The 72089-nt window shown below is 41.8% G+C and overlaps 1 long non-coding RNA gene across 1 annotated transcript; it reads left to right on the top strand.

Moving 5' to 3' along the window:
• The first annotated feature begins 47100 nt into the window (after positions 1–47100).
• On the top strand, positions 47101–61042 carry LOC112546661 (uncharacterized). The gene is made up of 3 exons (XR_003090372.2): positions 47101–47402; positions 53754–53868; positions 60757–61042. It is a non-coding gene; the product is annotated as an uncharacterized LOC112546661 (long non-coding RNA).
• Positions 61043–72089: the final 11047 nt, after the last annotated feature.

Below are 72089 nucleotides of genomic sequence, written 5' to 3'. Positions count from 1 at the left end.
CCTGATGTGGCGGTCGGGGAAGAAGGTCCCGTCCTGCAGCCGCTGGCACACGGAGGAGTTGCGGTACACCTGGGCGTCGTGTGCTTTGCTGGACCATCCCACATTAATGTCCGTGAACTGGCCCCGGTGGTCACACACGGCCTGCAGGAGGATGGAGAAGTACCCCTTGTGGTTGACATACCGGGACGCCTGGTGTTCCGGGGCACGGATGGGGATGTGCGTCCCATCGATGGCCCCCCCACAGTTGGGGAAGCCGAGGGCACCGAACCCCCGGATGACAGCATCCGGGTCGGCGAGGCGGACCACCCTGTGGAGCAGCACCAGGTTGATGGCCTTGACCACCTGCGGAGAGAGACACAGCAAAGCGCCAATCAGTGGGGCGCCCGGGAGGCTGGGAGCGTTCGTGCCCTGGCAGTGCCCCGCGCCCCACTCCCGGAAGCAACCCCTCTGGCAGCGTGTAGTATGGCCGGGACAGACCGACCCCTCCTGTGCGGGGCGCTTTCGCCTCCTCCCACCCCCCTTTGTCCCTGAGGCGGCCCATCCCCTCCTCGCAGCACCCCTCCCCCCCGGCTCAGTGGCCGACGAGTGCCATACCTGCACGAGCACCGCTCTGATGGTGGATCTCCCCACGCCAAACTGTTTCCCGACGGATCAGTAGCTGTCCGGCGTGGAGAGCCTCCAGAGGGCGATGGCCACCCGCTTATTATGGGTAATAAGCAGGAAGAACTGGAATTGCTAACCAATAAATACAACTATGATATCATTGGTATTACAGAAACCTGGTGGGATGGGACGCACGATTGAAATGTTGGTATGGAAGGGTACGGCTTGCTCAGGAAGGACAGACAGGGAAAAAAGGGAGGAGGGGTTGCCTTGTATATTAAAAATGTACACACTTGGACTGAAGTGGAGATGAACGTAGGAGATAGCTGTGTAGAGAGTCTCTGGGTTAAGCTAAAAGGGGTAAAAAACGAGGGTGATATCATGCTAGGAGTCTACTACAGGCCACCTAGCCAGGTGGAAGAGGTGGATGAGGCCTTTTTTAAACAATTAACAAAACTATCCAAAGCCCAAGATTTGGTGGTGATGGGGGACTTCAACTATCCAGACATATGTTGGGAAACTAACACAGCGGGGCACAGGCTATCCAATAAGTTTCTGGACTGCATTGGAGACAACTTTCTGTTTCAGAAGGTTGAAAAAGCTACCAGAAGAGAAGCTGTTCTGGATTTGGTTTTAACAAATAGGGAGGAACTAGTTGAGAACTTGAAAGTGGAAGACAGTATAGGGGACAGTGATCACGAAATAATAGAGTTCATGATCTTAAGGAAAGGTAGAAGGGAGACCAGCACAATTGAGGTTATGGATTTCAGGAAGGCAGATTTTGATAAGCTCAGAGAACTTGTAGGTAAGGTCCCATGGGAAGCAAGACTGAAGGGAAAAACAACTGAGGAGAGTTGGAAGTATTTCAAAGGGACGTTGTTAAGGGCCCAAAAGCAAACAATTCCGCTGTGTAGGAAAGATAGAAAATATGGCAAAAGACCAGCTTGGCTTAACAAGGAGATCTTGCATGATCTCAAAATAAAAAAGGAGTCCTATAAAAAATGGAAACTAGGACAAATAACAAAGGATGAATATAGGCAAGCAACACGGCAATGCAGGGGCAAGATTAGAAAGGCAAAGGCACAAAATGAGATCAAACTAGCTACAGGCATAAAGGGAAACAAGAAGACCTTTTATAAATATATTAAAAGCAAGAGGAAGACCAAGGACAGGGTAGGCCCACTGCTTAGTGAGGAGGGAGAAGCAGTAACAGGAAACTTGGAAATGGCAGAGATGCTCAATGACTTCTTTGTTTCGGTCTTCACCGAGAAGTCTGGAGGTGTGCCTAACGTAGTGAATACAAGCAGAGAGAGGGTAAGTTTAGAAGATAGGATACACAAAGAACAAGTTAAAAATCACTTAGGAAAGTTAGATGTCAGCAAGTCACCAGGTCCTGATGAAATGCATCCCAAGATATTCAAGGAGCTGATAGAGGAGGTATCTGAGCCTTTAGCTATGATCTTTGAAAAATCATGGCAGACAGGGGAGATTCCAGAAGACTGGAAAAGGACAAATATTGTGCCCATCTATAAAAAGGGGAATAAGAACAACCCAGGAAACTACAGACCGGTCAGTTTAACGTCTGTTCCAGGGAAGATAATGGAGCAGGTAATTAAGAAAATCATATGCAAACACTTGGAAGGTAATAAAGTGATAGGGAATAGCTAGCATGGCTTTGTGAAGAACAAGTCATGCCAAACTAATCTGATAGCTTTCTTTGATAGGATAACGAGCCTTGTGGATAAGGGAGAAGCGGTGGATGTCATATACCTAGACTTTAGTAAGGCATTTGATACGGTCTCGCATGATATTCTTATTGATAAACTAGGCAAATATAACTTAGATAGGGCCACGATAAGGTGGGTGCATAATTGGCTGGATAACCGTAGTCAGAGAGTTGTTGTTAAGGGTGCTAAATCCTGCTGGAAAGGGATAACAAGTGGAGTTCCTCAAGGGTCTGTTTTGGGACTCGTACTGTTCAATATCTTCATCAATGATGTAGATATTGGGATAGAGAGTACGCTTATTAAGTTTGCAGATGATACCAAACTGGGTGGGGTTGCAAGTTCTTTGGAGGATAGGGACATAATTCAAAATGACCTTAGCAAGTTAGAGAAATGGTCAGAGGTAAACAGGATGAGGTTTAATAAAGAGAAATGCAAAGTGCTCCACTTAGGAAGGAACAATCAGTTCCATACATACAAGATGGGAAGCGACTGTCTAGGAAGGAGCATGGCGGAAAGGGATCTAGGGGTCATAGTGGACCACAAGTTGAATATGAGTCAACAGTGTGATGCTGTTGCAAAAAAAGCAAATATGATTCTAGGTTGTATCAACAGGTGTGTTGTAAGCAAAACTCGTGAAGTCAGTCTGCCGCTCTACTCTGCACTAGTTAGGCCTCAGCTGGAGTACTGTGTCCAGTTCTGGGCGCCACATGTCAAGAAAGATGTGGAGAAATTGGAAAGGGTACAGAGAAGAGCGACAAGAATGATTAAAGGTTTAGAGAACATGACCTATGAAGCCAGGCTTCATGAACTGGGCTTGTTTAGTTTGGAAAAAAGAAGATTAAGGGGGGACATGATAGCGGTTTTCAAATATCTAAAAGGGTGTCCCAAGGAGGAAGGAGAAAATTTGTTCCTCTTGGTTTCTGAGGACAGGACAAGGAGTAATGGGATTAAAGTGCAGCAGGGGAGGTTTAGATTGGACATTAGGAAAAAATTCCTAACTGTCAGGGTGGTCAAATATTGGAATAAATTGCCAAGGGAGGTGGTGGAATCTCCCTCTCTGGAGATATTTAAGAACAGGTTAGATAGACATCTGTCAGGGATGGTGTAGACGGAGCTTCGTCCTGCCTTGAGGGCGGGAGGCTGGACTCGATGACCTCTTGAGGTCCCTTCCAGTCCTATTATTCTATGATTCTATGGCGGGCCTCATGCGAGTGTCCCTCCTGCGCAGGGCAGGGGCGAGCCACTCGCAGAGCTCCAGGAAGGTGTCCCTCCTCATCCTGAAGTTCTGGGTCCACTGTCGGTCCTCCCAGCGCTCCAGGACGATGCGGTCCCACCAGTCGGTGCTGGTGTCCAGATGCCAGATGCGGCGGGGCACGCTGGTGCCGGGGCGCCGCCGCGGCTCCTCCACGGCCCCCATGGCGGCCAGATGGAGAGGCAGGGGGCTGACGTGCACCAGGAGGTGCCAGGCAGCCTTGAGCCATTGCTGGCAGGCTTGCAGCAGCAAGTCCAGAAAATTTACCAGAAGGTGCAGGGCGAGCTGTGGCTCCATGTTGCCACCTGCGGCGGTGTCCCCGAAGGGAAGCACCGACACAGACGGGCACAGAGACCAACGCTTTGCTGTCCCTTGCCGAGGTTGTCAAGCAAGCAGGAAAAGCTGAGAACCGGCTGTCCGGGGGGGTCCCTTTAAGCTCGAGCCTCAGATAGCCTCAGACAGCAGCCACACAAAGCAACTACTGACCTGATGCCCTGCCAGAACCGGTTTCAGCTGCCCTTAAATGCCCCCCTGCGTCCAATCAGTGTGGACGCGCTAGTTCGAATTAGCAAAACGCTAATTCGAACTAGTTTTTAGTTCTAGACGTGTAGTTTGAATTAGCTTAGTTCGAATTAACTAATTCGAACTAAGTTAGTTCGAATTAGTGCTGTAGTGTAGACATACCCTGAAATATTTGTCATCTTTCAAACCTCTGAGCAAGTATGGGCACCATTTAAAATTAAATTCTAGCCATACAATTGTTTACTTTGCTTCAGACTAGAATTTTCCTTTCAAAGTTTTCTTCAGTTGCATGACAGACTGTGGTGTATGAAGGCACAGACTCCAGCCGGTGCAAGCACGAAATCGTTTTATTGCAAGATTACAACTATCTTTATACCCTCTAAACTCCCCAGAAGTCCACATCCTGCTTTTTTACAAACTACTTTTTCACAGTTCCAAACACAGCATTCTCGAAGGTCGTTGACTCAGGCAGATGTTGTTATTGTTGGCTCAGGACTCTTGCTTGGTTTCGTCCTTGGGATGCCCTGTCACGTGACCAAAGCACTATATTTGTTGATTCTCTACAACAGACAGAATTCAATCTGGAAGAGTGGTAAACCTAAGGTTCAATATTTCATGATCCATCAAGCCTGGAACCAAGGAATCACATCCTCAATTGGAATAAATCAGCATAGTACCAGTGACTTCAATATTATTAATACAGTAAGAAATGGATTGTCTGCAAAAGCCAGGCTCCAAAAGTAGTAGGTATGGAACTTTCCTCACTCTTTTCCCTTCTAATTAATGCTTTACTCTGTGGGAAAAGCAGATAATGTTCAAGCTGCACTCCATATACTAGAGAAGAGGCCCGCTCATGCCTGTTCCCAGCCTAACACCTTCCAACTTGCATAGCCTGATATCTGCAGAGCATCTGTGAAACTTGCGGAGAAGGGACTCATATCAGGCTAGAGGCACTTTTCACCTTCCACCCAAAGCAAACACACCACACCTGAATCCCTTCTATTAGCTGGAAAGGATGAGCTATATTTTTGCAACATCATTTTCACCGATGAGAAAATTACTCCTTTTCTCTTAATTTTCCTGAGGCAAAGTTTGCTCATTCAACCCCTGAAGGATTTGCCTGACAGCCAGGACTACAATTTGAGAAACATTGTTCCAACCAACCAGTGGAAGTCCAGATGTCAATACTATTGATTACTGGTAATTTACACAAAGCAGAAGTATAAGGCCTGATTCACCATTTCACTAATCTAGTTTGGGGGAACAGGGGAGGGGAAAGGAAGAGAGATAGTGGGCTGTGGGCAGCTAGGAGTGGGGATATGGGGTGGAAAATCTTTGTATCTTGTTTGCATGGTCTTATTTAGCTCCTTTATTGACAGAGTGGAATATCCATTTGGGGAAGAGGATAGCAAGGAGGCAGCAACATACCAATGAGGAAACTTGTCTCTTGAAAGGAATCTAACCTTTCTATTGATATAAAGCTCCTATAGCTACTTCTGAGGAGTTGTGAGATAGCACAGTAGATTGAAGAAAAGCTTGAGAATTTGCAGTACTGGATGCAAATCGGATGAGCCGTTTCTCTTCATATCATATACATCTATTTCCTTACTGAATATGACAGTAAATGATAGATAGCAGTGGACTAACTCTAAAACTGTTGCAATGTCATGTAGTATCTGAGGCTACATTTACACTGAAGTTAGACACACACATGTGGACTGTGCCAGTTGACCTAGGTTTCGAGGGGCTCAGGTTGCTGTTTAATTGCAGTGTAGACCTTTGGGCTTGGTCTTGCAGCCTGAGCTCTGAGAGTCCCCTGCTTCATAGATTCCTGGATTCCAGACTGATACCAGAAGTCTATGTGGCAATGAAACAGCCCCACAGCCTTAGTCACAGACACAGGCCAGCTGTGGGTCTTTACTCAGAGTGTAGGCGCACCCCAAGACGTCTCATCTACAGGCAGTCCCCAGGTTACGTACAAGATAGGGACTGTAGGTTTGTTCTTAAGTTGAATTTGTATGTAAGTCGGAACTGGTACATATTGTAGGGGAAACTCTAGCCAAACATTTCTCCAGAGCTCAGTTTTATTCTCCCACACCTCACTTCCCTCAGTCCTTTATTCTCAAGCTGAGGTGTCTGCTGAGAAAAGCCGCTCCGCGTCTCCCTGGTCTGCTGGGGAGAGCGCTAGCTTTGCGTCTCCCTAGTCTGCTGAGGGGAAGCAGTTAGTGCAGGGTTGCCTCACCCCGTTTGTAAGTAGGGATCCGATGTAAGTCGGATCCATGTAACCCGGGGACTGCCTGTATATTTACTCTGACTAGAGCTTCCCTCACTGAAATTCCTGACAATGTTTATTATATAGTGACCTAACAAAGAATTATAACCTAATCAAAATACATTTGTAGAAAATTGTGAAAGCAAATGAGACATCTTATTGTACTCTCCCCAAGTTTTATTAGAAATTGTTCATCATGGCAGGGGTCTAATAGGAAAATGGAGAGGTTTTACAAGTAGGATTAATGTCTATAATTCAGCTATCCAAATTGCATAGAATTTATGACAAAGTGTATTCATCTGGATTAGCTCAAATTAATAGTTGATTAAAAATGACATCTTCATTATAACAGTTTGATTTATAATATTATAAAGTAGCAACTTGTTCAAAGCTTAAGTAGTTTGGGAGAACTTTGTGAATGCAGTTGGATATTGAGTCTGAGAGGTATAGTTTATAGAGCATTACCAGACTGCTGTCTGTTGCAGCTTCATTAATTCCAGTGAGCTACGAGTGAGTGCTCTAAAGATCTCCCAGGTTTCATTCCTTTCCAGAATGAATCACAAAGACATAAGCCAGAAAGGAGATGTTCAATATTATTTTTTTCAGATGATGGCAGTATAATAATAACACCTAAAAGGGAAGGGATAATGCCATTGGAGAAATACTTTAAACAATCCATAAAATGGATTGATTTCTGAAATATACAGCAATACTGAAAGCACCATAATCACCAAGTGGTCTGATATATGCAGGACATGCAGACCTGTCTGTAGTTTCTTGCTGCTCCGATTCTTGCGTGACTACCTGGCAGAAAAAATTCAAAACAATGCTGCAAAAGACTTATTACTAATTGGCATTACTGCTTGACTTCCTAACTGGATCTGTTAGAGACAAGAAGCGGTACTGGGGAGAAAGGGAGAGAACCCGGGAGTTAAGAGACAGAAGTATTTAGTTGGGTTTGGAGAATAGAAAATCAAGTCCTGGAGGTCTGGATGAACCTGTTAGTGTTTCTGGAAACTGAACTGAATCTTTCAATATGCAATAAAATCATTGGTGCTGGAAGTTTATTTAGCTCAATAAAATACATTCAAAATTAATGTAGGTATCCTCCCACAAGGAATTTTGCATTGTCTTGGCAGGAATTTGTCAGTATTTGTGAGCCAGCCTATATCCCTGTTCATACCATTTGCATAAGAATTAAACTTGTAAATGAAGTTAAGTTCCAATCCTTCTCTGTGTATTCGGCTTGTGGAATTGGTCTGAAACAATACGGTGACTTAGAGATCCATTAATGAGTGTCCAGGAAAATTAAAGTGTTTTCCAACAGTGTGACGGGGTCTCCAGCCCCATGCCTATTCCGAGAGGTGACTCCCCATAAAAATGACCTCTCCCCTGTAGTCCCTGGTAGCCTAGACCCTCGGGGTCTGGACTAGTGGCCTAGTCACTCAAGGTCAGGCCCAGCAGCCTAGTCCATATAACAATCTGTGTTCCACCTTCCTTGGGGTCACAGATGTGGGTGAGAGTAGTGGGGCCCAGGACAACCCTCTCTACCGGGCCCCAGCCCAGAGCACTGCTGGTGGTGGGTGCGTTCCCAAGCACCAGCTCAGCAGGGAATTCCTCTGAAACATGCCAAGCTCACTGGGTTGCCATCTGGCTCCCTGCCCTGGGCTTCTTCCTGCCAGGCTGCTGCTCCCTCAGGCTCAGGTTCCTCAGGCTGCTGCTCCTCAAACTGCTGTTGCTCAGGCTGCGGATTATGGGTTTGGACAGGTGTTCCTTCCCCCCTGGGGCAAGCCCCAACCAACCAGCTTGTCTGGCCTTTATACTAGGGCTACATCTGGAGCTTGCCCAGCAGGGCTATGGGGTAGGGGCCTTTTCCACCCAATAAGCCTGTCCACCTCCCACCCCCGCCTCACCCCCAGGCCAGATATCTGATTTGTGTTCATTAATTCTTCCCCATATAGATTGCTCAGTTTGGCCAATATACATTGCAGTGGGGCATTGCTGGCATTTGATGGCCTAGATCACATTAGTGGATGTGCAGTTAAATGAGCCTCTGATTTGGTGGCTGATGTGGTTGGGTCCAGTGTTGAAATCGCTTGTGTAGATGTGTGGGCAGAGCTGGCACCGGAGCAGGGGTGGGTTCCTGGATGATTATGATGGAGGTGTGTTGCATGGTTATTTCCTGGAGGTTAGGGGGTTGTCTGCAGGTGAGGATTGGCCTTTCCCCCAAGGCCTCTAAGAATGAGGGGTGATTTTCCAGGTTAGGTTGTAGATTGTTGATAATGCGTTGAAGGGGCTTAAGTTGTGGGCTGTAGGTGATGAGAAGTGCAATTCTGTTGGTGTTTTCTCTTTTGGGACTGTCTTGAAGAAGTTCATGTCTGGGTATTCTTTTGGCTCTGTCAATCTGTTTTTTCACTTTTCGGGGTGGGTATTTCAGTTGTATGAATGCTCTATATAGATCCTGTAGGTGTTTGTCTCTGTCTGTAGGATTGGAGCAAATCTGATTGTATCACAACCAACCCAACAATGGAGGTGATAATTGTTATTATCAGCCTCTTGTAACTATTTGAACAATCTACTTACTGTCTCTCTTTTTTTCTTTCCCCCTCCTTTTTTCTCCATTTTCCCCCTCTTTTTTTTCCTCTCCCCCCTTTCAATATTTATTCTTGGATCTGACTGCTATTACTCTAGTCATCTGAAGAAGTGGGTTTTACCCACAAAAGCTCATACTAGTTACATGTTTTGTTAGTCTTTAAGATGCTACTAGTCTATTTTTTTTTTAAGATTTCACATTAAAAACGGTGATGTGATAATGCTGATGAAAACAGGATATCATTACACTAATGCCTTAGGCAAAATGGAGAACAATGTTCTTCCTCATGCATTCATTCTATCAATGAACTTGAAAGTGTTTTAATATTTTTTATTTAATCCATAGTCTTACAAGTTATCAGCTAGTGCTCAAAGTGTGCAAGAGAATTTTTAGCAATCCTGGTTTTTTTTATGTCAAGCTAAACCTGTACAGTCACATTAAGACAGTTGGTGAAAGAGTGGAGTAAACCCAGAATTCCTGACTGTTTTGTGTTATATTGCTATTTTTACCTATAACAAAGAAGCCACATGAGATCATATGAAATGATCAAGAATTGTCTAACCAGTCCTGCTGCTTTTGGGTGTTCTCACTGGAGAGCACGTTAAGAAAATACTGTATCCAACTTGGAGCAGATGGATTTTTTACTGTGCAGTGCAGCTGCTGACAATGATTCTGCTTTGTCATTACAGCAGAAATACTGATGTCTGGTGCACAGATGTATTACAAATAAGTGCTCCCCCTGGTTTCAGGCTCAGAAACTAATTCACTGTGTTGCTGTATTATATGTATATATATAAGCTATCTGGCTATTTGCTTGGCTGCCCACACCTCTGTAGTAAAATTCCCAATTCTCCCCATCCTGTCTTACATTTATACTTAGACATTATTGATTGTGGTAAGAGGGTAGTTGCCTCCCCAACACCGCTTAGGACCAGAGGTCACTCTATAGCACCCTGCTTCTGGCCTCCTCACTGCCCCAAATCAGGGCTCTTTAAGAAATAACAGGTGGTTCAAACAAATCTCAGAAGAGGTCCCCTTTATTTAGTTCCCTGGCCCACTAGGTCTCATGCCCAGTTCAATGTCTCACTCCTGATTAATTCAAAATATCAAACAGATCTCGATAAGGGATAGTAGGATATTTTTTTCCTCTCTACCTGATTCTTTCCCTATGGAAGAAACTGAACACTTGTGCCTATGAAGATAGAAAACTGCTCATAAAGGAACATTTCATTTTGTTTCAAGGTGGTCATTGTCAGAATTTGCCATGTTGTCCATGACCAGAAATAAAGTTTAATGATTTTTTTGGTTATACTTCCTACAGTCTATCTTTGAGAAGAATTAACCTTCATTGCCACCCTGACAGATATGGTACAGAATACTTTAAACTGTCTATGCTGCAACTCATTTGACTTCAAAATTATGTTTTTTCACTTCTGCTCTGATCTGTCCTCTATGCATTTAATCTTCTGAAGGTCATCTGTCTACAAAGAGGCTTGTATGAGACATGAAGGTATTTGGAAGCTGTATCATCAGTAGCTGAGAATGACAAAAGATTATAATGTTTTACATGTCCGTGACAGCATTATCTTTAGGAAACATCTGAAACTGACTTGGGTCCATCAGTTTCCTTTGGCAAGGCAGACAACTTACAGGGGTTCTGCTCAGAAAGATGTGACTTCAAAAGTGAAGAGGAGATAATTAGATCTTGATAAATGTATAATAATTCTCATCCTCCAGCCAAACAATAAAACCCAAAATGTAGCCATCATCATGCATTGAGCTTGGAACAAGCTGAAGGTCATAACTGCAGCTATGAGATCCTGACTTAACACAGATGAGCAGATGGACTCCTGGTCTCATCTAGATGGCATTTTCTATGTTCCTGCAAGAGATGGTTGATATTAGTGCTGGGTGAGAAAATGCTCAATGAACACAACAAGGAAGTGAAATGAAGTAGAAAGGCTTGTGTCCAACAAATATTGCTATACAGAGAAAATAAAACAGAGATTGTGCAAGATGATTTGGTGGACAGAAAACAAAAGGAATAAGCAAAACAAAACACAAGTATATTCAATTAAAAAAATCCCAGAGAATAAAATTTTATAGTGTTTAATATACTTCATCAACATACATCTTGTTATTTGAATTTCTTTTTTTGGCAATGAAGGTGTATTCTTTGTTTAAAAATATGTAATAACAATCACTCAACCAAAAAGGTTTAGAGCAATTAGATGTGGGTTAAAGGCAGAAAAAAGGCACTTTTATCCTTTTTCCTAGATTAAGTAATCTTTTGCTTTCCCTCTCATTCCTCCATTCCCTAGATTCAATACTGACTAGACACAGCACTTCTAAGTGTTAAATAAACAATGGTGTAATGCAAACTGTGCTACCATAATTCCCATTGAAACACTATTAAGAAGAGAAAAACTGTGGAGTATAAAACTTCTGATCTTTAAGAATGACTTGGAGGACAGTTTGCCTTTAATAGCTTCATGCTGTGCCAGACTATAATTCACTTACATTTCTGTCAACAAACTCATCAGCATGTGAGTATGACTTTCATGAAAATGACTAAACTATAAAAAAATTCTTTATTAGGTGAATTTGATTGATATGTAGGAGGAGAAAGGCAATACACTGTAGAACCGTGACATTTTATTACTTGGGCCTCTATCTCCAATAAATATTTCTGCTAAAAAAAAATAAAATGATGAGTCAGTACATGTCTGTGAGATTTTTACAAGCATGTTAAGAGGCAGAAAGCCAAAGATCAAGTGACTTTACTTACCAGAAATCTACAGTATCCCACTAGAAATACTTTGCCTGGGCTGAAGTAAATACATTATACAAATTAAAGGCCATTAAATTCAATTGGAGTGTTCCCGAGAGTAAGAATTATTTTATGTAAGTAAGGACTCACTTAGAACCAGACTCTTGCTGGCACTTATTGACATAAAATGACATAGCAATAATGAGGCAGGATGGACTAGTTTTTTTGTTTGCTGACATGATATGTTTGTTCTGTGAATTATGCTGTAAGACATAAAGGCAGATTGAAGTTCTATTGAGAAGAGCTTTGGGCTCAATTCTGCTCCCACTGAAGTCAGTGTTTCAAAGGGAGTGAAATTGAGCTCAAATAGTATAGCAGTAGAACTAGAACTTCATTTTAATTTCTAGTTGGCCTTGCCTCTCGTGTGGGAGATCTCTGTTGTGCTGCTTCCTTGTCAGCAGGTGACTACACAAAGAGAACTTTGAAGAAATTAAACTACCTCAGCACAATTTTGGAGAGGGAAGCTAGGCTTTTGCAGCATGGGCTGTGCTTCAGCAATGTGTACTGTCCTACTGTAACTTCCTGCCACAGTGTTTGAAACCTTGTTAAAAAACAAGGCAACAAAGTCTGCTTCAGTGAGAACCCAGGAATTTACTGGATTTCCATGTCTCAGCTTCTGGATTTTTTTTCCACCTATTGCCATTGTTTACTGTGTACAGAACAAACTATGAATCATCCCTTTCAGTTAACAGAACCAAAGCACCATCACTCTGTTTCACTGAGACATTAAAGGAGGATATCCTGTATGTTTTCAGTTACTAAGGACTCATATTACACAAACAAACAAAAAATGCACACAGAAAAAGAACAAAAGAACAACCACACTAAACACTTCCTCAACCCTTTCCACCTCTCCATTCTCTAGCACTCTGAACAGTACCTTTTTGGCATGCTAGGTCAAGAGAGAGCTACACTAGTATGTATGCCAAAATATGCCCTGTCTTTTCCTCTGCTTCTTCATCCATTATATAGGGGTAATAACCACCTAGTTAGTTAGGGTTAGTGCTCCAGAGCATGAGTGAAAGGGCATTAAGAGCCCTCCATGCTTACCTTCTTTCACAGAGGGCACTCCCCAACCACACAAGAGCTACGCCTATGCTGTAGCCTTCTTGCAGAAAAACATATACAAATGAAGCATGGTGTGGAATATCGCCACACTTCATTTGCGTAATTAATGAGCAGCCGTTTTTGTGCAAAAGCCTCTTGTGCAAAAATGGCTGCTCATTAATTATGCAAATGACGTGCAGTGATATTCCACGGTGTGCTTCATTTGCATATGCTTTTCCGCAAGAAGGCTACAGTATAGACATAGCCAAGGAGTGTTAGCATTGCAAAGAATTTTAAACAGGCCCAAAGAAGAATATTTCCTGTGACCTCAAATGTGCACATTTCATCCAGTTACCCCTGTAGTGAGCCCAGTAGCTTGTGTCTGAATACAAAAATACACTTCTGGAAAGGCAGCCAATCTTTATTTAAAAAACAAACAAACATCAAGAGATGGAGATTCCACTGATTCCCTGGTAATTTATGTCAGTGGTTAACTAGCCCCACTTTTAAAAATTTGGGCCCTGTAATTTGTAATTTGAATTTGTCTGGCTTCAGTTACCAACCATTGGGCATTTTTTAAATTTTCCCTCCAATAGATTAAGAGATAGTATTTTCTCCTAGTACTTCTTAAGCATCATTTTCTTAAACGAAAGAGGTTGAGACTTTTAAGTTTCTCACTGTAAGGGATTTACTCTAGTCCTTAAATAATTTTGTTGCACTCTTCTGTGTCCTTTTGGGTTTTCATAATTGCACAAAACTAGACACAGTATTCTATTATTGGTCCCAGCAGTGCCCTATACAGAAGCAAATTCACTTCCCCATTGTTACTCAGTACTCTGCTCTTTATGTATCCAAAGATCACCTTTGCGCTTTTGATCACACTGGGAACTCCACTATGGCCTTTGCAAAGTCAAGGCTTTCCAGGGTGCAGTTCCTATTCTGTAGCTACTGAGTTACTTGTACCTGGATGCAAAAATTTGTATTTGGCTGTATTAAAATGCATTTAGTTTGAATGGGACCAGGATACCAAGCCACCCAGACTGTTCCTCAGATCTGCCCCATCCTCATCATGTACCATTCCACCAATCTTCGTGTCAGCCATAAATTTCATCAGCAGAGATTTTATATTTACTTCCAGATCATTGACAAGAATGTTAAACAGTGTTGGGCCTAGTGCTGATCATTGCTGAATCCCACCACATACACCTTTATGCCTTTCACTCAAGAAATTCAAATGACAGATTGCACCCCAAATGATAAACTATACGTTTTTTCTTGTAAATCAAGCATATAATGAATAATCCGCTTTTCACCCCATTTAAAAATTGCACATTTATTTTCTTTGTGAGTCAGATCGACAGCCTGCTATATGAAAATGTCTTTTGTTCTGTTGTAAATCTTAAATTATGTGAAATTTGACATACAATCAAAGAATGTATGAAATATGTGCTCCAAACTGACAGTATAGGGATTTTGTTAGTTGTCAGCCTAGCAGTAATAGTAATTGTCTGGCACAAGGAAAAATTAATGTTGACAGTTATTCAGGATAGAACTTCTGAATATTAATATTAGTTTCTTAAAAGTAGGATTTCAATTAATAGTAGGGGCTAATAACTGAGCACAATCCTTGAAGAGAATCAAACTTAAAAATCCTCCAACGAAAAAAAAAAGTTACAGAAATTTGTTGCTCTCTATCACCATCTACTGAGTACCAATGGAAACGGTAAAGAGACTAAGAGCTAGAATCTGAACATCAACTTGGAACACTTCCAACAGGAACCAAATTGTGTGCCTCCAAATGACTCCTGACATTAGGGTCTATAAACTGAATTCATTATATGCCAAGAGCATTGATTGAACTCAGCAAGAAGATGCAGAAACCTAAGTATGACCAATACCTGCATCAGCCGTGTGGAAAGAATTCTCCCCCATCACAAGGTTAAGAGAATAAGAAGTGGTGAGGTTTTTTTTTTCAGATACTGTATTTTCCCTTTTATTTCTGTAATATAAATAACTGTTGGCCATCTTGCTAAGTATACACTTTCTAAAGAGACTTCAAGGAACCATATTTTAAATTCCAACTCCTTTAAAGGTCCAAGCAATTTGGCCTAAGTGATATGGAAAACAATAACTTTAAGCAATTGCTTTTAATATTCTAAACTTGTCCCTTTTGTACCAATCCATTCATGCTGTATCAACTACATTCTTCAAAACTCCTTAGACACAAGTTCATTCTTGGAAGTATGATAAATGTGTTAGTTGCTAAAGAATTCAGAATTGGTGATCATAAGCAAATGTAATAAAAAATCTTGGTAATTTGTATTATTCCTTAAAATGGCTCAACTCTATTCTGACTGTGGTCTGTATTTAGTACACCCCTAAAACATTGGTTGTGTCTATACTTGAATGAGGAACTTTGATTGTATATTAAGAGTTCTGAGTGAATTATTAAATTATTGGTTGGTTAAGAATAATTTGAGAAATACTGTTTTGGAAATATTGTTCTAATTAAAAGTTGAATTGAATAGAACCTAATGTTAAAATTAGTAAACTAACACCCACCTGAATACAATACAGTGGGGTTCTCTTATTAGAGTCTATTATATGTTGGGTATAACACTTATCCAACTGTCAAACCTAGTTTGTTAGATTTCAGCTTTAAAAAGGAAAATTAATAAAAATAGATTAATAAAATAACAATTAATAAAAATAAGCCCTTTTCCGGAAGATCTCTTATTTCTACTTGAAAATAAGAACGGCCTACTTTCAAGTAGGAATAAGGGATCTTCCGGAAAAGGGCTTATTTTCTGCAAGATCCCGTCTAGACTGGCGCTTTTCTCTGGCAAAACCCAGAGCCGGAAAAAAGCAGCAGCCATGTTCATGCAAATGCCGCGGGGGATATTTAAATCCCCCACGGAATTTTCAATTCTGAAGTGTCTCATTAGCATCCCTTTTACGGAAAAGGGTGCCAGTGTAGACACAGCCTATGGGTACATCTAGACTACAGACTTTTGTCGACAGATACCGTCGACAAAGAGCGTCTAGACTGCATTACGCAGATCTAAAAATCGATCCACTTTGTCAACAAAGAGTGTCCAGACTGGCCAACACTCTGTCGACAAAAGAAGGCACCTGGAAATGCTTCTGGAAGGTCACAGGGGCAGCCTTAAAGTCCAGGCACTGCTGCATGCTCTTTGCAGAGATGCATGCTTAAAGGGATTCTCCTGGACAGCCGTCGCTCTGCTTCTGCTTCTGACTTGCCTACCTCCTAGGAAAAGCAAAGCTGCTGCAGTTTTTGTTCTGGTTGCCCTGCTTCCTCAGAGACCACAGCAGTTTGTTTTCAGGTTTGGTTCAGCCTCGGCGATCTGGACACCATCTTGTCCGGATTTGCGAGGCTGGGTTTTCCGAACTGTGGTGGAGCACTCGACGGGACTCACATCCCAATCTGTGCACCACCCCATCAAGCAGCACAGTATATTAATAGAAAGGGCTACTTTTCCAGGGTGCTGCAGGCCCTGGTAGACCACCGGGGACAATTCACAGACATTTGTGTCAGGTGGTCAGGCCGGGCACACGATGCCCGCATATTCTGGAACTCCTACCTGTATTGCAGGCTGCAGGCTGCGGCATTTTTCTGAGAGTGGAACTATGCAGTCGGGAATGTTCAGATGCCTACGTGCATTGTGGCCATCATGGCCTACCCTCTTATGCCCTGGCGCATAAAGCCCTACTCCGGCCACCTGGATGCGAGCAAGGAACTGTTTAACTCCTGCCTAAATTGGGCTCGCTTCCAGGTGGAGTGCTCCTTTGGCTATCTGAAGGGCAGATTTAGATGCCTGCTCACTCAGCTGGACATGGGGGAACACAACATCCCTGATGTGGTTGCAGCATGCTGTGTGCTGCATAAGCTAGTGGAGAGGAAAGGAGAGGCCTTCGTCCCTGCATGGGGGACATGGGCTGATGTGGAGGGGAGGCACTTTGAGCAGCCTTGGACAGCTGCTATCTGGCAAGCGCACCAGCTGGGCTTGCGCACTCGAGAAGCCCTAAGGGAGCAATTCTTCCAAGGAGGCCGATGATTTTCTTCCAAATGTGGAATTGCCCCACACCCCCAGTGCCTTCCTCCTTTAAACCCCTCCCAGCCCCACATTCACACATTGTACTCATTCATCACACACTGAGAACAGACAGGTGTTGGTGAAAAAATGTTTACAGTTTATTTCACTGTTGTTTTTTTGAAAAACTAAAATACTCTTGTTCAGAAAAATAAAGTGGTTGAAAACAAAGTAAAGTGCTTCCTGCAGTGACTCTCACAGGTGGGAAGGGGGAATGTCAACCTGGAAGGCGGGAGGGAGGCTCAAGGATGAGGGTGCTGTGTTGATGAAGAGCACCTGGCACTTTGGCTGCAGAGGCGTTCTCGCACACGGCCACGCATGCGGGCTGGGACAGTAGGGGGCTGGGCAGGAGGCGGGGCTGTACCTGAGTCTGGGATGGCAGGGGCTGAGGGGGTGAGGGACTGATGGGGTCAGGCAGGCTGAGCAGGAGAAGAAGGACCAGCCACAGGACCGGGGAAGTCCATGGCCTCCTGGATAGCAATGCAAATCTCAGTGTGCTGCTGGGCAAATTCCTCCAGCAAGCGCTGGAGGACTTTAAAAATCCTCCACTCTGCCTCTGCCTCCGTCCTCCGGTTCGTTGCGTCCTGCATCCCTTGCAGGACTGAGATGTGCTGGCGCACCGGGTCCAAATACGTGCACCAGTGCCAACGGGTTCTTTGCAGCCATCTGGGTGGTGGGGCAGGTGTGGTGCCCCCCTCCTGGTCAGTTGGTCCAGCTGTGGAGGACAAGAGGGAAAAGTCGTCCGTCATGCATGCTCACACTTTCCCCGAGAGGGCCTGCCCTCCTTCTTCTCAGCAGTCAGTGCCTGTCCTAGGGTCAGAGGATCCTCATGTGCATCTCGGTAAGGCATGGCGTGGCCTGGGCTGCAGCGATGGCCTCCCTGGAGCCCAGAATGTGTGCAGGCCACCACCCTACCCCACCTCACACACCCGCCATGGCCAAGAAGCACAGACAAGTGTCAGGCCACAGCTGGTGTTCCCACAGGTTGCTGAGAGGCCTGAAGCTGTGTGGCAATCCCAGCATCCCCAACCCATGCCTGCACCTGGCATCACTGCCTGCAGGAGCAGGTGGTGTCTCGCAGCCATGCGGGTGCAGAGGAAGGACTGCCCTCCCTAAGGGAAGCCATAGGTGTGCCACCCCCAGGCTGTGATCAGCATGACATGTCACAGCACTGCACCATCCACTTTGCTCCCACCTGCCCTGCCCTGTGTGTGTTGGACCCTCACAGCACTCACCTGATGTTCTCTCCCTGGTGTCTGAAATTGTCTGGGAGGCCTCCTGAGAGTGGGCGTCTGGCTCCTGGGTGCTCCTGGTGCTGTCTTCCTCCTCCTCCTCCTCCTCCTCCTCTTGGAGCTCCTAGTCATCTGCCTGGAGTTGCAGCTGCTGCTGCACAGGGGTCTCTAAGCCAGAATCCACAAGCCTCTTGGGAGGCAGGGGTTCCCCTGCCCCCAGGATCTGGTCCAGGTCCTCAGAGTAGGCACAGTAGTGTGCCGTTTCCCCGGAGCGGGAGCTACGCTCATGGGCCCTGACATACCCCTGCTGCAGCTCCTTTACCTTGGCTCAGACCATCAGCCATTCTGGCGTAGATGTCCCTGTTCCTGCTCCTGGACTGTGGGAACTGAAGATCCTCCTCCTCAGACCGCAGCTCCAAGAGGGCTTTTATTTTGGGCCCAGATCAGGAGGGTGCCCGGCGTTTGGTGCCCCTGGCTTTCTGGGGGGATGCGTCCCTGGAAGGGCCAGGGGCGTTTTGGGGAGCTTGTCCCTGGGACATGGCTCTGAGTTTCCTGACAGGACAGAGCTGCATGGTTTCAGGGTCCTGGTTGTAGCTGGCTTGCTGCCAGAATGGTAATCCTGGGTGTTTATGCCTTTTAAAGATGGCTGCAGGCAGGAACAATAGAGTTGAAAGCTGTGGTAGGAGTGTCCACCAGGGCTTCTTCCTGGAGGCCTTTAATGTGAACTTAAATTCTTCCCTGCGTCCACACTTACCTTTTGTCGACAGAACTCTGTCAACAAAGGTGTTACTTCTCGTAGAATGAGGTTTACTGCCGTCGACAAAACTGCCGCGTTCTGTTGTCGACTTACTGTCGACAGAACTCGGCAGTAGTGTAGACACAGGTATAGTTTTGTCGACCAAAATCCACTTTTGTTGACAAAACCCTATAGTCTAGACACACCCTATGAGTTTGGTTAACAGTTTTATGCCTCTATGTGCTTTTTTGCTTATCAAAAATTCCTGGTTTTCTTGGTGTGGTCTCTGTACTATGTTGAATATGCATGACTGTGCAAAAATATTCCTGGCTCAAATCACGCCCCCTCTCCCAGCCTTGCCTGCATGATTGTGGGCACCAGCCTTAAGAAAGGCCTGGGTTTTGCTTTTGCAGATATCAGTACTCTAGGTAAAGCAGACGTTGTTTCAGTCAAGACAGGGCCATGTAGGCTCCCCTACAATATTTAAGCAGGATCATCAAAGTACTATTTAAAACAATTATGCCCTTTTACTTATTTCACAATACTAATTTTAAAACAAAAACCATAAGAATCTACTTCTCCCTTGAAATCAGCTTCAGACACAAAATTCTGGCTAATGCACCTTTACCAATGGTAAGGTAAAGGTCCTTTTTGTTTTCAGACAGGGTGGCTGGCAGGGTACACTGAGGCACATAACAGTGCATAGAGTTACATTTTTGCTACATGGCTACAGTTTATATTCTCTTTAGTTCCTAATAGTAAGCATTTAATTGTTCTCCTGTGATAATTTTACATCATCTTGCTTCTTTCAATGTAAAAAAGAGAAATATGTATTAAATATTTGTCTTTTCTGTATCACCATTGACAATTATACATCCCCATGTAGTAATGGGCCCACACCATTTCTAGAATTTATTTTGTTTCTAATAAACATTAAAAAATCCTCCATAGCCCTGCTAGCCATAGATATTTTCCTAATATTTCTAGCACCCCATATTAATTTTCTAGATGTTATTTCTAATTTATATAATTTGTTACTTTCTCTATGTTCTACAAAATGCTTTTTTATTTTTAATTGTTGTATTCACATCTCCACTGTATGAGGACAAGCTTTTGGGCAAAGTTGTCCTCTTTTTTTTTTACTGCAGAATTGTTGCTTTTTGGTTATCCAAGGCTCTTAAAGAACTCTCAATTTTCTATTACAGTTTTCTGTCTAATTATTTCCTCCCACTCAGTTTTGCTCATTATTTCCCTCAGCTTTGGGAAACACAAGCAGACAGCCTCTCAGTACTGCCACAGATAATACCTGCATGCCCACCCGTAAGCAGTTGTTACTTAAGAAATCACCACAGAGATCTTATTAAGTACACATAGCTTTCAAAATGTAAAACCGCTAAATGAATGCAGGCCAAGGGTCTACACAGCTGGAAGGAAGAAGCTTGACACAAGGTTAGTATTCAACCTAGATATCCCCCATCACAAATTGAGACCATCACTCCTTGTTCTGTCATCTGCCACTATGATCTTTGGAACCCCTCTCCAAATAGCTGAAAGCTGCTATCAAATCCCCCCTCATTCTTCTCTTCTTCAGACTAAATAAACCCACTTCCTTCAGCCTCTTCTCACAAGTCCTCTAAATATTTTCATATTCTCGTTGCCCTCTATGGGACTCTAATTTGTCCACATCCTTTCTGTAGTAGGAGCCCCCAAACTGGATACAATACTTCAGATGTGGCCTCATCAGTGCTGAATGGAAGGAAATCATCACTTCCCTTGATCTGCTGTCCATGCTCCTACTAATATGCTCCTACTATAATATTCCATTAGCTTCTTGACTACAAGGGCACACACTGTTGACTCATAACCAGCTTCTCATCCACTGTAATCTCCAGGTCCTTTTCTGCAGAACTGCTGCTGAGCAAGTCGGGCCTTTCATGGAACCCTTCCATCTTAAGTGCAGGACTCTGCACTTGTCCTCATTGAACCTCATCAGATTTCTTTTAACTCAATCTTCCAATTTGTCTAAGTCACTCTGGACCCTATCCCTATCTTCCAGCACATCTATTTCTCCTCCAGATTAGTGTGTCATCTGTGAACTTGCTGAGCGCGAAATCCATTCCATCATCCAGATCATTAATGACAATGTTGAACAAATCAGGCCCAAAGACCAATCAGGGACTCCTCTTGATACTGGATGCCAACTAGATATTGAGCTATTATTGATCACTATGTGTTGAGCGCAACAATCTAGCAAGCTTTCTATCATATCAGCAACTCTTTCAGCATCCTAAAATGGATTAGATCCAGCTCCATGGGCTTGTGCATGCCCAGCTTTTCTAAATAGTCCTTAACCAATTCTTTCCCTACTAAAGGCTGCTCACCTCCTTCCATACTGTATTTTCTAGTGCAGGAGTCTGGGAGCTGACCTTGACCGTGAGCAGAAAAAGCTCTTAGTACTTCAACTTCTTCCACATCATCTGTTACTAGGTTGCCTTCCCCATTCAGTAAGGGTCACATACTTTCCCTGACCTTCTTGTTGCTAATATAACTGTAGAAACCCTCCCTGTTATTCATCATATCCCTTGCCAGCTGCAACTCCAATTGTGCTCATTTTAGTAGAATTATCTTTCCAGACTGGGAGAATGGCTAGAGCTGGGCTTCTATCAAATCCAGAGCAATGTGTTCTTCCTTCTTTTGGATGATTTGCTGGGAATCTGCATAGAGACACTGGTCCTACAGAGTGGGGAACAAGGAGACAGATACCTAATTCAGAACTCCTTGAATCCTAGATCTCACTCCTACGAGGCAACTCAATACACCAGTTATGGTGTGGGCTGTGTCCAATTCTGTCATGGAGGAGGGGGCAGGATGTATCTCTGAAGATACTCCTGAGAAACATTCAATAAGAGAAAAGATTTTTTAAAAATATATATGATGTTGCAGTCTTTGATGTGTGTGGAGCTAATATTTTTAATTTTGCTCTTTTGGTTCCTTCCATGTCTCTCCTTTTCCCTGGCCTATTAAAACATCTGGGGTGTGTCTAGACTACATGGCTCCATCGATGGAGCCATATAGATGAGTTTACTAGACATAGCAAAATGAAGCGGTGATTTAAATAATAAATGAGGCATAAAGGATCTGACGACAAAAGGTGCTGGGTTCGGCTGATCCCCATCTAGACTACCACGCTGTACTGACAATCAGCTGATCGGCACAGCACGGCGGCCATTTTGATGTAAATGAAGCGGCGATTATTTAAATCACCGCTTCATTTTGCTATGTCTAGTAAACTCATCTACGTGGGTCCGTCAACGGAGTTAAGCTAGGTGACTTGTACTATGATTTGGGGAGAGATTGCTTGTCATGCTGTATAGAATCACAGTTCATCTTAAACAAGAGGCATTTATTAAAGAAAACAGCTATAATCAGAAACAAGTTTCCACACAGCTTGAGATCTAGCTTTGTCTCCTCTGTTTATCAGGGATCCCAGTTTATTTAGTATTCCATACAGTACACAGAGACATCTAGTGACTGAATAGTATTCTTCAAATAATTATATCATTATACTGCTTAAAACCTTCCACTGGATTAACAATTAATATATACTACCCTTGTATTCTTCCAGGTAGTGAGCTAAACATCTTTAAATAATTTCCCCAGACTCTGCTATCACAGAAATAGAGGTATGCTTTCATAACACACCCTTTCCTTCCTCTTTGTGATTGTCAGATATATTCCTTTTTTGTGTATTCCATGCTCTTTTGATTTTTCACCACAACCACTCTGTTTAGGTCTGAGTTTTAATCATTGTAGATTTGATGCTACACACCTTGAGTGGTTAGGGAAGAAAGGAATCTCTAAACAAAGTCAGCAAATGACTTAATAAAGAGTTAGCATAATAAAATATTATATTCAATAATAGTATTTCCTTTTTTAAAAAAAGATGTTTGGTTTTTCTATCCTTGTTTCACAGGGTTCAAGCTGATGTCAGTTCGTGATTTACTGAAGAGGCATTTTAAGAAACTGCCTTTTTCTGCATTTCCATTTGGCCTCTGACATTTTGCTAAGAAATATTTTCTCCCCCCACATTTTTATATTGCTAGGACAGTCTGCCTTTAAAAAAATATTGGACCTGATTCTAGGCTACATTCTGATCCTCTGACATACTCTTGTAATGGCAAGGACTTAAAGCCCAACCTGATTTATCCAATGGGGAATGCTTTCATTATAAAGGTGATTGATTCCCTAGTGGCATTGGGCCAGTGAAATGACTCTCACCCCTACTACTAAGAACAAGGAAAAGGGCATGTTGGGGAGATCAGTGTTGTGGCCAGAGAAGTCTGTACTTTGTCTCTTATGAGAAGACAGATGGCTTATTAGAAACCATTGAAGCCAAATCTTAAATTAAATCACCACTTGAATTGGTGTGACCAAGCATGGCAAAGCCTCATTTGCCCCTACTACTTGGGATAAGAAGGCAGGTTTTTATTTGCAGGGAGAGGAGTATGTTTAAAATGAAAAACCATCAACCAGAAAATTTTCAACTCTTTCTGAGGGAAATTTCTTTTTGACAAAAATTTCCAGGTTTTTCATTGAGAAACTGAAAATGAAAAAGCAGAAACATTTTCAAATTTTGTTTATGGAAAATAACTTAATTCTTTGTTACCAAAAAATTCAGTTTGTTTTTTCTTCAGTTTTTGAAACCCTAGAAATGTTTAATTGAAAACAGGCATTTCTCATAGAGAAAAGTTATTTGAATGAAAAAAAATTAATCATGTCTTTAAAGCAAACAAATTTTCTTAAATCTGTCATAAAATACAAAATAAAAATTATGTTCTGAGCCAAATGCGGGGTCAGCAGAAGTGTGGGAGAGTTGCAGAGTTGCAGGGAAGTGTAATTACAAATATAATGGACTATATTTTTAATAGAAAATGTTTTGAAAATACATTTTAATGTGCATATTATCAGTGTAACAGACCGATGTGATAAAGGGTGGTTTCATGCATTGTCACATGCTAGAACTCTCTCTCTCAATTATCTGGGCTAAATAAACCTCTGCTGAATTTGATCTGAGGAAGTGGGTCTGGCCCACGAAAGCTCATCATCTAATAAACCATCTTGTTAGTCTTTAAAGTGCTACATTGTCCTGCATTTTGCTTAAACCTCTGCTGTAATTCCACAAAATATGAAATGGCTTTTCTGAAAAAAATTCAGCAGATGGAGCTAGTGTGCTTCTAATCTGTGATGGCTTTGCTTGGTAGAAGAAAATTTAGAATGAGAAAAAACAGTACTGTAGTTGGAGTGTCATTGGAGGTGTGTCTAGACTGTAGCCTTTTTTCGAAAAAAAACTTTACCTGCGTCTAGGCTTCTGCCATGTTCTTTTGAAAGTAAATCAAAAGAACACAAAAGTTTTTTTGACTGTGGTAAACCTCATTTTACAAGGAATAATGCCTTTTTTTGAAAGTGCTCTTTCGAAAAAAGGCACTATGGAATGCAGACTGCCTGGATGCTGTCTTTCAAAAAAGCGGCTTGCTTTTTTGAAAGTACTGGTTGTAGTCTAGACGCTTTTTTGAAAGAGGCTTTTTTGAAAGTATCTTTCGAGAAAGCCTCGTTCGAAAGAGGCTTGTAGTCTAGACGTAGCCTGGATGAAGATTTTCTTTTAGATTAAAGGAAGAGCAACAAATTTAATTGGGGAATCTCTAAATCTATGTCTGGCAATGATAGATAAGTGGACTGCAAACATCTGGATCTGGTTCAGGTGACCTTACACAACAAAATAGGAATAATGATAACATAGGTTTTCTCCCCAAACTTTTCATAACATGCTGTTATGTTGTGTAGTTACTCAAGGCACTTCCCACAGCTGAATACTGTGCATCATCCTAGTTTGTAAGTACCTGGTGAGAATGATTTAGAAAAAATGCATACAATTCTGTGGGTTTTCTTTCCTGGGATGCATCGACCCACTTTGACCCTTTAGTATGACCCTTTAGAAGGCAAAGGAGAGGCTTCAGGGTTGAACTTGGGCATTAGTATATACTTACCTATAGTTATTAGTAAAAAATGAAACTTTAAACAAGGAGGTCCTGACTGCTCAAATTAGAACAGGAAGAGCTCAGTTCCAAAAAAGACTGAAAATTCTCTCAATTTATGAAGCCATAAAGGCCCAATGCTCAGGATAAATCTACACTGACACTCTACAGAGCTATAATTTACTATGAAAAAACAGCCTCCCTCCGCCCCCAGCACAGCAAGTTATAGCACTGGAAAGTGCCATTGTGAGCCAGGCTACAGCACTGGCAGCTATGCGCACAGCACTGTTAGTATGCCACTCATTAAGTGATTTACATAGAGCGCTGGGAGCGCTCTCTCCCGGTGCTTGTGCCATGACCACACTTTTAGTTTAAAGTTCTGCCACGACAGCGATGCCACGGAGCAGCTGCACTTTACACTTTCATGCGTAGACAAAGCCTCAGATTCCTACCACAAAGAGTTCCTCCAAGCTCACTTTACAAGCATCTCACAGTTAACAGCAAGACTCCATCAGAAGTTCTCTGCATAGTCCAGTGGATTTTATTCTTTAAAAGTTCCTTAAGGCTAATTGAGAGGGTCAAACTATCAGCCTCTGAAAGGCAGGGCTCTTGTGATTGTTGTTCTTACCAACATACAGAGATGGCTCACCTGAAGGTGCACATTCTACCCATGCTTTCCCACCATAGCAAAGCCATCAAAATTCAGATCACAGAGAAGTGGGACAGGATTTGGACAGTTTGTGCAGGGGTGGGGAGCTCTATATGCCCATTATGGAGTCCTGCTATGTGATGTCTTACTCTCCTGGAACAATGGATTTGAGTGTGCCATGAAGGAGAAGAGCAAGAAGAGCTGGTGGATCTAGAGCTACATGGATATAACCACTATTGCTCTTCATCAAGGGAGCCATGAATGCCATCTGTGTGTTTATGTATGTGAGAGAGAGAAAGAATTTGTCTTTTCTCCAACCCCATTGGACTTGCCTTTACTAAAGACATCTCTTTGAACTGTATGTTTGTGCACTTCTAATGGAATAGTTATCATTACATTACGAAAAAAATGCTCATGATACAAGATTACCCCCAAAATCTCACTACAGTAGGGTGAGGAGACTCCCGACTAAACAAGTGCTAAATAGGTAGGCAGCTGCTGATTAATTCTTGCTGTGAGCTGTAAAGAAGGTAGGCAGAACTCTTTGGAAGAGAAAGGTAGGATGTGATTATGGGCATTTATAGAAAAAAAGTTTAGGAAATTTCCCACCCTGGAAACAAGTTCAAGATGGAGTTTAGTGATAGAAATGTAGCCGTGTTAGTCTGGGGTAGTTGAAGCAAAATGCAGGACAATGTAGCACTTTAAAGACTAACAAGATGGTTTATTAGATGATGAGCTTTCGTGGGCCAGACCCACTTCCTCAGATCAAATAGTGGAAGAAAGTAGTCACAACCATATATACCAAAGGATACAATTAAAAAAAATGAACAAATATGAAAAGGACAAATCACATTGCAGAACAGAAGGGGGATGCGGGGGGGTGGGAAGGGGGAGGAAGGAAGGTAAGTGTCTGTGAATTGCTGATATTAAAGGTAGGGAGAGTGGGATGTTTGTGAGTTAATGGTATTACAGGTGATAATTGGGGAAACTGTCTTGGTAATGGGTGAGAAAGTTCAAAGTCTTGTTAAGTCCTTGTTGGCAAGTGTCGAATTTTAACATGAATGACAGTTCAGAGGATTCCCTTTCAAGTGCAGATGTAAAAGGTCTTTGTAGCAGAATGCAGGTGGCTAAGTCATTTAGAGAGTGTCCTTTCTGGTTAAAGTGGCAAGAAACTGTTTTCTCTTTGTGATCTTGTCTGATATCTGTTTTGCTATGTACATTGGACAAACATCTCAGACACTTCGCCAAAGGATTAATGCCCACAAAAAGGGAATCCTCTGAACTGTCATTCATGTTAAAATTCGACACTTGCCAACAAGGACTTAACAAGACTTTGAACTTTCTCACCCATTACCAAGACAGTTTCCCCAATTATCACCTGTAATACCATTAACTCACAAACATCCCACTCTCCCTACCTTTAATATCAGCAATTCACAGACACTTACCTTCCTTCCTCCCCCTTCCCCCCCCCCCCCCCGCATCCTCCTTCTGTTCTGCAATGTGATTTGTCCTTTTCATATTTGTTCATTTTTTTTAATTGTATCCTTTGGTATATATGGTTGTGACTACTTTCTTCCACTATTTGATCTGAGGAAGTGGGTCTGGCCCACGAAAGCTCATCATCTAATAAACCAACTTGTTAGTCTTTAAAGTGCTACATTGTCCTGCATTTTGCTTCAAGATGGAGTTTATGAGAGATGCTTTGTTTTTTGTACAGGTTGAACCTTTATATGCCAGCCAATTTGGAACCTGACTGGTGCCAAACCAGAGAATTTGCTGAACCACTGGAGGTCAATATTGTCTAGCAGCATTACCAACACTTCCACTGCTTACTGGGCTCTTAGAAGACATTTAGGGGTAAATTAGAGCTAAATAACAACACAGAATACTAAGAGCCAAGTCTGGTGGCTGTAAACAAACTGTATGGGGCCACGGAGAACTTGGCCACACCCACGATAAGTGGATATCTGGCTAACTAAAAGCATACTGGGCCAAAAAATGTTGCTGGACCAGAGAGTGCCAGACTAGAGAGGTTCAATCTGTAAAGCAAAACTGCAGGAAGAACCATTATTCTGGGCACTAACTTGCAGTATATGCTATCCTACCGTGAGGTAAAGAATCAGCCTGTTCACATTTCTGATAACTCTATTTTAACTCCCCGGAAAAGTAGTGAGTTACATACTAATTCCGAAAGTGATACAGTATCTGTGCCATCAGATTGTCCCCCCTCTGCAGTGCTTATTGTGTGATTTATTTTAGTCCACTATTTGTGCAGCTTGAGAAAGTTTTCAAACCATCATTGGTCATTGTTACAGCACCATAACACTGACAAGCAACTGATGGAAAGAGGTTTTATTATTATACTGAACTCTTTTTGCTACCCTTTTACTCCATCAGAATCTCTGTTTTTAATGGGCCTCCAAATTCCAGAGCAAATAACAGTGTGGATATAAGTAATGCACTATATAAGATGCCTGCATGTATAATACTAAAAAGCACAATTATCACTCTATTTTAATTTTTTTTTAAATAGTTACAAAAATTTTTTCAATGTTATGTTATTTTTTCATGAACTCTTCTCTGTAGCATTAAAATTCTGGGTTTGCATTCATGCTGTGTTATGTTTGATGGAGTAACTTATTCCAGTCTGAGTCTGGTTGGTTCTACTACAGTTCTACTTGTGTTCAGGATGACATTACCCTCTCCAGGTATGACTTCAGGACCCAGTCTGACAAGAAACTGAGCAACTCCTGAGACGTGTCTGTTACTTTCAACACCCACTGAAGTGAAAATCTCTCCAATAGCATGCAGATGAGTATTTCCTGTAAGCTGAGTGCTTGAGTGTCTGCCCAAGAGAGACTGAAATGCCCCCCAGATGATTAGCAGAGTGCCTTCAGCCACCCACAGACAGCAGTCTGTGGTGCACACCCACACATACCTTGGTACACTTAAAATTTATTCCAAACATGGGTGGTAAAAATTAGAGGGAACATTGGCCTCAAGGCCAGCCTGAATCTAAACCTCTTTTTTTTCTATTGGATATTAACAGATATTATCATCAATCCATCTCTATTTTGTCTGAAGGCAGGGTCAGAATAAGCTCTATCCTGACATCTGGTGGTGAATTGTGGCGAGTGGTGCAAAAAGACTTCAGGGGCTGATCTTATTTGCATAGGCACACCCACCGCGCCTAGTGTGAGCTCACAGCAGCCCAAATGGTCACTTTGGCTGCTGTGGGATCCCCAGTCTCTCTGTTATTGAGGCAGGGGGGATAAAGCAGGGTATTGTTACCCTGATTATGTGAATCAAGGACAGTGGAACAGTGGAACTGTTTTATGACAGAGGGATTCACCATCAACAAAGTTGCACTCGCTAGACAAGGAGCATGGGTTCCAAACCCAGTGAAGTGAGAGAGGCTGGAGACAGGTATTTGTACCTGGTAGTGGGTTCCCCCCCCCCAAGGGCCTGAAACACCAACTGCACCCCCTCCTCTCTCCACTGTGGAATATCAGAGCTAATTTTGACTCCATTAGGGCTATGTCTACACTGGCGGGTTATTGTGCAAGAACGTCCATTCTTCCAGAAAGCATCCACACTGCCCACCCACTCTTGTGCAAGGAGATTTACAGTTCGGCGTGGTAAGAGAGGGCTTCTTGTGCAAGAGCTGTATTCTTTTTTAACAGGTGTAAGCAGGAGTTTTTGCGCAAGAGGGCAGTGTGGACGCTCAGCAGGGATTTCTTGCGCAAGAAATCCCTATGGCTAAAATGGCCATCAGAGCGTTCTTGCACAAGAGAGCATTCACATTGCCATGGATGCTCTTGCACAAAAGCACAGCTTGCACATGGCAGTGTGGACGTTTTCTTGCACAAGAGTTCTTGCACAAGAAGTCGCCAGTGTAGACATAGCCTAGGAGCCTAGTTACAGGCTGCTGAGCTGAATTCACTTTGGGCCAATGGTGCACCAGCACTGAGGCTCCCCTACTATGAGCTGAAATCACTAAAGAGCTAAAATTTACTAAGAGCTGAACTCACTGAGTGCTACGGGGGAGCCTGAAGCTATATTGCTGAGCTGCTGGCAGAGCAGTTTGTGGGCCGGCTGGCAGAGCAGTTCAGGGAACAACTAGCGGGTGGTCAGCGGAGCGGCTGGTGGGAACTACTGGTGGGACAGCTGGTGGAGTGTGGCAGAGTGGTTCGCATTAAAGGCTGCAGCAGAATCCTACAGAGAGGTGGGGCCATAAGCCTAGGACCACGTAAGGTGCCCCTTATCAGCCCCCTGCCTCCCCCGTTCCACCCAGGTGACTTTTGGGGTGTTGGAGTCTCTACCAAGAGATTTTTGGCATGTTGGACTTTTGGAGACTTCGGGTGATTCTGGGCTGGGGCGGGTCTTTGCTCATGGTTTGGTCTATGAATCCTAGTTGTGGTGTTTTCCCAATTTAAGGCTGATGTCAGTTACTTCATGTTATTAAAGATTTACTGCTCTGTCCTTGCGAGAGGGGAAGAATTGCCTCTTTGAGGTGCCCAGAGGTGTGTGTAAGATTTCCCAGGTCACTGGGTGGGGGCTTGAGCTGGTGTTGCATTATGTTGTTGGGAGGGGACCCCTAGGTACTGAACCCAGCCCTTGCTGCTATTGGCCTAGCAGAAGGGTTACATGTCATTAGAATTTTATTTTTGCTAAATAAATTCACATGGATATAATCAACAAATAATCCTGTGTTAAAGACTAACCATGTTAAAGACTAACAAATATATTTGGGTATAAGCTTTCAAGGGCTAGAATCCACTTAATCAGAGAAAGTAGGTTCTAGTCCATGAAAGTTTATGCCCAAACTTGTTAGTCTTTAAGGTGCAAAAATTCTCATTTTTTTGCAGAAACAGACTAACACAGCTAAGCCTCTGAAACTTGTCACAAACTTCTTACGAGGAAGGCAATATGCCGTATGGGGACTCAGCAGATCTGGGTGCTAGCCCCAGCTCTGGCATTGGCTTGCTGAGTGACCTTGGGCAAGTTGCCTCGGTTTCCTCATCTGTAAAATGGATATAATGTTTCTTAGAGCACTTTGAGAGCTATGAATGAAAATTCCCATGTAAGAGTTAGATGTTGGCATCAGACAGTTATAACAGCTCTTTCAACTACTACACTGAAACATGGCAATGCTTAGCCTAAAAGTATAAATGCTGCTTTTGCAGAACTCCCAGCAGCTGCTTCAGGCATTCTGGTGGGAAGAGACTGCAAGCTTTATGCACTCACTCTGAGGCTTTGTGATAACTCCAGTTATGATCACTGAGATACTCACTAATGCAGTAAAAAATGTTTTTTTACCCTTCTAATTCCTAATAGAACAATAGACAACTTCACTTCTGACCAGTGCAAAATAAAATGCTGTGGGTTTACAGCTGATATCACTGATGTAATATGGTATCTTCCTGTCTCTTGCTGACACCAGGGTTTTAAGCTCATCTGAAACCAGTATTATACAATGAAACTGCTTTTCCAGAAAAGGAGTCAGAGACCTAGTGCCAATGACAAGAACACTATGGAGAGGAGAATTTCAGATAGAATAATATACAAATTACAGATTTCAGCTGGCAGTGAATAGGCTTTTGGTTCATTGGAGGGAAAGAGGGAAAAGCTGCAAATAAATACACAAAGAGAGAGAGAGAGATCTGTTTTCTGATTAAACCTTAGTGCTCATTTACACCCTGTTTTTACCTTCTAGAAAGTCTGCACATCTGTGACTGAGGATCTGGAACATTCAGTAGTGGTGCAGCACCCTTAAAAGCCAGAATTGTCTGTCAAGAGGTACAGGAAAATCAGCATCTGGGGCGATGTCTAAACTGCAGGCTTCTTTCAGAAGAAGCTTTTCCGGAAATGAAAAGAGAATGTCCACACTGCCAAAGCATATCGAAAAAGTGATCTGCATTTTCGAAAGATAGAGTCCAGACTGAATGGACACTAACTCTCATTTCAGCTGTGATTACTATGGATGGAGTGGCCACCAGGGCATCCGTGCTTTTTCCTCTTTGCTGTTCTTTCAAAAGAACTCCCTTGTCTCCATCTACATGTGCCTTTTTCCAAAAAAGCTTTTTGTAGAATGAGTATTACCAATGTTGGAAAAACCCCTCTGTTCTTTCGATTTTCTTTCGGAAGAATGCAACTGCAGTGTGGACATAATTGGAGTTTTTCCAAAAAACTCTGTAGTGTAGACATAACCTGGATGGTACCCGAGAAGCAAAGAGTTCCTGGGCAAGCCTTTCTTCCTTTCAATGGATTCTCTGAGAGCTAGATGCTCAAGGGGGGTAGTATTTGTTCAGTCAGTTGGATCTCAGCAGTCCACAATGTGGCTTGAAGAAGAGTCCAAATAACTCTAGGAAGGTGGCACTCAGATATCATCTAACAAAAACATTAGAGAAGGGAATACTATGTTAATGGACACATTACAAATGCAGAATCAGCTATTATTAGAGAGGAGAGAAATACTAATATTGTACTGGCTGTATGTACATGTGACTGATTCTGCAATAAAGCCACACATAAAAGTTTCCTTTAGTTCAACAAAGAACTTAATCAATGATGTTTTGGTTTAATATTAGAGTATTGTTGAATTGGCACTTTGAGTGAAACCAAACCTAGGGATGTCAATAGACCTGTGTTAGCACCTGAAATTAATGCAGGACAGGATTAACACATTAAAAAAATTAATGTGTTAATTGCAGGCGTTAATGCTGTGCCGCTCCAGCATTTCAAAGGGGCAGCTCAAGCGGAGCTGGGGACTCCAGCTGATCCCTGGCTCTGCTGTTGCAAAGCCCTTTTGAAGTGCTGCTATGCTGCAAGGAGCCTGGGGTTGGCTGGATGTTCCACCTGACCTCGGGCTCCACCTTATTCTGCCCCTTGGAAACATCTCCATGGCGCTTCCAAGGGGCAGGGCTGCATGGAGCCCAGAGCCAGCAGGGATCTCCAGCTGATCCTGGGCTCCATGCAGCGCTGCCCCATTGAAATGCCACCATGGCATTTCAAAGGGTAGTTGCATGTGATTAATTGCGATTAACATTTTGAATCGCTTGACAGCCCTAACCAAAACAAATGTAAGAGAGGAAAAATACCAAATATAAATGCTTTTGTTCATCTATGCTGAGAAGATTACATCATTCTAATAAAGAAGAGTTTATTGAGAGGAGGTACTATATAAAGCATCTTCAATTTTTTTCTCTCCTTTTTTACTGGTATAGTTTATAAAGTAGTTAAAAAGTCTAGTCTCCCCACTGGGGAAAACCCATCTGGTAGCATTTCTGCTGCATCAACTACAGTTACAGAATAAATAAACTAATGCTTATTGAAAGAAAAGGGATTGGAAAGATCCTGTGACATTTACAAATCTCTCCCATCTGGATTATACACAAACACACATGTGCATGTGCAATCAGACTTTAAATAGTTCCATATTACAACAAGTCAGTAGGTATTCAGTAAATGTAGATTAAAAAAACATGCAATGGGGGTCTTGGTTCATGCCTATCGGATCCTAAATTCTATGGAAATACAAATAATTAATAATAGTATTTTCCTGAAAAAAAAGTCAGTTCTCTGAACTTTTAGTTCCTCCATAATATTAACAATAAGAAATAGGTCACTTGATTTTTAGACGGTCTAACAATAGTGAATAATCACTTAAAATGAGATGATTATCAATTAATAGCAAAAGTTTTTAGTTGGCTAGGAAAATATCAGCTGTGTAGGTTGGCTTTTAACCACAAATTTTCATAATGTTTTCTTTTTGGCTTCGTAGATACCTTCCCCTCCCCCCCTTTGGCATATAGTTCATCTCTAATCCTTTCTCTTTTTCTTCACTGTCTAAAATCCAAATGGAAGAATTTAGTAATTGTCATGAATCTTCTGATTTTTTTTGTATTTAATATATTATATTTTATTGTAAAAATATTTTTCCTAAGGACATAAGAGGTTTAAAAAACAATTACAGAACAACAGGCAAGACTTCTGTAAGTGGCTAGTAATTCTGAATGCTCAACTAGAGAAAAAAATGAGGCTTGATTTTCAGAGGGTGGGTGATCAGCAATAGCCCTCGTTTTCCTATGACGTGACATGACATGACATGACATTCGTATGCCGGACGAACGTATACCTAAGCAGCTCCTTTTTGGAGAACTCTCTACTGGTAAACGCTCGCATGGTGGACAGAGGAAACGTTACAAAGACACACTCAAGGCCTCCCTGAAGTTGTTTGAAATTGATACAACCACCTGGGAATCACTGGCACACAACCGCCCTGCCTGGCGCAGTCTCATCTACAAGGGATGCCAAGCTCTCGAAACAAGGTGCATCTCTGAAGCACAACACAAGTGCATGCTGCGCAAGTCCAAAGCTACCAGCGCAACGATTGCAAAGCCTACACATGTCTGCCCGACATGTTCCAGGACATTTGGTGCCCGAATTGGCCTGATAAGTCATCTTTGGACACATTGTATCCAGTCTTAGTGGTGCTGAGGTCTTCATCGACCATGATGGACGAACAACAACACAGTTTTCCTATGGTGCAGTAAAAGAATGAAAGTCTTTTCCTGCAACAGTAGCTCTATACTAAAGCCTTTTAACTCACCTCTCCAACTAGAGGTTTTTTTGTGGGCTTGTGGGGAGGGCTAGCTGGGCCCAGCATTGCCTTTTAATTCCTTTGGGCCAAACTTGGGGTTCATGTGCTCCATTACAAAGACATTATTTCATAAATACACATCCAACAGAAATATTCTGATCTATCAGTGGGGTCTGTATCAAATAATTGACTTCTTTAATGCAACATCTTAAATCAGTTTGTGCTTAATTTTGAAGAGTTTTAGACTCTATAAAAACAGTGTATATATTTGTTGTAATGTACTCAGTATACTTTAGCATTTCTGGCTTTTTTATTGTCCAGCCAAGTGACAAATCCTAGGTATGATAACTGCTAGATTTTAGCTCCAGGATTTCTCTTTTAAACTTAACAAAGAATGATCAGCTCTTTGAAAGATTTAGTAATTCAATTCTCATCCTGTCTGTGTGATTAAGGAGGATTAGCAGCACAGTCACAAGCCCCAAACCCAAGTCCTTCTCTGTCACATTAATTAATACCAGACTAAATGTATTTTTTCTCAAGCCCACGAGGGGTGCGTCTAGACTGGCAAGATTTTGCGCAAAAGCAATTGCTTTTGCGCAAAAACTTACTAGCTGTCTACACTGGCTGCTTGAATTTGTGCAAGAGCACTGACGTTCTAATGTAAGAATTCAGTGCTTCTTGTGCATATACTTTGACGCTCCCACTCAGGGATAAGCCCTCTTGCGCAAGAATACTTGTGCAAGAGGGCCAGTGTAGACAGGCACCTTAATTTTTTGCACAAGAAAACCCGATGGCTAAAATGGCCATCAGAGCTTTCTTGCGCAAAAGTGTGTCTATACTTGGCACGGATGCTTTTGCACAAATGCACTTTTTGTGCAAAAGCATCCCTGCCAATCTAGATGCTCTTTTGCGGAAATACTTTTAACGGAAAAACTTTTCCATTAAAAGTATTTCCACAAAATCATGCCAGTCTAGATGTAGCCAATATGTTTTCTTTGCTAACTTTAAAATAGGAACTTTAGCATCTCTGTGATCGCTAGTGTATAAATCAACTTTTAACAAAGCGGACTCTCACTCTGAAGGTTGGACAGTAGTTGATAAGTACCTTTGATAACATCCACAGTCTGAAACAGTAATTTGAAATACATTCAATACATTGAATATTCAATATGACAGATAGGAGATTTAAGTTCAGATGAATAATAGGGATTGGAAGTTTGCAATGGAAGTAAAGATAATTCTTCCTCTGCACCATGCTACACCAATATTGCCAACCACAAGCACTCATGACTCAGGCTTCAAAAATCCAGAGACTGGCTTGTCAATGGTGTGATTAAAAAAAATAAAAGTGGGGTTCTTTGTGTTTGCCTTTTGGCATTGCAGCTTTTCTCTGAAAATGTAAGGGTGGGACACTTACTATTTCATTCAATGCTAGCTAAGATTTAAGGTAATAACCTGATGCAACAGCTGGGCCCTAATGACAAACAACAAATATTGCAAAACTTGTGATAAAATCACAAGAGTTAACTATACTGCCAGCACTAAGGGGGTTCCTGCGTGGGGGATATAGAAAATGGCTATGAGTGGTGAACAGTAGGAGGAGAGGGTTATATCAATCCTTACATTCTTTCTATGCTTGGGAGGACTGCTTAGATCTTTGTGCTTCTTCCAAATGCTATTGGGAAGGTGGTAACGTAATAAACTCTGCTTTTACTATACTTCCTTAAATAATTTAGGTTTGTACTTGTGAGAACCTTAATATACTTCATGGAACCTTCTGCTCTGCTGTCTTTCCCAGTGGAGTGGTTTTTTTGGGGATATACCACTTCCTCTTCCTCCTCCTCCTCGTCCTTCATCTACTACTACTTACACCTCCTCCCTCAACCTGGTTAGGTGGAAAAGTTTTCTCCAGGAGAACAGTTTTACATGCACTGAAAAGCTAATCCACAGCCAAAACTAAGAATGTTTTAGTTTTAATACATTGCATCCCAGGCGGGGTTTGTGAGTTGCATTATTCCAGAAAAAGACAGCTATCTTGCAGCATCATGGATGGAGACACCTATAAAAAAAGCATATATACATATGCATGCAGAACAATGGCACCCCAATCCCTGGTTGATATATCTAGATGCCACCATCATATAAATGTAACATTTCTACCAGGTAGTGCCACCAGCAGGTAGGGCCGGGTTCAGTATCTAGGCTTCCCTTTTCATTCATCTCACATAGAACTGGCTTGAGCCCCCACCCAGAAGCCTGGGAAATTCACACACCCCTGGGCATCTCTGAGAGGCAATGCTTCCCCACTCGCAAGCACAGAGTGTGAGTGTAGAAAAGAAACTTTTAATGGAGGAGGGAGAGAGGTCACATGGCATTAGCTTGAGAAAATACCATGAACAGAGTTCATAAGTCCCTCCCCCCCTGCACAAGTAACTGTCCCAGCTCAAATGGATTGAGCTATATCCTTTGCCTCTCAGGCTCATTAGTCCAACAATATAAGGGTTTCCTTCACTTACCCAAACTTTCTCCCTACCCCACCCCACTTACAGCTCTGTTTAGTGAGTGTGGACCCCAACACATCACCCTGATGACTCCATTCATTGAGCTTGAGGCCATGCCACCTTTGTGCTGCTCCTGTGGTCTGCTTGCTCCACCAGCTGCTTCTTCTGCTGGCCGCCTGCTGCTGCTCCTACCGGCTACCCGCCAGTCATTCCCACCAGCCACCCTGCTGCCTGCCGGTATTTCCCACCAGCTGCCCATCAGTCGCAATGGTTCTGGCTCTAGGCCAAACCAGTGACTTCAGCTCTTAGGGTACGTCTACACTACAATGTTAATTCGAACTAACTTAGTTTGAATTAGTTAATTCGAACTAAGCTAATTCGAACTAACGGATCCAGACTAAAAAACTAGTTCGAATTAGCGTTTTTCTAATTCGAACTAGCATGTCCACGTTAAGTGGACCCTGAACCAGGCTTAAGGATGGCCGGAAGCAGTGCCGGCAGGGCATCAGAGGAGGACTTAGAGCGTGGAGCTGCTGTCTCAGGCTAGCCGAGGGCTGTGCTTAAAGGGTCCCGACCCGCACCCCGGACAGACAGTTCTCAGGGGGGTCCCGCTTGCAAAGCAGTCCTGGGTTGGATTGCCCGGAGTACCCACACTGGGCACATCACACCACTCGGCCATCAGACCGTCTGCACTTGCCGCAGGCTGCCATCTGGGGAGAGGGGGAAATTGGGGGGCTGCAGGAGAGCTTCCCCCCCAGAAGCCCACAGATCCAGCCCAGTCCTCCCCATCGGGGGCTCGTACCCCATTCCTCCCTGACCTCCTTCCACTTACCCTTCCCTAGCCCCTCTTCTTGATGTACAAAATAAAGGACAATTGTGTTCAAAAATGGAATCTGTCTTTATTGAACAAAACTGGGGGAGACTGGGAAAAGGAGGTGGGAGAGGGGAAAAGAGGGTGGGAGAGGGGAGGGCAACTAAAATTATCAGGGGTTGGGAACAGGTCCCATATGAAGAGAGGCTAAACAGACTGGGACTTTTCAGATTAGAAAAGAGGAGACGGAGGGGGGACAGGATAGAGGTCTCTAAAAGCAGGAGTTGGGTGGAGAGGGTGCATACAGAAAAGTTCTGCATTAGTTCCCATAAAGAAGGACTAGAGGACACCAAAGGAAAGGAATGGGTAGCAGGCTTCAAACTAGTAACAGAAAGTTGTTCTTCACAAAGCAAAGAGTCAACCTGTGGAACTCCTTGCTGCAGGAGGCTGTGAAGGCTACAACTAGAACAGAGTTTAAAGGGAAGTGAGATCATGTCATGGAGGTTGGGTCCATGGAGTGCTATTAGCCAGGGGGTAGGAGTGGTTTCCCTGCCCAAGGTTTGTGGAAGGCTGGAGAGGGATGGCACGAGACAAATGGCTTGGTCACTGTCTTCGGTCCATCCCCTCCAGAGTCCCTAGGGTTGGCCGCTGTCAGCAGACAGGCTACTGGGCTAGATGGACCTTTGGTCTGACCCAGAACGGCCATTGTAAGCTCAGGGCTCAGGGTCGGGGGTCTCAATGGACCCCTTGATTTTCATGCACACCTGGTCCTGGGTGGCCAGGCTGGCAGCTCTCCTGCCCTAGCTGGCCACTTTCCTGTGGCTAGTGCGGAGATCGTGGACGAGGTCCACGATGTCCGCACTAGCCCAGGCAGGTGCCCACCTCTTGCGGTCCCGGGCAAGCTCCCGGGAGCCGCCAGCCTGGTCCCGGGAAGAGGGGGAGGGCTGGGGGGCATCAGGTGGGTGGCTCGATCCGTGCCAGGTGCAGGGTCTGCTGGCTGGGTGCTGGCAGGCTTGCACCTGGCACGGGCACCGTAGCCAGCCCGTGCCCCTTTAAGGGGTCCGGAGCTGGGAGGGGGGCAGACGAGTTTCCCTGGTGTTGGCCAGAGTGGCCACCAGGGAAACCTGGGGAGGGCTAGCCTCCCACTACTTCGAATTAAGGGGCTACACACCCCTTAATTCGAACTAGCTAGTTCGAACTAGGCTTAATCCTCGTAAAATGAGGTTTTCCTAGTTCGAACTAAGTGCTCTGTTAGTTCGAATTAAATTCGAATTAGCGGAGCGCTAGTGTAGCGCCTATTAAAGTTAGTTCGAACTAACGTCCGTTAGTTCGAACTAACTTTGTAGTGTAGACATACCCTCAGTGATTTCAACTTTTAGCCACCACCTAGGATGGCCAAAAGATTCCAGCTTCCATTAGAATAACAAAAAGACTCCTGATGGAATCTACTTTAGGTCTATCCGTAGAACAGGGAGAGAAAGAAACAGGTTGAACCAGTCTTTCCACTCACACCTGGCAGGCATGAAGCAGGCTGGCTCAAGTCTTTTCCCCCCAACTCAGTTCACTCAACTCTGGAAAGGGGAAGCTTTTTTATCTGAGACCCCTTACAATGATGGTGTCTATCCTGCAAGCACCGGTGTCATATTTTACAGCTCCTACATTTGGGGGTAGTATGGTTTGTGACCTCACAACAGCCAAATTAGTTACATTCTAACAACTGATCCTCCATCAGCCCTGGCTGAATTGGATTTATATAACCACACCCAGGCTTCCTTCCCCATCCCAGCATGAGCTGTATTTACATATTAACAGTTAATTATCTTGCAGGGCTAAACAACTTCAGCTAGCTGCATTGCAGAAGTTCGTCAGTCCCTGCTTACATAAATATTACATAATCTTCATCATCATTACACTCATCATCCATTGAACTTTCTTCCTACCTTCCTACATCTTCTCTCTTTCTATATCTGTATATTTCCTTCCTTTTCATTTTTTTCTTTTCAAACAAAATTGTTCGTAGAGGGCTCCCTTTTCACCCATTCTCACTGGCATGATGAAGGCAATGACCTTGATGGATTTTTCTTTGCTATTGAGACATTTGTCTGACTCTTTCCATGTTTCCCATCTTCTTGGCTCTTTCACCTTACTCTCTGCCAGCATGAGAATCATGAAGAGCACACAAGTGTAAAGAAAAGCAGGAGGCAACATTGCAGTTGGCTTGGGCCCAGCCTAGCAGTATGAGAAGAGTGTGGCTTGTAAAGTAAATGTGGGTAAACAGAAGAAGAGGAATTTAAAAAGAACAAAGACTATTTTACCAGAATTCATGTATCTGCAGTAGTTAGTTATCTGCAGTAAATCCTATATAGCAATCTGATTTTCTGCACATAAATAACCCCCTATGAAAACCATTTGGCTACTGCTAAATTGGTCTGTAGTTAATGAAATTGGTCTGTAGTTAATTCCTAGTAGTTAATGAAATTGCAAAAAAAAAGTGTGCTTGAAATCTCAAAACAGTCTATTGGTAGTAAAATTCAGTGAGGGATATGTCCCAGATGACACCTGTAACAGAAACCTCTGTATCCAAAAAATAGTAAATTCTATAGTGGAGCTGAAGGAGAATAATGCCTGTCAGCAGTATCCAGCCCTGATACCTTTTTTTAAGGCTTCCAAAAGTCACTAGGGTTAACTACCAGATATTGCTGCTGGGTTAAGTAACGTGATAAGTCCGAGCAGCTCAATTTCAGTCCACTAGAGGTCTGATAAATTATTTTCCAGCAATGTTTTAAATCTTTCTACAACAATCTTGCTGTTTCCATTATAGTTAAGAGAAAAGAAACTTTTGACCCAGAGCCTATTGCCCTCAATCAAACTAAGGAGAACCAGGATCAGGATGCTAGAGGTGTCATTAACTGACATAAAAATAACTTCAGAGTCTGGCCTATTAGAAAACACAGTCCTAAGTGAATGTTTATCCTGGGGTTTATATGGATAATGAATCTAATCGCTGCAGGACTACTGTCTTATGTAACACACACACACACACACACACACACACACACACACACACACACACACACACACACACACAGTGATGCTTCTTCACAGTGCTAAATGTACTTAAAGTGGAAAAGGAACCAAGATGGCCTTGAGTGTCTAATGAGATCTTACACAAAAATGGAAGGACACAGGTGTTACTTGCAGAATCTAACTAATTATGTTTAATTTACTCTCAAATTTCTTATTAAATTCTGGGTTTAAGCTTACAAATATATCCAATATAATATTTTTTGCAATAGTATCCCTTTTCCTTCAATTGACATCGTAATTCTAATCAGATTAAGAGAAATTTTCCTTAATTTTCATGCTGCTTGGGATGCCAGTTAAAAGAACACCCAACAGCACATAGAAAGAAATGAAATAAACTTCTGAAGAACATTAGTAATTTACTGTCTCTCGTTAAAAAAGGTGGCTTGTTTGATCAGAGGAGAGAGCAGAGCATAAGAAATCATGGAATAACTGTGGCTATTCAGAAGGAATCGGGTAGCCCTCATACATGTGGATGTTTAATCCCTGTTGCTGTGGCTCAAACAGTGTAACTTGTGATTGTCAACTTAAGTAAAAATAACAGTAATTAAAAATACAAAATTAATTGAATGGATTATTTTCATCTCTGTTCAGGATTCAGTATTTCACTTGGTTTCAGTTAAATACTTTATATTTGCTTCATATTTAATATGTGGTTCATTTGTGCATCACTAAAGAGTGTACGGCAGAATGATTTGTGTGTGCCTTAAAATATAATTAACGTAAACCTGAATATCATTGATAAATGGAGGTTACTTATCAATGTTTAGCATATAGGGAAATATGAAAGGGAATGGTGTAATTTGTCTGAAGCAATTAGTTGTCTAAATTAGAGATAAAGGATTAAGCATGTGGTTTTTAAAAAAACAAATGTAGAGAAATTATATATTACACCTTCAAAAGTACAAACATGACACTTTCAAGTTGGCAATGCCTTGGCAAATGATGGATGTCTTTGTACTTTTTATGGGCAAACCCGGAAAGCACAGTATTATAGTGATGTCAAAGTAGGATATGTATAATCACTGTGAAAAATAGTAGATAGGGAAGGGTACAATGCATTAAAGTCTTGAGGCATATTGTTCCACAACTTTATTCCAGTGCATTTCCATTAAGATCTCTGGAGTTACATTGGCAGAGAACAGTAATGAGCAGTGGAAAAATCAGGCCCTTCACTTTCTAAGACTAGAAATCTTAGGTAAGATACACACATCATGACAATCGAATATCCAGTGCTTGAAAATAAAGTATATGTCATGTTAAGGGTGAAAGTCACCACAGCAGCTGGAAGTCTGAGTAACTGGCCTTTTTCTGATTGAAGTACGAGCCATAAGTAAGGACTCAGGACTATGAGGTGGCCCTATTCCTATCACTCTGTGCTTGAGGCTACCTCCAGAAGCACCAGTCTGTATAGCAGTGATGCCAAGATTCATGAACAGTATCAGCCAGTTGGACTCTATCATGTCTGTGTCCTACTCCTCCAACGGATACTTTAATTAGGTCAGAAAATGCCACTGAAATGCTCACCAGTGTCTCACAGGTTCTCTGCCTGTTTCTGAAAGAAAGCACAAGCAGGACAATTTCCTTAAATTGTGCCTCTTCCATCTTGCTGGCTCCAGTTGCTCAGACCATAGAGACCCAAAAAGCTGGGTTGGCTGGATGGGTTGGTGGGCTGAGACAGCTTCTGGTAAAGAGCCATGGGATGCTTAATTAAGTTTTCCCACGGTACATCATGAACCAAGGGATAGAGCAGCTAATGTTGGGAAGGGCAGTAGGGAGCTTGGGATAGGCTGGCTTGACTCAGGTCTGTGTAGTGCAACATGGTTGTGTGAGCATGAGTATAAAATACAGTTCCAAAAATTGTAAATCCAGACTGGTCAATCAGTGTAGAAGCTCAAACATGAGTTTAGAAATACCAAATCTGAGGGGCTCTAGTCTCACAGTCCTCAGCTTACATTTCCCTGTGCCTGGGAACAGCTGCCTTCTCGTGACTCACAAGCATGGTTAGGATTTTTTTTTAACTGAGCTGTGCTGTTTCCTGGCATGTGGGAGGGTGGAGGGGCATAGGGTGGGGCACTGAAAGAATTGGGCTTGTTTAGTTTGGAAAAGAGAAGACCGAGAGGGGACATGATAGCAGCTTTTAAGTACCTAAAAGGTTCACAAGGAGGAGGGAGAAAAATTATTCTCCTTAACCTCTGAGGATAGGACAAGAAGCAATGGACTTAAATTGCAGCAAGGGTGGTTTAGGTTGGACATTAGTAAAAAGTTCCTAACTGTCAGGGTGGTTAAGCAGTGGAGTAAATTGCCTAGGGAGGTTGTGGAATCTCCATCGTTGGAGATTTTTAAGAACATGTTAGACAAACATGTCAGGGATGATCTAGATGGTGCTTGGTCTTGTCTGAAGGACTGGACTTGATGACTTCTCGAGGTCCCTTCCAGTTCTAGTATTCTCTGATTCTATGATGAATACAAGACAATGGTTCTGCTCCAAACAGTTTTCAGTCAAGAATACAATGACATTGGAAACCAAAAACCTTAATTCAAATAAGAACCTAATTTCCTTCATTATGTGCATGAAATATAATAAAGTAGAATGGATTTCAGTGATGTCACAAATAGGCCATTTTATGATGACAAATTAAAGCTTCTTTGGAATAATTATTTATGTACATTTTAAAAAATACAAGGCAATATGGAAAATACCGGGTGGACTTTGTAAACTTGTTTTATGGGCAATTTCACAGCCATTCTCTGCTGCAGCGAATTTGATAATTGATATTGATTGTCTCTGAAGTGAGTGCAGGAATGTGTCTAATGGTATTGCTATGGTCTGTTTAACTTACATGTATTGTTCTTGAGAAAATTAATAAGAATGCTCATATTGTACTACTAATTCACAGGATGCTCACATTTTACATGGCTGGATCACAAGATGTTTAGCCAAAAGAGTTTCTTTACAAGGGTGCATCTATACAGCACCCTAAACTCAAAATAATATATGCAATTTGTGCTGCGCAAATTGTGTGTCTTATTTTGAATCTATTTCAAAATAGCTTATTTTGAAATATGGCATGTTTACACCATGCCAAATTTCAAAATAATGCACTATTTTGAGCCATCCCTTAACTCTTGTGCAACGAGGTTTACTGGGATGGCGATATAGTGCACCTGTTATTTTGAAAAATATTTTGAAATAATGGGAGGATTGTGTAGATACAGGAACACCATTTCAGAATACCTCTGGTACCCTGAAATAGCCGTGCAGTGTAGATGTACCCCACGAGTCCTCAGCAGTGAAGTTAAAACTGCCAGTTTGAACATGAATTCCCAGTCTTGTCCAGGGAAAAATAATGTTAAAATCAGATTTTTAGTTCTAAGGGACAGGTTATTCCCTTTGTGTTCTCCCAAGGACTTGTTAGCGTGTTACCTGGGCAAGAGGAAGTGAATGGTTTTGTTGCCCAAAGTAGCAGAAAGTTACAATCTGCAGACCCTACTTTCCTTCCCATGCTGCAGCCCACAGGATAATGCCAGTACAGCAATAAACCCTTGTGCAGCTAGAGGTAATGATGATCTAGTTACTAAAGAAATGGTGCCCTGTGATACAAATTTTATCAGAAGGAGGCAAATGGAGAGGAAAAGCTATTGATGAAAATTCTTATTCCATGTTTTCTTTATTAAGTTTTTTAGGGTTAGATTTTTTTTTGCATGAACCTAAAACTATCCTATATGGAAGCATGCAAAATTTTGAGCAGCACCTTTATATAAAATTCACTTTTAGTTTTAAAATACTGACATTACAAAATTAATCTAAAAGATACCAAATAGCCATGCAAATATGTCAAATAGATCATGTACCAAATAACAAAGCTCTAACCTCCAAATTCTTGAAACTTTCCTTGGCCTTTCTATTCACACCTCTTCTCAGAGGAGGATGAACATGTGTATAGTCCTAATTGAATGTCTGAACAAATTTCTGTTTATATTGATACAGAGTTCCCACTGGTCTACCTCTAACTGTGTCCTGGAAGAAACACCTATTTAGCAAAGGCATATACCAGCTCCCTGCTGTAATCACCCCTCAAGAGGAATTTAATTTTTAATTAAGTGAAGCAGAGTGTTTACTCTTGCTGTACAGCTGATTAATCAGGGCTTTGTTATTTGTGCAGTGGAAAGGGGGTAAATTAAATATATCTCTAATTAGATGAAGAGGAATTTACCTTCACTGTCATCTAGAGGACAATACATAAATGTAGCCCACTGTGGGATAGTTCTACTGTATGAATAAAGTTCTGTTTAAAAACTCTTAACTAGTGTTGAATTGGTACTGAGAAATCTGACCCATGTGACTATGAGGAGGGACCTGAAAAATATTGAAGCTGCCTATAAATTATTACACCCAATCCTGCAAGAAGCAGAGCACTGCTGTGAAGTGCTAAAAGCCCCTCAGAACCACTTATTTCAAGTGCTTAGTTAAATATTTGAATCTGTCCATTCTACTATATATTTGAGAGAGTTTCTGTGTGTGTATCTCTCTGACCATCCATCAGTTTGTTCAAGGACTCCCCCAAATGGTAAAAGCTAGGACCACCAAATTTGGTGTGCTTCTTCCTCTTATAATAATGTAAAGCAAGGTCAGGGTTTGGTTGTGTCAGGACAATCGGATGTGCCCAGAATACAATTGTTTCTCCTAAAGAAGAAAGGGAAGGGGTCTGCAAGCAGGCACAGTTATACCACCAACAAGGGGGCAGAGATGGGGATCAAGACAGCGATAAACCACATTGGGCCAGCAGGGGGCAGTGATGGAGAAAGGGACAGATCTGCTATATATTTCAAAGAGTTTGTGTGTGTGTGTGTGTGTGTGTGTGTGTGTGTGTGTATCCCCTCTCCCGGCTGTACTTGCTGGGGAGGTGCTTCTTACCTGGCCCCAAGCTGCTGCATTGACAGAGGGCTGGGATTGTCCTCTCTTCCCGGGGCAGCCTGCTTTCACTTAAGGACCTGAGCCACACTGGGTAAATCCTCTATTCATTAATATTTTTCTGAATGTACCATGTAGGTACTGAGGAGAAGGAGGAAGATCATCTAATAGGGTATGTCTACACTACCACCCTCGTTCGAACTAGGATGGTTAATGTAGTCAATCGAAGTTGAAAATGAAGCCCAGGATTTAAATATCCTGGGCTTCATTTGCATCGTGCCGGGTGCCGCCATTTTTAAATCCCCGGTAGAAGGTAGTTTGAATTAGGCTTTCTAATTCGAACTACCATTACACCTCGTTCCACACTATTTTGTGGAAGAGTTATTGTGCAAAAAGTCTTCCACAAGAATGCATCTACACTGGCATGTGCTTTTGTGTGAGAGATGTGCTTTTGCGCAAGAAAGCTCTGATGGCCATTTTAACCAAGGGGCTTCCTGGGCAAGAAATTCATGTTGCCTGTCTACACTGGCCTCTTGTGGAAGAGCTCTTACGCAGGAGGGCTTCTTCCTTGTGAGGAGAGGAATAACTCTTCCAGAGAAGCCCTGTTTTACAACGCTATACTGTACATTTACTTGGGCAAGAACGCGCGTACAGTGTAGATAGCAGGCAAGTTTTTGCGCAAGAATGGCTGTTCTTGCGCAAGAAGCTGCCAGTGTAGACTTAGCCAAGGTCTTCTCTCCTCCCCTTTCACACTAAGCTATGTATTTCCAGTGTTCCTGTGAGAAATAAGGGTGTGTCTACACAGCAAAGTTATTTCAAAATAACGGTTGTTAATCTAAAATAACTATGCAAACATCTACACAGCAAAATTGTTATTTCAAAATAATTTCTAAATAGCAGATGGCTTATTCCGGCTTCTGTAAACCTCATTCTATGAGAAATAGTGCCTATTCTGAAATAGAAATTTAAGAATAGGGGCTGTGTAGCCAGGGAATAGCTGCCTTTTTGAAATAGGAGGCCTCTAGCCTTTCTCAGGGTGCCCTGCTGGCTGCTCTGTCCACACTCAGCCAAACTCTACCCGCTCCCTCCCCCTACCCCCGCCCCCGTTCCCCGGAGCCCTTAAAGCTGCAGCCTCAGCAGAAAGGGTTTGTGGCTTGCAAGAGGCCTCACAGCCCTGAGCCACCCTGCAGCTGCACCTGACTCAATTTTCCCCAGAAATGAGTCTATCTGCTGCTTCCACCCAGACCTCCACTGCTCCCAGAAGCCTGCCAGGGGCCAGAAAAGACATGCATCTTTCTGGTCTGCTGTGGAGATCCTGAACCATATTGAGATTTTGAGGGATGAAAACAACCTCCAGGATCTCTGTACCAGATACAGGAACGTGGACATCTATGGTCGGATGGCTGCAGCCTAGTGACTAAAGACCACATCCACACCCAAGAACATGTCCCATCACCTCAGGGCAGAGGCAAGCCACTCTCAGAGCTCCAGGAAGGTGTCCTTTTTCATTCTAACATTCTGGAGCCATTGTTGGTCTCCCCAGTGCTCCAGAACTATGTGGTCCCACCAGTCCACACTGGTGTCCAGACGCCAGATGCTACAGGGCATGGTGCCCAGGGCAGTGCGGGTGGCATCCTGCTGCTGAAGCCGTACCTGTACATATCTGAGGAGGGTCTGCCGCAAGGGTTTGAGATTAGGTTCCTGTAGAGCCTGGGAGGCTGCATGCAGAAACTGTTGCATGAATTGCTGCAAAAGCAAAAGCTGCAAGAGCTGAAGGCTGTCTGGAGGATGCTTCTGCTCTATAGCAGAGAGTGCTGTGGTGTCCTGAGTCAGGGCAACCAGAATAAGAAGAGAAACGGCTTTTCTGTCCCTCAGAGAGGTAGGTGAGCAAGCAGGGAAACCTGAGAAATGGCTGTCTAGGGGGACCCTTTAAGCACAAGCCTCAGATAGCCTCAAGCAGCAGCCACATGAGGTACCTACTGACCTGATGCCCTGCCTGAACTGGTTCCAGGTGGCCTTAAATGCAATTCAGCGTCCAATCAGTGTGGACATTCTATTTTGAAATAGCTAAGCGCTATTTTGGAACACATTTTGTGTGCAGATGCATTTTTTCGATATAAGCTATCTCTTCTTATAAAATCTCTTATGGACTAGTTTATTCCAAAATAACTGTGATGTGTAGATGTAGCCTAAATGACCTTTGTCAGGTATCCTAAGTCACCATGTTATGTGTTGTCACTATAGGCAGGGCTCTCAGAACCGCGGCGAGCCCCGCTCACCAGCTGCGCTGTCCGGCAATCTGTGCATGCGCAGATTGCCTGAACCTGTCTCTTCCGGGTTACAATCTACTTGCCATGGGCGAGTAGATTTTATAATTTGTCGAGCCCTGACTATAGGCAATGATATAGTGTCTTCTTCAAATACCAGTTTCAGGGGTAGTACATTCTCTGATTTCATCTTTTAAAATAGTTTCACACATCAAATTGAAGAGTAAAGTAAATCAACATGTGAGCTGTCTGGGCCTCTCACTAACTCTGTGTGAGTAAAATTTGTTTACTTCAGTTGAAATGTTGCATAACCTTACTAGCATGTATCATAGATCCATGCTGTAAATTATGTGCCACTGACTTCAATAAAGTTACATGAGAACAGTGTAGTGTAGGATTAGAGCCAGCGCATGTACCTACCTCAGCACAGGACATTCAGTAATGGATTTGAAAGTAGTCATCCTTCTACAAAATAATTTCAAAATGCAATTACAAAGGGAGACAGCTGAACTGGAATTCATTTGCAAATTCAACACTATCAGCTTAGGAATGAATAAGGATCTCAACTGGTTAACGCATTACAAAGACAATTTCCCCTCTCTGGATCTTCACATCTCCACAACAAATGTTCCACCTCCATTTGATTAGCTTCATTAACACAAGCAACTTCTTTCTCATGTATACCAGATCTTCTGTAACTTCCACTCCAATTCATCTGATCAAGTGAATTTACGCCTGAAAGCTTATGCCCTAATAAATCTGTTAATTTCCTAGTGTAGACATGCCCTTAGAGACTATTTCAAAACAACTTATTTCAAAATAATAACTCCTGAAAAAAACTATTTTGAAATAGGCTGTCCACACTACAAGAAAGCCTCAAAATTAGTCCAAGGCAAGTTCCCTTAATGAGTATGCACCACCTCAGCTTAGAGCCCCAGGAAGCACTGAGGAGTAATTACTTTGAATGACTTTGGGGAGTAGTTATTTTGAAATAGCAGCAGTAGAGCGTCCACACTATCTCTATTTTGAAATAACTATTTTAAAATACGTGTTATTCCTTGTGAAAGGCAGGAGTTATTATTTTGAAATAATCAGCCCCTTATTTTGAAATGACAGGCGTGGTAGTGTGGATGCTCCCCTTGTTCTTTCAAAATTTGAAAGATTTTGAAATAACTCCCTAGTGTAGACCAGGGCTAAGGTGCCACAGGAGTTCTTGCTGTGTTTGCAGATACAGACTAATCACAGCTACCCCTTTGAGACTTTTCAGCACAGGACATGTGCTATGTAGAACGGGGCTCTGTTAGAAATGAAGTGTAAGATATGTAAAGGCCAAATACTAAGTTGAAAATAAAGCTGGGGGAAATTCTGATATTTCAAAATTTGTTTTCAGCCCTAATCAAAACAACAAGCTGAAATCTAAACATACTGGGGAGCCAGGGGAGGAGGAGAAGATAAAATTCCAAAACACTTTAATTTGGAAATCACAAAATATTTTATTTTGACATTTTCAATCAAAAGAAAAAATCACATTGTGAATTGAAACATTTTGTTTCAGTTGTTGAATCAAATGAACACAATTTGTTTTAGCTTAGTTTAACATTAATTTGTGTTTGTCTGATCTGTCACAGTGACTCACCAAAGCTATTTTTTGGGTGCCTTGAGATCCCTTATGCCTCATTTTCCTTTGTGAGTCAGGCTCTCTGACATATCTAGACTAGAGACACAATGCATCATGGCCACATGACTCCCATAATTCACTGCTGTGGTTTAGTCAGAGTTGACCTGAAAACAAAAAACTTACTGCCCCCCGCCCAAAAAAAATCTCTTGGAAAATTTTGATTGAGCAGAAAATGCATTTTCCATTGGCAAAGTATTTCAAGAGAACATTCCATCTAGCTATGGTTGAAAATAAAAGTCCTAAAAAATAATTTTACAACAGCAGGGTAAAAGCCACCAACCTGTGCATGATTTACTAGTTTCATTTGTTGGGTGCATGTTATCAATTTGAACTATCCACACTGCTGTCAGAGTTTTGTTACTTAACTCCTCCACCCTGCAACAAACAAAAGGCAATTCAAAAATGATATTTAGATAAATTATTTATTTCATGTGGTGTCACACATGAGAGTAAGGAAAGCAACAGCACAGCAGGCTGTAATAATATTGTGGATTGGCTACATGTTGGTATTTGTATGAGAAATTCAAAGAATAATTCAGTTTTGTATGCATGAAAGGATTGATTTCTTGGTTGACAGCACCCATTTGTATTAGAACATTGTTCATTCTGCTATACATCAATCTTATTGTAAGACACATTAGAATTCTTTTTATCTGATATAAACTTGTTGGGCATTGTTTCTTTGTTTTATTTAACCTTATTTCCTGAGTATCTGTCCTTTATTTCATAATTTACAAAATATTTGTTTATGTGTATGAACTGAATATTCATGGGCAATGTTAGAGTCATAGCCCTGGAGCCCAAAGTGCTCTGTATAACCACAAAACAAGAATACTAAAGGAACCTAAAATACATGTAAATGTTCCTCACTGCTGCTCTGGAGCGACTTCCTCGAGGAGAGGGGGAACGATAGCTCATTGGCATGTCTACATGATAGTTTAGTCCATCTCAGACATGTTGACTGGCCTTTGTGGACCCTGGTGGTATGCACTAGAGTTCCCTAGTGTGCATTAATATAGTCCCGTCTCAAACAATGCCATGTTAACATGCTTTTGGGAATTTTTAGTGTGTGCCAGCAAGTACCACATAACCCAGTTAGTGCACAGCACTCTATTGCAAACTAAAATTTACATCCCTCTGGGTACAACTCATATGAGTACAGGGGTAAGTGCTTCTAGAGGTGAATCAGGCCCAGAAGGTATCATTGATATCATCCTTCAAACAGAAACTATGGAGTCATAAAGCTCCATGACTTTGTATGTCTTCAAAGCAGTGGTGGGCAACCTGTGTCCTACATGTGGCTCATTAGGGTAAGCCAGTGGTGGGTGGACAGACAGGCTATTTATCTTGTGTCCGTAGGTATGGACACCTGTGGCTCCCATTGGCTGCAGTGCACCATTCTCAGCCAATGGGAACAATAGGTGGCCATAGCAGCAGAGGCAAGATGCAGGTTGCCCACCACTATTGTAAAGATAGCATGTTAACAGAAGAATGATGGGGAGCCCAGGTCTCACTAAACCTGTATTGCCAAATGTGCTTCTAAAAGGAAATGTGCAGTATCTCCAAGACAGATAGTACAAATACTCCACAACACAGGGATTTTACTGAAGTAAGACAAATAGCTACTGTATTTTTCTTGGCTACAATAATACAGACTCATGTATCACTCTCCCCCCTCCTCCGATTCCAACAGTATAATCACTGGGAAGATTATCACTTAAACCTTCTTCAGTCTTTACTTTCCCATGATCATTTTTTTGGGGTGGGCTATGACCTATCTACCCACGAGAGCAGTACAGCAACGATCTCTGACTTTTTCAGGTGACTCTGCCTTCACTTTTGCCTTTGGCATCCCTCTAGGGATGCAGCCAGGAGTTAATTATCTAGACACTGGGGAAGAGAAGTTAATGAACTGGAAAGCAATACTGAAGTGTGGCCTTTATTAACTTATGTTTGCATTCCCCTGTTCTGTCAAGCAACGTCTTTGGAAATGAACTATTAAATGAGGACAAGTTTTCACAAGAAAGTCCTTTAAGTGTTTCCTGCATCACAGTTTGTAAACAAGGTATTGTATGTTGAACTGTAGAGAGCATTTGAATATGAAAGAGCATGAAGAAAAGACACTCTGGAGGAATCCAATATCTCTATTGTTTTCAGAAAGATCACTTGACATAACTGCTTATTAGGATTCTATTTCTATAGACCAAAGTCAATCTATGATGGTCTCACATTCTTTATCCCTTCGTTCAGGAACCAGCAAAAAGGAACACTCAAAAGCAAGACAAATCCTTTGAACCTGAAATAAAAGGGGAAAGAAAGCATAATGAGAACGGATTGTTATCAGCCTTCAGGAATGATTAAGCACTCATAGTCCATTATGGCTGCTAAGTAACGTTTTCACTGGCTTTGAGAAGTGAGCTCAGTTCATGCCCATTCCTGTCTAGGAGGGTAAGAAGGAGGTGACAGTGCAAGGACTGTTCTCTTCCTTGTGCTGTTATTCAGAGATTGAGTGTAAACCTTTTGGGGATCTTCTTGTTGATGACCCCAGCAGTGTTATACCCAAAAATAAGTGGGACAAAGTGGGAGCTGATAATTAAAAGATTTATTGGAGATGATTGATCAATATCAATATTTCTCCATGCCTAAGTTAGAACATATACATTTACAGGATAGAAAGCACACACACAGTGACTGTTGTTGAAGCTATTTGACACTGAAATTTCAGACAAAGGTTGTATGCATCATATACATCATTAGTCATGTAACGTTCCTGATGACCAGCAATAAGAAATGACATAGGGCATGTCTACACAGCAAAACTTGAAATAAGCTATGCAAATTGAGCTACACTAATTATGTAGCTTAAGTTGAAATAGCTTATTTCGACTTTTGGAGCTGTATACATAGCAGTTATTTCAAGAGAGAGCACTCTTCCCCTGACTTCCCTTACTCCTCATACAATGAGAGTTACAGGAGTTAGAGTGAGAAGTCCTCCTGCTCAACATTATTTCGACATTAGGTTGGAATACCTGCTTGTATAGATATGGACTACGTTACTTCGGAATAATGTCAGTTATTCCAAAATATTACTGCTGTGTAAACATAGCTTTTAAGAGCATAATAAACAATCAAAAAGCATGCCTGGAATTGTCTTATTCAATGACATGAAGGCAGCAGGTCACTAATGCCTTGCAAAATAACAGGAATTTAAAGCACCAGAGTTGTAATGTTAATTACAGGTACTATAAGAGTCTCTATTATATCCAGAATATTATCACAAGCAGACACTCAAGATTGGTCTGTCAAAATGAGGTAGCTAAAATGTCACTTAGGTATAGACTTATATACAAACAGGTACTGTAGACCACTTGGCCAAAATATGTATCCAAAAAACCCCTTCTTCAGATAGGTCTGACAACACGGAATGGTAAATCATAGAATCATAGGGTTGTAAGAGACCTCAGGAGGTCATCAAGTTCAATGCCCTGCCCAAAGCAGGAACAATCACAACTAAATCATCCCAGCCCGGGCTTTGCCAAGCCAGAAAGTGAAACCTCTAGGAATGGAGATTCCACCACCTCCCTAGGTAACCCATTCCAGTGCTTCACCGCTCTCCTAGTGTAACAATTTTTCCTAATATCCAATCTAGACCTAATATCAACCTATCATGCAATGACATTAAGCACAATCAAGTTGTGATATGTATTCAGTTTTCACTTTAAGGGCTTATTCCCTGAACTTGTCTGCTTCATATGGCAGAACATAGCTAATTTTATATAATGCCAAATTCTGACCTCAGATCTGCATGCAACTGAAGCTAGTATGTGTGAGAGCAGATTTTGGCTCATAAAGTTTGCTATTCATTATTTGTATTTGTGCCTTTACACTTAAAATTACAATTCTGAATAAGCCAAAGGCCATTTAATACTTCTCTTTGTAAAAATAATGGGAAATCTTACTTATGGGCAGTAAGACTGGCAATCCCTTGTCATATGAAGCATGGGAAGTTTATCAGAATGCCCACCTTGCTAGCTGGGGTGAGTCTTTGATAAGTCTGGAGATAATGGAGCCATCTTCTCGCTTTGCTTTTTTCTGAGTAGAGGGAGAGATCCCAGGTATGGCAGCACCCTTGGGCTTGAAGTGGTTTCCAATATATATATATATATATATATATATATATATATATATATATATACACATACACGAGGGTGCTGCCATACGCTTTCATATATATATATAGGATTTATTGCTTCGATCAAAGCAATGGATTTTTTTTCTCATACAGAAAATTAGCCAACTGCTTGTGTGAGGATTTTTTCCCCCTTCCCTCGAGCATCTGGAAGGGCCAGTTGGAGGACTTCTATTACATGGTTGCAACTTCGGCAAGTCCTACTGCAGAGGTATGGTTTTAAAAGGCTCTAATGGTAGGTCCCTGTAATGCAATTGGCTGTTGGGCCTGCATCCAGTCAGGGGCATGTGTCTATGTCTGGTACAGCATGTGGCTCTCATCTCATTTCATTTACCTCCTGGGTGCAGGAAAATAGTGGGCAGGGACTCGGGTCTGTCTGTCCAGAGATCCTCACTGGTAGCCAAAGAGGCTAGAAGGCATTGCTTTCATACCCCTCCACAAATTTACAGAACTTGCTACCATCCAAGCCCCAGCAAAATTCACAATAGAACTATCCCCACCAAGTAATTTGGTGAGCGATTCCCTGTTGGTTGCGCACTTTGATAACATTGCCACCTGCACATTTATTCAATGCTATGGTCTATGTGTCTCCTTGGCTATGTCTAGACTACAAGCCTCTTTGAAAGAGAGCGTCTAGACTGCAACCACTTCTTTCGAAAAAGTGAGCCACTTTTTCGAAAGAGAGCACCCAAGCAATCTGGATGCTCTCTTTCGAAAAAGCCCCTTTTTGCATTCAAGAACACCTATTTTCAAAAAAGCACTTTCGAAAAAAGGTGTTCTTCCTCCTAAAATGAGGTTTGCCGTGGTCAAAAAAACTGCCTCATTCTTTCGATTTAATTTCGAAAGAACGTGGTAGCAGTCTAGACACAGGGGAAGTTTTTTCAAAAAAGGCCACTTTTTTAAAAAAAAACCTGTAGTCGAGACACACCCCTTGTTTCCATGGTCACATCAATGAGCAAACCATACTTCATCTTTCCTGATCCTCTTAGGCTGCGTCTACACTGTAGCCTTCTTCTGGAAAAGCTTATGCAAATGAAGTGCTGAAAAAATGAGGAAGAACGGCTCTTGCGCAAGAGGAGTTTTTGCGCAAAAAGGAGCCGTCTACATAGCTCCTTTTTGAACAAAAACCTCTTGCACAAAAATGGCTAATTATTTATGCAAATGAAGTGTGGTGATATTCCACTCCGTACTTCATTTGCATAAGCTTTTCCGGAAGAAGGCCACAGTGTAGACGTAGCCTTAGTCTCTGATGGGCTCATCATTAGAACCCTACCAAATTCACAGTCCTTTCTGGAGAATTTCACAGTCACATGATTTCTAAAATCTTAAATTTCATGGTTTCAGGTACTTAAATCAGATTTTGTGGTGTTGTAACTGTCGGGTCCTGACACAAAAAGTATTTAGTGTGTTGGAGGGGAGGCAAGGCTATTATAGTGGGAGTTGTGGTATTGAAACACTTACTTCTGCACTGCTGCTGCTGCTGGCACTGCCTTCAGAAATTGGCAGCTGGAGAGAATTGGCCACTGGTGGGAGCCCAGCTCTAAAAGCAGCACCACTGGCAGTGAGCATGGCCTAGCATGTTATTGCCACCCTTAATTCTGTGCTGCCACCAGAGGCAGGTCTGAGTGGCTCGTGCAGAGGAAGAGGAAACTCCATCTCTCCGTAGCCCAGCTGTGGCTAGTAGCTAGAGACCTGTGACTGGTAGGAGTCGCTGGCTAGCATTCTACCCGCCTCACTTCTTCCAAGTGATTCTGTGTTAAATAGGCCTGGGGCTAGTGGTGTGTGTGTTTGTGTGTGGTGACCGTAGCACCACCCCTCATCATGTTGCCCACCCATAATGCCATCCCTTCCTCCCCACAAAAGTCATACCACACCTTCCTCACTTCTGTGCTGCTGCTGGTGGCAGTGCTGCCCAGCCAACAGCCACTACTCTGAAAGCAGCACATACGTATAGGTGCCAATAATACCATAAATGCCCCCCTCCTCCCCACACACACACAATTGCCAGACTTCAGGGGGGAGACCAGATTTCACAGTTTGGGATGAATTTTTCATGGCTGTGAATTTGGTAGGGCCCTACTCATAATTAATGCCTATTTGCTACAAAGAAACCCACTTGTGTTTATCTGGGCAGCTATGATATCTGGAGACATTAGGCCTAGAGTAGTTAGAAGCAGGCATAGTGTCCTTAGTCTGTGTTTCTTCAGCACAGTGCCCACATTTCAAACCAGTGGCGATGGTCATATCCAATCCAGACAGCCCACTCCATGCAGAGCGCTCTCTGCAATGTTCACCCTTTGCCCCTTCCATTCTGGGAGCGAAGACAACTGCTTTATGGCTGCGCATGGTGCAAGACTCCTAGGGTATGAAGGATTCTTTTCACTCCGTGTGCCCCATGCATGCATAAAAAAACCTACCATGAGTAGCTACATGTCTTGAACCATTATTATTTTATTATATTCCCACCTAAATGACAAGTGGAATATGGGAGCTCACTTTGGTGACTGCATCCTGCCAACAGATTGGTTCATATTTTGAGAATCATTTCCCCACTCTAGTTCCTTCTGTTCCCATATTTTCATTAATAACAGCTTAGAATGTGATTTATTGCTCTTAAACAGTGTGCCTACAATAGAAATTTAATAAATAAACATTAGGCATAATTATAATTGGTTGGTGTTCCTCTGGGCTCATTCCTTGGCCTTCTGTTATATGCAGTGCACACAATTCCTATCTGTAGATTACAATGATGTACAATCAGTATTATGGAAAAATGTGTTGTGCTTACCAACAACATTTTTCAGCCTCTATTAGCAACAGCAATTTGCTGAACTAAAGTATTAAATGCCCATAAACCACCTGTGCTTTTAAGCAGTTCAGATTTAGCTTTTGTAATGATTAGCTGACTAACTACTTTTAAGAACTTAAATTTTAATTACTCTGTCTTTGACTGACACGTTTACCGCTAAAGACACTATTTGTCATTCCCACAACAGAAGGCAGTTCTTATTTATTTCTTTTTGTTTCCAAGACAAAGAAGAGACATAAATTAGATGATGCTTTTCAATCTGTCTGTTTATAGTAAAATATGTTTCTCTCATATAGTTCCCATTATCAGGGACTAAAGAAAAAAACGCTAATTAGTGTCATGAATTTAGTGAGATGCAATTCTCTCTTTTAAAATGTATCTGTATATCCCATGGTTCTCATTAATGTTCATTTATTCCTTGAAAAAATTCTGTAAAAATGGCACGTGGGGGTACATATTTTTTGTCTGTTAATGATTTCTGTATAAAGTTTACAAACAAGATGATGTTTTTTCTAAATCCCAGTTGTGAAAACACAATTTAGGTGCTGGAACCAAAATGAGTTCTGTCTGGCTTACAAATTATTACCAAAAATAAAGATACTTTAATCAGGATTTCGTGCATGACTCTGTTGATGATACAAGAGCCATCTTACTCTTTCATAGCTGTGTTACTTCTTTTAGATTTCCAGCCCTGACAGGAGTAAACATTTAAATTTTCATCTGAAATCAACAGATACTATTTTTACTTATGGAGCACCCCAAAACATTATCGATACTGGGCTAATCAATAACCAGGATACTGCCCAAGTGTTAGCAAAAAACAATGAATAGAGGAAAGTGGTGACAGGTTACACCACTGTATAGTCACATAAATGCAAGTAATAATTATTTAGAACAGTGACCTCAGTGATTCAGGAGTCAAATTAGTGCTCAACCCCAAAAGAGCCACAGTAGTGTGAATTAATTATTTCATTTACTAGAGCACTATAAATTCCTGTTCAAACTGTATGATAGAGAAGTAATATAATATTTTATCCAGGAGAAACTTTTATATATATTATTCTCACTCAGCCGTAACCATCTATTATAGGTAGGTATTTTTGCTCCCGGGGCAAAATATGAATTATGCACCCTCTCTCCTTAGGATAGTATATGTTGCACTTTGCAGCGTATTATTTTTATTTATTGAAACTTTGCATCCCTTGGGTACATCTATGCTACAATAAATAAAATAGTTTATTCAGCATAGTTAAAGAAGCGGGGATTTAAATAATCCCCGCTTCATTAAAATAAAAATGGCCGCTGCACTGTGCCGAAGATCAGCTGATCCAGCACAGCATGGCAGTCTAGACACGGCATGTCCAACAAGGAAAGCCTTTGTCGACTGCTCCGGTATGCCTCACAAAGGCTTCCCTTGTCAACCGCACTGCGTCTAGATTGCCAGATCAGCTGATAGTTGGCACAGTGCAGTGGCCATTTTTATTTTAATGAAGCGGGGATTATTTAAATCCCTGCTTCTTTGACTATGCTGAATAAACATTTTACATGGCTCCGTCGACGGAGTGTTCAGAAGTCTAGACGTACCCCTGATTATGATGAGCCCAGAGCGAGCGCCCCACTTGCCTGCCCTTGTTACAGCCCTGTTCTCACAGCCTCTAACTGCCAGAAGCTGGAAGTGGCTGACAGGAAATGGCTCACTGGATAGTCGACAATTCTGTTTATTTCCTCTGAAGCATCTTCCATATGCTGGAAGACAGGATAATGGGCTAGACAATGGCCTGATCCCATATCACCATTATTACGGTCTTATCGTGTCCTGTTTTTGTTGGGATCTTTTCCCTTCTCATTTTGTTATTCTGAAACACTCTACTACAGGCATCTCTGTTGTCACCACTTCTTCACTCTGCTCACAATTCAGATACCAACACTTTGAATTTGGTTACTTCATTTTCATTTTTAAATCTTGACTAAATATTTTGATTTCTTAACTACACTAAAATAGGAACCTTGAGGTTTTAGAACATATTTGTTCCAAAACATTATGTGTTCAATTCTCTGCCTGCTACTCATTTCCCACCATGTTGACTGGATTTTGTATTTCCCGTGTTTAGCTGAGAGTGTTGAGAATGGGTTGTAAAGATAAAAATCACTGAAAATAAAATAACTGCACTCACCTATTAAGTATGTAGTTGGTTGAGAGACCTGGATTTAACCTTGAAGTCTTTTTTGGAAGGCACAGCGGTGGAGATAATTGGAGAATGGAGAGCAAGAGCCTTCAGAAAATAAAGGACATCTGCATGATGTTATTTCCTGCAGGCAAACTGCGTTTCATCAGTCACCAGTGTATTTACAGAATTTAAACTTCAAATAAAAGTGTATCAGGCTTTGATGAAATACAGTTTAAGAAAATATGACTTTCTGTACAGTTTTAAAAACTACAGGAAGGCAGAAAAAGAAAGCCTTGATTAATAAGACATTTATTGCAAAAATAATTGAAAAACATTTCTGAAATAGTTATTACTAACATTCACCTGGCATTGGTCAGGTCCTTCATGGCAGAGGGTTAGGGTGTGTGTGTGTGTGGGGGGGGGGGTGTTCAGAAGTAAGGACAGGGGCCTGGGGATGTGGGGAGTTCAGGGCAGGAGGCTGGGGGTTTGGGAGGTGTAGGAATCAGGATGAGCAGGTAAGGAGGAGCTCAGGGTAGGGGATGGAAGGTGCAGGAATCAGAGAAGTGAGTGGGGGCTCAGGGCATGGGGAGGGGTGCAGGAGACAAGGCAGATGGTTAGGAGGGATCAGGGGTCTCTTGAGAGTAGGAAGGGGAATCTGCTGATCTCTTCCTGGGGTCAGGTTGGGCTGAAGTGATAGGACCATGCAGCTTCTCCTCGGGTCCAGGCTATGGCAGGGGGACAGCACAGTCTGGTCATTGGCTTCTCCCTGGGTCTATGGCTGCAGAGGCCATGTGGCTCTGTCAGCAGCTGCACCCTGGGGAAGCCATGGTGGCTGGGTTCTTGCTGCCAATTGGCTTCTGCCCCTCAGGACTGGGGCACTTTCTGCTCCTGTGCTCATATAGGGGTATAACTGACCCCATGCTTGCCACCTCCCCTTTGGTTATTCATGACCCTGCTATCACATTCCGCACACATCCCATTGTCCTGGAACAACCAACCACTGGCCTCCCTTTAGGCTATGATAGGAAGAAGCTGCATACCATATTTGATGGTCCTAGCTCCTACCATTTAGAAGGAGTTCTTGAACAAACTGACTCACAGATGGACAGACAGACAGAAAGATGCACAAACTCTATAAAATATATAATAGATGGTGAAAGCTTTTGACAGTGTTTCAACTATTCCCTTTTGCTTACTTTCAACCATTTTAGAGTCCATATTCACCTTTTATAAAGTAATGTATCACTTCTCACATTGAGAATGTAGTCAGAAGCAATCTCTACTTTTCATACTGAAACAGTAACCTACAGGTGGTAAAATCAGTGAGTGGGTAATTTTATAAGATAAATTACCATGTCTACCAAAATTACCAGATGCCAGTTTTCAGGAGCTTGTAAAGTTGCAAGTTCTACTAATCACCTGACCTAGTTAGTTACCTCTTCTATTCCTGTATTTTTCATTCTGACTAGCACAACATTCCCTTAGTATATCTGAAAACATCAATAGACTGTCTTGCATTCTGTTTGTCCAATATGCCAACCGCTTCTATGATTTTTCCCAGAAAACTCCCACAAAAATGGTCTCTATATTGAAAATGTGTTTTAATTAATTAATTAATGGTGTATAATTAGGTTAATGGACTAAATCAGCAATTACTGGGTCTTTTAACTTTGAGAAGTTCAGTGTTTCAGTGCTTTTGGTATGCATTAAAATACAGATCCGTGTGAAGCAAAAAGTTGCAAGTTAGGAGAAACAGTTCCATTTTTATTGTTGATGCATATAATTTAGGATTTTTTTTTCTGTTTTGGTCTCAGCTGTTTATTAAACCAGAGGAAGGTGGAGATTATCTTCTTCATATTACTGAAATGTAATTTTGATATGTTGAGAAGCAACATTTGAGTGACATAATTGAACTCCGGTGCTGAGATGTTTTAATTACATTAATTTTAATTACACACAGTACATTTTAATTGCATAGACTGAGAGGTTCCTATCTATTAAGATCCTTTGCAATGTATTTGCATAATGTGCCCCTATTTCTGTGTGCAGTGTTATACTTTCTGATGGCTTCATTATTTGTGAAAGGTGGAATTTTTAATTTCATTTTCATTTGTGTTTTTAGCTACTGAATTTGAAGATGAATTCATAAGTCCTTCCTTCCCCATGCACAGAAAATTAATGTTCACATTAAAACCCAATCTTCAAATCAGAAAGAGATGTTTTTCATGCAGTTCCTCTGTCAGGCAGCAGTACACAGGACTTATTCGGGGAACCAGAAGATCAGAAGCCTCTGAGCTAGAGGGATGCTTATGTATGTTCCAAATACTTCAATAATCGACTCAACTGCATAGGATGTGAAAAAACCTGAGTCCCAATGTACACTGCAAAAATACTATATTAAACGTGACTTTGGCCAAACTATATCATACATGAATGATTCTTATCTCAGTGGACAGAAAGCAATATAACTATATTAGACAACTATGTCTAGTAGGATGCCAAAGTATGCCACAGAGTGAAAATAATGGTTTTGTATAATGTTTCTTTTGTCTTCATAGATATATATGAACCATATAACAACAATATTTGGACATCATAACATTTCCCATTTCTTTTAGGCTTATTTGTGCAGTGTGGATGTTATCTAGACAGTGTATTTAATTTCTGAAAAGTAGTAATAGAGGCTGGCATCTTATTCTTTTCTGATCTGCCTTTAATTTTGCAATGTTTCATCATTCTGTGAGCACTATCACCACTTGTCAGATTAACTCACTGAGTTTGATTAACATCAATATTATCCCTCACATACACTAATGTTTTTTTAATTGAACTCTCTTTTCTTGTGGCAATTTATTTTTGGGGCTCTTTTCTAATAAGACATTCATGGCCCATCACAACACTTGTATTAGTAAAGAGAGCTGGGACAGAGCTATCTTTTGAGTGGGAACCTGAATGCCCAGACTACACTAGTGTTTTGAACTGGGATTTTGGTTTTGGCCTGGGTCAAATTAGTAATTGAGACTTTACAGTCAATAAAATATTGTAAAAGCTTAAATGACTTAGAAACCTAAATTGCATTTTCAAATTTGTCACAAGTATTTAGGAACATAAATATAATTGACTTTCAATTGGACAGACTCTAAATCTCTTAGATGTTTTTAAAATATGTTACTAATTCCCCGTGCTCCTTTTTCACAAAAATTATCACTGCTCGGGAATTTTGCAATGGAAAATGGAGATTCTTCAAAATCAAAATGTTTCAAGAGAAATCGCAGCTTCACTTAAAAAGTTTGAGTCTACTCTTGACAAAATCTAAATGAAATATTTTGTTTCATATCATTTTGATATATATAGATTTACAAAGAGAGAGGTATGCCTGTTTTAAATCAGACTTCTAGTGCAAAGCCTAAAGGGGTCTTTAAAGACTGACTTATTGAGCATAATGACTGAGATCAAATATTGTATTGCATAGTAGAAGTTGAGTTTATTTATTATTTTGGCTTTTTAATGTTTTAATTTCACCTATAAATACACTATTGGTTGGAATGAAGCTAAAACCATTAATCAATTTTATTATTTATCTCAGAAATTAAGAGGGATTTAAAATGACTTTTATACTATCTCAAGGGCTAATGAAACTTGAGACTCCATACAGCTTAGTTGTGGCTGAACAGACAGTTCCATGAAACTTTGCTAAAATTATACCTCTCTCTTCCAGTACAACAATTTGAAAATCAATTATTATTCTTTTTCAGCAAGTCAATCTTTAAATATTGCCACATCATAACCATTCTGCTATGTTCCTTCAGATAAGATCAGAAAAAAACTGGATATTTTTTATTTTTTTAGCTTGGCTGATTTTGTTGTCTTTTCACAACTTGATTTTGCTCCCTCCTGCACTGTAGGTCATGAATTGGAGTTTAGCTCAGAGAATCATTCATTTTAGAGTGTTATGGATTTTTAATAGCTATTTTTTTGCATTTACTCATAACATTTTCAAGACTGATAGCTCCAGTCAATGAGGTTATCCATCAGTGCTCTGAACCCTAAATAGCCAATCAGATCTAAGACATTCCCAGTTTCATTTTACAAGCTCAATTAGAACTCTCTAATGCCAATCAATTAAAGAATAAATAGAGATGTGCTGCCTCATTTGACAGATTAATGGGTCCTGGTGGTGAAGGACAATGGCTGGAACAGGTGTTTGATTTCTGCCCTTGGCTAACTGAGCAACAAAAATTAAGAATAGATATTTGCTGCTCAAATGGAGAACAAGTGTAATACCTGGAACAAAAACATTTTCTGGTACACTGGCTCATATCAGGTCTGTCTCACCATTTGCTCACTTAGAAGAACAGCTCAACAACAATATTTTTCCAGTGGGTGATGTCTGACCTGATTATTTTTACAAAGCAGGATTCACATTGCTAGCATATAGAAAGGACATAGTTTTCCTACATGTGGGAAAGATGGGTGACTGGACATAAATCAGTACGGAAAACTAGATATAGAAGAGGAAAATTCTCTTCAGCAATCCTTCTTTTAAACAATTTTTAGACTAGCCGTAAGTGCAAGTCATCACCCTACAGCAGCACTACTTTCTTGCCACCATGGTATCAGTACCATATTTGAGTCTGAATAAGAAGTAAACTTTTGACTTGAGTAAAGACTTCCAACAAAAATGGTGAATTCAACAAATGGAGATAAAACTCTAAAGATAACAAACAAACAAACAAACAATCTATATGGGATCAAATTCTGCTCTATATTGGTGTAAATCCACAACTGATGTAATTAGGAGTAGGATTGGTCCATAGTACTTCATAGCCACAGTTGCTCGCATAAAACTATCATTAAATTTGGCATGTTTAAAATACCATTTTTGTGCATTAAAATCTTAACGGGTTTCAAAGGGATGCTTGGTTTATTTTATTTTCAAATCAGCAATACAGAAATACAAATAAGAAATGAATATGGCAGCCAGAAGTTATGAGCATTCCCCGCTCATAGGTTTCTTTGATCTCATTTCCATATGTTTTGTTTTTTAAAACACAGAACATCAGTCTACAATGCCTTCAATCTAGCCTACAAATAGAAGGAAATCATTTCCCTTGACACATATATTTAATAAACAAAACTGTATGAATAGAATTACTAATAGAGATCAGGAGTCCTGAAGAAACAACAGCAACACTCTTGAAAATTAAACAGCATTTTAAAACATCAGGCTATGTCTACACTCGCGGCTTCTTGCGCGAGTAATATGCAAATGAGTCTAAGCGTGGAATATCGCCGAGCCTCATTTGCATACCTAATGAGCCACCATTTTTTTCAGAAGAGGCTCTTGCGCAAGAAGGAGCGTCTACATTGCCCCTTCTTGTGCAAGAAAAACCCTCTTGCGCAATGCCGTTCTTCCTGTCAAGTAATAGGTGTAACGGCATTGCGCAAGAGGGTTTTTCTTGCGCAAGAAGGGGCAGTGTAGACTCTCCTTCTTGTGCAAGAGCCTCTTCTGAAAAAAATGGTGTCTCATTAGGTATGCAAATAAGGCTCGGCGATATTCTACGCTTAGCATCATTTGCATATTACTCGCCCAAGAAGCTGCGAGTGTAGACATAGCCCATGTATCTGGAAAATATATATGAAAAAAAAAACCTTTATTCACCACTAGTGGGTAGTTTCAGAAATGTCTTGGAGGAAAGCCTTTCTTCTAAGTTGCCTTCAAACTCTTTCAGCCCACAGTCTATCCCTGCTGCGTTCATCTCCTTGGTTCTTACTGACCCATAGAGCTCCTGCAATACAACTTCACTTTACTGTACCAAGCCTGCATTTGGCAAGTGTCAATTTGGTGGCATAGAGGGAGAGAGATGGGGATATGGTGCACATTGGGGGTTGGCATAACTACAATGCACAATTAGCTGCCAAGTATCTTTGAAAATTTCAAGTGGCAATTATAAGACACACTCTGCACTGGGGCCCGGTTGTAAGAGTGTGGCTTTAGCTCTCCAACATTACACTTACCCTGTAGAAGACAGTCTTTCCCAGTTAGTCTGGGTAATTTGGCCTTCTAACCAATTCAAATGTCCTGCAGTATGGAAGTGTGTGTGATGAGATCCACAGTGTACAAGCTGGAACTGTGGGACCACTGTGCCCTCTTAACTCTTCTGCATGGGCTGTCTCTCACTATACTTTGCTAGTGACAAGCAGCAAACTTCTCCAGGCACTATTATCACTCAGCCACCAACATGCAGAGACACACCCAGCTATGCTGCATGAACACTCACCAAGCCATTAATGAACTGTGCATAGGGAAATACCAGCAAATCCCTCTAATCCCTCACCTTGAACCACAGAAATACATTGTCTTATACCACTTAAGACCTTCTCTTGAACTATGCAAACTCATTAATTAGTTTGCCACTTTGTCAAAGGATAGCAGACATGAACCAACGTTTGTAATCTGAGCATATTCCCCAAACACATTAGACAAATCATTGGTAAAGATAAAATACTAAAATAAGTTTATGAACTACAGAGAGATAGTTTTTAAATCATGATAAGTGGTAGGCATACAAATCAAAGATAGATTATCTAAGAAATAAAAATAAAGTCTGAGTCTAAATCCTAAGATTTAAGATTCAGTAAGACTTGAATCAAACAGCTTTTTTCATCTCACTAGATGTTGCAGGTAAGTTACAGCTCTTAGAATCATAGAATCATAGAATCCTAGGGCTGGAAGAGACCTCAGGAGGTCATCGAGTCCAGCCTCCTGCCCAAAGCAGGACAAATCCCAACTAAATCAACCCAGCCAGGGCTTTGTCAAGCCAGGACTTAAAAACCTCTAGGGCTGGAGATTCTACCACCTCCCTAGGTAACCCATTCCAGTGCTTCACCACCCTCCTAGTGAAATAGTTTTTCCTAAGGTCCAACCTAGACCTCCCCCACTGTAACTTGAGACCATTTCTCCTTCTTCTGTCATCCCTCACTACCGAGAACAGCCTCTCTCCATCCTCTTTGGAACCCCCTTCAGGAAGTTGAAGGCTGCTGTCAAATCCCACCTCACTTTTCTCTTCTGCAGACTAAATAAGCCCAAATCCCTCAACCTCTCCTCATAGGTCATGTGCTCCAGCCCCCTAATAGTTTTGGTTGCCCTCCACTGGACTTCTCCAATGTGTTCACATCTTTTCTATACTGGAGGGGCCCAGAACTGGATACAATACTCCAGATGTGGCCTCACCAGTGCTGAATAAAGGGGAATAACTACTTTTCTAGATGCACTTAATACACAGGCTGAATTTCCTTCATAGCCTAGGAACAGCATTCTAAGTTCACAGACCTTGTCTCCCATCATTTTTGTTGCCATCAGCATAGGTGGCGATAGGGAGAGGAGAGTACCACTGTCCCTTATTTTATACATGTCCCAGGAAAGATTCTGACCCAGATATATCCTGGATAAGTCACACAGCATTGTGCATTGCTTGTGCAACTGATTCTTACAGAATTGTAAAACTCTTGTTTACAATTTTCCTGCTGGTCAATGGCTTGTGAGGGTCACTTAAAATCTGGTTTGTGTGTGGGTCACTGCCTTTGTTGTCACTGAAAGCAGTGGCATCTCCCAAAAGAACATTTCAATAACTGTGTATAGCAAAATGTCATACCCTCACATGCAATAATGAAATACATATTTTGAAGGAACAGTGAATTTCATCTGACCAAGACCTTTCATATAGTATCTTACAAGGCATGCTTTGTATGAAATTACAGCTGTATACAAATGATGAATGGGGAGGGGGTGGGTATTATTGCTACTTTGAGGTACAGTGTATCTCAGCGTGTTACAGTGCATGTCCCGTTCTGAAGAGAATCACAGGAACTGCTCCTTCTATACTCATTACCACTAAGGAGGTGGAAAGAAGGATGCAGGGTTAGGGCTCTTCCCTCCCTTTTCTATTGACCTGCAGAGTAAGCCCAGAACACCAAGGAGAGAATACTGTAGCCCTAAGGGCATCACTGTACTGCAGCTTGTGGTTGGCCCATGTCAGCTAATGTGAGTACATGAGACTTGGGCTATGGTGCTACTAATCTGTGCTGCAGGCATTGAGCCTAATCCTGAATGTCTACCACGATGAAACAATCCTGTAGCCTGAGGTACAGATATTTAATTGCAGTGTAAACATGCTGAAAAGAATATAACTGCAAGCAGGCTCCCTTTGACCACCGGAAAGCTGTATGCAATGCTGCTTAAGGAAGGCTATGTCTACACTGTGGAGCTATTTTGGGATACTGGAAGTATCCCAAAATGGCTATTCTGTGTCTAATGAAGCAGCCCGTTATTTCAAAATAGATTTTGAAATAACAGGCGGCTTATTCCAACATCCTGGTAACCCTCGTTCCACAAGGGTTAAGGGGAATTTAGGAATAGCGTAGCTTATTTCAAGCTAAGGGTGATGTGTGGATGCATCCTGTGGTAGCAAGACTCCACAATGCCGCAGTATAAAGGCTAGTCATATAGGGCAACATCAATCTTACACAGAAGTCTAGCACCAGTAAACCTAGCCTTGAAGTTTTCTGTGTAGAGTAAGTGACGCATATTCCTTGTGCTGTCTCTCTGAATTTCATCCATAATGCACAACTGAGTCCTGTGCCAGTAGGATTTTAAATGCATATAGATAGTGAGACAACTATTATTAGACTTCTATAATACATTGACAGTGATTCCATCAGACACTAAAGAATGGCAGGCACTCACTGCCAGCTCCCATGCTGTGAGCCATGTGCCTAAACTGTAGATTTGCGTGAATAATGCAGAGCCATCCCACAGCAATTCTACGGGGACAAAGGGATTGATCCAAGGACAATAGCTGGGCTCAAAAGCAGTTAAAATTCTGAAGGGATTTGAGGGAGTAAAACCACAAAGACTTAACATGAGTTGAGTCATTGTGCTATTAACTTGTCTTAATGAATTCTTTTAAATTGGCACCAAATTGCTCTTCACCAACAGATTCATCTGACTACAGCAGTCTCAGCTCACCAATGTGTTATCATTTTCCTCTAAAAACCTCATGGATGAATGGAAAGGAAAAGGAATGCCATGACCTTGCCTCCAATAACCCAAGGTTTAATGTAAGGAAACTCTGAATACACTGATAAATTGAAAACTAAAAGTTGACAAACCAACAAGTTAAAAACCAGAAAGATTACAGATCCCTTTCAATCTGACTTGGAAGCATTAATTGTCAGCACCTTCTAAATCTTATGTATCTATGAGTAGCCTGAGAATCAGCGTTGGAGACTGATTGAAACCACTGCACTATAGATACCAGAGATATTATTTCCATAGATATCTTCTGGTCTGCGAATCCTGCACCAGATGATTCATCAGGAACTAGATAGCATATGGTCATGAAGTCAATAGAGTCCATAGTTTAATAGAGTAACTAAAAGAGGTAAGGGGTTCAAATAGCTTTAAGCAGATTCCTCACTAGGTGGCTCTGCATTTTAACGTGGCTTTGCGCTATGTGAATCATTCTTTTTTATAGTGCATGGGAAGGCAGCAGATATTTATGCCTGTTTCTCTGTAGAAGAACTTGATAAGGAACAAATTGGTCACTGATCTGATGCAGGTTTATTCTTTATTCAAATGAAAGATTATTTGAAGTTGCACTGTTCTTATAATGTGTAGCAAAACTAACCTGAAGGATGTTCTACTCTTAAGAAATCTCAGAGGGGTAGCTGTGTTAATCTGTAACTTTAGAAACATCGAGTAGTCTTGCAGCACCTTAGGGACTCAGACAAATATATAGAATTATGAGCTTTCTTGTGTAAAACCCACTTCATCAGATGAGTTGAACTAGAAAACCTAAGAAAACTTACTCTTAAGACTAAGTCCTGGACTTCAGCAAGAATGTCAATTAACCGAAGTGACCACTAAAAAAAGGAGCAATTCAGAAAAATGTCAAGTTGGTCACTTATTCACAAGCATAGGTCTTATGGAGATCACTGCTTGTTTATTATCTAGTTCTTGTAAGAAGCAAATGTTTCATTCTTGTGTATAAATATTTCACCCCCAAATCTTTACATTAAGCATAGTATCAGTCTAGAACAGTGGTCTCTAACCTGAGAGGCCTCCACTAAATCCTCCCTCTCTCCTCCATCCTCACTCACTTTTATCAGGCTGGGGAAAATGGGCTGGGGTGCGAGGGAGGGGGATGCAGTCTCTAATTTTGGGCTAAAGAATTTGAAGTGTCGGAGGCGTTCTGAGCTGAGCCTGGGGTAGGATGGATGCAGGCTCTGGGAGGGAATTTGGGTACAGGGGGACTCAGGGCTAGGGCAGGAGTTTGGGGTGCAGGAGGGGTTCAGGACTGGGGCCAGAGTTCGGAATGCAGGGTCCAGCTGGGCATTGCTTTCCACAGGTGACTGCTGGGTGGTGGTGCAGGGGACTAAGGAGGCTCACCCCTCCCCTGGTCTTGCAACACTCCCAAAAGCAGCCAGCAAACTCTCTTCATTCCTGCTCCTGCTCAGCTCTGTGGAGATGGGGTATAGGGTGGAGGGAGCAGCACCCTGACATAAGCACCCCCTCCTCTTCTTTCTGTTCCCTGCACAGCAAGCAAGAGGCTCCCAGGGCTGGGGGGGGGGGGGGGAGAGCAGCTCCAAGGCAGAGGATAGGAGCAGCACAGCAATACTTAGAGGGGCAGATGAAGGGCGGGCATTTGACAGCCTCCCAGCCAAATCTGTCAGGATCACCTGTCAAAGGCTCCGAGATCTACCAGTAGATCCTGATCTACTGGTTGGTGACCACTGTTCTAGAATATTGGTGATTATATTGTATACTGGTAACAACTCTTTCACTGGGACTTCAGGATCAATAATTGTGGATGATTTCTCTCACTGACTAGGTTTAAAGATCATATGGCACAATACACAGCTACCTTTTATATTAAAAGGATTGCCTGTTCCATTGTTTAATTGTGCACTATTCTGTCATATGATGTCTAGCCAATTTATCTTTTCTCTCTCACTGGGCTATTGTTAAGGAGTTCTAATCCTGAGGACACTCTCCAGCAAGGTCTGCTTGCCTACTGTTGTGTGTGTTATGTGCTCCAGTAGTCTTTTCAATTCCCTACCAAGCAGGATACAAATCTGTTTTTGTCTTTTCAATCACTGTATAATGCTGAACTGGAACTGTGAAATAATAGCCAGCTTTTCTGTTCTTAAAATTAGAATATGCCACTGTTCCTTTCACACTTAGATATCTATCATAATTATCCAAATGATAATATGCTCAGAAAAGCTGACATCCCTCTTTACATTAATCACACCCACTCATCCAAATTCTGAAGAGGGTAAAAAAAAAAAAAAAAAACCTCAGCACAAGCTTCATCTAACAATCAGGTTAAGGTAAGAGGGAAAAAATGAAGTGGCCCATATTTCATAATGCTCTATGAAAGCGATATCATATCCTGAATGTAACTCACATGTGAGAAAGTCTGACTTTGAGATGATTAGGTACTATGAAATCCATTTTTCTATGCTAATTGTTCATCTTAGCACATTTTGCATCAAGCTGTGGAAACTTTTAAAGCCTGAATTAATGTAATATAAATGAACAGTCCATTGAAGAGAGTGATCTATCTGGGGCTATATCTAGACTGCAACCCTCTGTCGACAGAGGGATGCAAATCAACACGTCGACATTGCTAATGAAGCAGGGATTTAAATATCCCGCACTTCATTATCATAAACATGGCCACCGCTTTTTCGAAAAAAAGTCAGTCTAGATGCGGATCTGTCAAAAATAAACCCTTTTTTGACAGATCCTGTAAACCTCATTTTTTGAGGAATACAGGATCTGTCGAAAAAGGGTTTATTTTTGACAGATTCACATCTAGACTGCCATTTTTTTCGAAAAAGCTCCATTTAAAAAAAAAAGCGGCGGCCATGTTTATGCTAATGAAACATGGGATATTTAAATCCCTGCTTCATTAGCAATTTTGACATGCCTAATCTACATTTCTCTATCAACAGAGAGGTATAGTCTAGACACAGCCTGGGACGGGAAAAGGCATAACGGTAGACACAAGGATCTAACTTCATATGGGGGGATCTAACTTGCGTAAATGGGAATAAAACTCTACAAGTATGGTTGCCTATTTGGAACATGCAAATACCCAGTCAGCATGCACAAAAGTGGTTGTTGCACAATTAGTTGCATTGTGTGCACATTTATTACATATGGCTAAGGAATTCAAGCTTGAAAGCTTGGTACGAAGCATCATGGGATCTATAGCCTTTTATGCAAAAACATATGCAAGTGAGGTGAAGCGTGGAATATCGGCATGCCTCATTTGCATAATAAATGAGGTTCTGTTTTTGCTCAAAACCCCCCCTCTTGTGCAAGAGTCGTTCTTCCGCATTTTTTTCATGAAGAACGGCTCTTGCCCAAGAGCGGGGTTTTGCACGAAAAGGAGCCATATAGACCGCTCCTTTTTGCGTAAAAGCCTCTTGTGCAAAAACAGAGCTTCACTAATTATGCAAATGAGGTGTGGCGATATTCCACACTTTGCCTCATTTGCATATTTTTTGGGTAAAACAGGGGCAGTGTAGTCATGGCTTAAGAATTTCCATGTCATTTGTAAGATGACATTTGGGTTTTTTGGGCTGTTTGGCAGAATTGTTATAAATTATTACTTTATTTTACAGTCAGAGTCCGACACACAGCCATTTTCACCAGTCATTCTGCAGCGTTCAGTATTTAGAAGGAAAATGCTAGGTTACAAAGTGTAAATGCTAGAATCAATCAGCCTGTTTGATAGGCTGGTGATTTTCCTGCAGCCAAGGTTCCTGTACAACCCCAGAAGGGGAAAACAGAGTCAGCAGCCACTATTTAAAACACCAGAATTTTATTATAATATTAACTGACATTGAGTCATTAGCCTATTTTCTTTAGTTTTTGACTGGAAAGCTCCTGACCCTTGAGTTTTACTCATTATTTTTTTTTTGCCCATTTGGATATTTGCTGTATTGTTTTGAATAGACCAAGATTCTAACCCTACCCTTTGGGAAGGAAAGCTTCCAAGATGAACAAGTTCTCTTTAAGATACTATAGGCAGACACCTGTTTCTACATCTTCTTCAGAACTTTGCAGCCATCCTGTATGTGGTCCAGAATGGTGTTTTGCTTTTGTATTTCTTTGAAATTTGAGATGAGTGCTGTACACATTTTCAAAGTGATTAATTTTACTGGATTCATGACACCGCATCTCACACACTGGACACCTCTGTGTGGTGTTGTGAATACCTGTGCACATTTATTGAACATCTAGTCTCTGGTGTTGGCGTAGCCTAGTATTCATTTGTATACATTTTGGCCACGTCTAGACTGGCATGATTTTCCGCAAATGGTTTTAATGGAAACGTTTTCCGTTAAAAGCATTTGTGGAAAAGAGCATCTAGATTGGCA

Source organism: Pelodiscus sinensis, chromosome 5 (assembly GCF_049634645.1).
Source record: "Pelodiscus sinensis isolate JC-2024 chromosome 5, ASM4963464v1, whole genome shotgun sequence".
Taxonomy (NCBI): domain Eukaryota; kingdom Metazoa; phylum Chordata; order Testudines; family Trionychidae; genus Pelodiscus; species Pelodiscus sinensis.
This window is presented reverse-complemented; position numbering and strand designations above follow the sequence as displayed.